Below are 72,089 nucleotides of genomic sequence, written 5' to 3' on the forward strand. Positions count from 1 at the left end.
GAAAGAGAGAGAGCGAGAGGGGGGGGGGGGGGGAAAGAGAGAGCGAGAGAGAGAGAGGGGGGGAGAAAAGAGGAGAAAGGTAGGGGAAAGAGGGAGAGAAAGAGAGAGAGAGAGAGGGGGGGAGGAAAGAGGAGAAAGGTAGGGGAAAGAGGGAGAGAAAGAGAGAGAAAGAGAGAGAGAGAGAGAGAGAGAGAGAGAGAAAGAAAAGAGGAGGGGGAGATGGGATAGAGAGAGAGAGAAAAGAGAGAGAGAGAGAGGGAAAGAGGCAGAGGAGGAAGAGGCAGAGGAGGAAGAGGCAGAGGAGGAGGCAGAGGCAGAGGAGGAAGAGGCAGAGGAGGAGGAGGAAGAGGCAGAGGAGGAGGAGGAAGGCAGAGAGCTCTCTCCAAGATCTATAGAAATCTCAGCCATTATTATTTTATGTATAATACTTTTCTCCATCATGAAATGTGAGCAGTCAGTCATCACTCTCATCTCCTGTCTGTGTAATGATGAAACAATATATTAGGTAATAATTCTCTGCCCTCCAGTACATGACACCAACACAAGAACATAATTGTATCCCTTGTGCACATGTGGGACGCCCCTCCCCTCCTCCCCCCCTTTATGTGTCCCATGGTGAGTGGGGGGGGGATGGAGCTCCTCTTGGACAGTAAAGAGATGATATTATGCAGATGTGACAAAATAAGAATGCAAAGCGCTGTAACTCATAGTAACCAAATGCTACATGCTGATTGGTTGCTATGGGTTACCACGCAGAGCATTTGCACTCTTATTTCCAAGAGGAGTAGATTCTCCATGGATGATGATGACCCCGGGATTCTCCATGGATGATGATGACCCCGGGATTCTCCATGGATGATGATGACCCCGGGATTCTCCATGGATGAGGATGACCCCGGGATTCTCCATGGATGATGATGACCCCGGGATTCTCCATGAATGATGATGACCCCGGGATTCCCCATGGATGATGATGACCCCGGGATCCTTCATGGATGATGATGACCCCGGGATCCTTCATGGATGATGATGACCCCGGGATCCTTCATGGATGATGATGACCCCGGGATCCTTCATGGATGATGATGACCCCGGGATTCTCCATGGATGAGGATGACCCCGGGATTCTCCATGGATGATGATGACCCCGGGATTCTCCATGGATGATGATGACCCCGGGATTCTCCATGGATGAGGATGACCCCAGGATTCTCCATGGATGATGATGACCCCGGGATTCTCCATGGATGATGATGACCCCGGGATTCTCCATGGATGATGATGACCCCGGGATCCTTCATGGATGATGATGACCCCGGGATCCTTCATGGATGATGATGACCCCGGGATTCTCCATGGATGAGGATGACCCCGGGATTCTCCATGGATGATGATGACCCCGGGATCCTCCATGGATGATGATGACCCCGGGATTCTCCATGGATGATGAGGACCCCGGGATTCTCCATGGATGATGATGACCCCGGGATTCTCCATGGATGATGATGCCCCCGGGATTCTCCATGGATGATGATGCCCCCGGGATTCTCCATGGATGATGATGACCCCCGGTGGTGTTGCCGGGAATGACGCACAATGCAGGCCGGCTATGTACAATGTCTTTAATCCCCTGCTTGTTTGCTTTGCTCATGCTGCTAATATCCACAAACTGAAATAAAAAGGGAGGGGGGGGGGTTAGTGAACGCCTCAGAGGGGGGGGGGGCAGGATTACAGGGAGGAGACCCTTCCTCCCTCCGCCTGAATGTTCTCGCTGACCCGCTGTGAACTTCCTTCCATGTGACCGGGTCTCGCTGTTCACTTCTCTTCCACACAGGGGCGCCGGCTCTGCCCCAGTCACCGGATTCGTGAAGAAAAACCTTGGCAACGTCTTTAGTGTCCGCATATTAAAAATGCTCGTTACACCGCGCAGTGCAAAATCTGCCGAAAAGTGCCGCAAAAACATGTGACTAATGATAAAACGCCCTGTGACAGCCCCCAGCCCCTGCTGTTTGGCCCTGAACCCCCCCCCCCCCTAGCCCCGCGATAGCAGCCTTTGTAAGCAGAGCAGTTTGGTCGGTGAAGCGCCTCCTTCCAACGTTCTGGTCGGCGGCAAATAAAAGAAAAAAATAATAATAATACATGATATAAAATGGAATTGTGCCTGGGGACAGGAGGGTCACCCCCCCAGTCGCGTTAACAGAGGTCTGCTGGGGTTAAAGCCCCATCAAGTCTGAAGTGGTCCCAGGTAGGTGGTCCTATCGTGCCACATGGCTTCCGGGCAGCGTGCTATTGGCCAGGCGGATGACAGGTAACGGATGAGCTTCTGTGTTGAAGACCCAGTTGTCCAATGGCAGAAGATCGTCGCTGGAGAAGAGAAGATACAGGTACCTGTAGAAGGGGAAAAAACAGAGAGGGGTGGAGTCATCATCAAAACAAATCCCAGATCAATATCCAATCAAAAGTCACGAAATAAAAATATAAATCACCAGATACGAGTATACCAAATAACCACTTAACCACTTCCCGACCGCCGCATGTACATATACGTCGGCAGAATGGCACGTACAGGCACATTGGCGTACCTGTACGTCCCTGCCTAGACGTGGCGGTCGGGTTCCCTCGGGGAGCGATCGGGGACGACGGCGCGGCTATTTGTTTATAGCCGCTCCGTCGCAATCGCTCCCCGGAGCTGAAGAACGAGGAGAGCCGTATGTAAACATGGCTTCCCCGTGCTTCACTGTGGCGGCGCATCGATCGAGTGATCCCTTTATAGGGGAGACTCGATCGATGACATCATTCCTACAGCCACACCCCCCTACAGTTGTAAACACACACTAGGTGTACACTAAATCCTACAGCGCCCCTTGTGGTTAACTCCCAAACTGCAACTGTCATTTTCACAATAAAGAATGCAATTTAAATGCATTTTTTGCTGTGAAAATGACAATGGTCCCAAAAATGTGTCAAAATTGTCCGAAGTGTCCGCCATAATGTCGCAGTCACGAAAAAAATTGCTGATCGCCGCCATTAGTAGTAAAAAAAAATTTTTTTTTATAAAAATGCAATAAAACTATCCCCTATTTTGTAAACACTATGAATTTTGCGCAAACCAACCGATAAACACTTATTGCGATTTTTTTTACCAAAAATAGGTAGAAGAATACGTATCGGCCTAAACTGAGGAAAAAATATGTTTTTTATATGTTTTTGGGGGATATTTATTATAGCAACAAGTAAAAAATATTGCATTTTTTTCAAAATTGTCGCTCTATTTTTGTTTATAACGCAGAAAATAAAAAACACAGAGGGGATCAAATACCACCAAAAGAAAGCTCTATTTGTGGGAAAAAAAGGACGCCAATTTTGTTTGGGAGCCACGTCGCTCGACCGCGCAATTGTCAGTTAAAGCGACGCAGTGCCGAATCGCAAAAAGGGGCCCGGTCCTTTACCTGCATTTTAATCCGGGGATTAAGTGGATAAAGGACTTGTATCTGGGGGTTCCTGCGATTGGCTGCGAGGCGGCACCACTGAAATCAATGGGAGGCCTCCGGCTCTCGCAGCTAGTGGTGCCCAATCACATGGAATCTCTCATGCTGCGATCGCACGCGAGTGATTGGCCTTGGACACAAGCAATCCGATCACAGTATGGAAGATTACATGCGAGTGGCTGCGATTACCTGAAGGTCGCATAGGTCCATCTGCATCTGGAGAACCATGTGCTGCTGGAGTCCAGGGACAAACATGCTGCCATTAAACGCCAGATAGTCTTAGAAACAAGCCTTGGCGTGTTCAGACAGCATCTGTCCCCTGGTATCGAGTCCGCTGCAGGACTTTGTTTCTCCGATTCCTTGAATGCCACCCCATGGTCACCTGTAGCACAAGGTTCTTCAGATACAGCGAGACATCTGTGACCTTCTGTGGGGAATTGAACAATATTCAAAAAGATCTAGAAGGCTTGTACCTCCAATTGGACAGCATCCCCTGAAGAAGCCAGACATATGGGCGAAACACGTTGGGAACTCCATTCTATAGTGCTGTAGCCATAAAAACCTGTTGGATTTGTACTCGCCAATTGTTACGTTTTAACAATTTATTTTACTCCTTAACCACTTGCCGACCGCCGCACTACGATTTACGTCGACAGAATGGCACGGGCAGGCAGATTGGCGTACAGGTACGTCCTTTTAAATCTGCTGCCCAGCGGGCGGGCGGGCGCTCCTCGCCAGTATAGCCGCAGGTCCCGGGAACTTGAGGCCCGCGATTGCAGTCGGCCAGAACAATCAAGGCTTGTGAACAAGGCATTCCCCTATTCTGCCTAGTGACACTGTCACTGATCACCGGTCCCCGTGATCAGGAATGGTCATCAGTGACGTGTCACGTGTAGCCACGCCCCCTAACAGTAGGAATCACTTCCTAGGGAACACCTAAAGCGTTTGTACAGGAAAAAAAATGTTTAAAAATAACAAACATGTCATACTTACCCCCACTGTGCAGTTCGTTTCGCACAGAGCGGCCCCGGTCCACGTCTTCTAGGGTCCCTCGGCGGCTGTCTCTGGTCCTCCCCGCAATTACTCACCACAGTCATGAGAGAGCTCGCATGGTGGTCACTAATTGCGGGCGCGCTCCCGTGATACAGTGAGCGGCCATAGCCGCTCGCTGTATCACTCGGCCCCGCCCCTCGGCGTGCCGCGTCACTGGATGTGATTGACAGCAGCGCCAGCCAATGGCTGCTCTTAATCCCATCCGCTCCAGCCAATCAGTGGCCAGGCTGAGCGGCGAAGAGGATCTCGGGACCGCGCGGGACTTTCGAGGGGCCAGGTAAGTATAACCGCGGCTCGGAGTGGGGGCCGGCGTTATGCGATGTCTTTTCACCTTAATGCATAGGTAGCATTAAGGTGAAACATTTTTTTCATTTACATCTCCTTTAACCACTGCAGCGCCACCTAGTGGTTAACCCCTTCACTGCCAGTGTCATTTTTACAGTAATCAGTGCATTTTTATAGCACTGATCGCCGTAAAAATTACAATGGTGTCAAAAGTGTCTAAAGTGCCCGCCATAATGTCGCAGTCACGATAAAAAAAAGTTGATTGCTGCCATTACTAGTAAAAAAAAAAAAATAATAATAAAAATGCCATAAAACAGTCCCCTATTTTGTAGACGCTATAGCTTTTGCGCAAACCAAACGCTTATTGCGATTTTTTTTAACAAAAATATGTAGAAGAATACGTATCGGCCTAAACTGGGGGAAAAAAATGTTTTTTTTTTTAGATATTTTTCGGGGAAATTTATTATAGCAAAAAAAATAGTTTTTTTTTCTCGAAAATTGTCGCTCTATTTTTGTTTATAGCGCAAAAAATAAAAACCGCAGAGGTGATCAAATACCACCAAAAGAAAGTTCTGTTTGTGGGAAGTAAAGGACATCAATTTTGTTTGGGAACCACGTCGCACGACCGCGCAATTGTCAGTTAAAGCGACGCAGTGCCGAATCGCAAAAAAGTGGCCTGGTCATTGACCAGCAAAATTGGTCCGGGGCTGAAGCGGTTAATATATATATATATATATATATATATATATATATATATATATATATTTTTTTTTTATACATTATAGCTGATACTATTCCAATTTATTTTGCACCTTAAATATCCCAATCCTTCTTTCTATACTTAAGTAATCGAGGGATGTGGTGCTAGTATTAAGTTGATTTGCTCGTGGTCATAATCCGCTTCCAGGTTTTCGCCAGATTTTAATTGAACAAGCTGAAGCTAGAAGCCGATTGGCTCCCATGCACAGCTGCACCAGATTCTGAGTGCTGCAGTTTTAGTAAATCACCCCCCGCCCCCCCAAGTGTTGTCGGTAATTCCCGGGACTCACTTGAGTGTCTCAGCGAGGAAGAAGCTCTGCTGGACGTCATCGTAGGCTGGTGATGAGGAGTAGACGTCCTTCACTCCCGAGAATCCACCGCTCACCCTGCAGTACTTCTCAATGGCCTGTAGATGGAGACAAACTCCTGTTAATCTGGGAATACAGTGACACACACACAAAGCTTACACAACATTTAAATAATAAAAAAAAGTTTTGGTTTATGCCGGTTGTGTACCTGCGCGGCCTCCCAGCCCCAGGCGCGATATTTGGGGTCGTGGGTGAAGCGCCACATGTACCAGTAGGTTTCTATGACCTCCGGGCGCAGGATATAATACTTCTCGTTCTGCCGCACGGCCACCGCTTCTGCGCCGCCTTCGAATTTGAAGGCCTCCGGACCCAACTTCAACACTGTCAGCAAAGAAACAGAGGAGAGTGAGAAGACAAGGGAGGGGGGTATTGTAGTCTTTCCATAAAATGCCATGATATTCTCCTCTCACTATAGAGGAGGGAGCACACACTATACATTATTTTATAGGCCGGACGGGTGTCACGGATCGCCATTGCCCCTGACCTGATCATCGAGGGAGGGGCACAGCTTTAATGTTGGAGAGAACGTTTATTAAAAGTAAATACAGAAGAATTACTTTTTTTTTTTTTTTACTTGTACATTCAGACCTTTTTTCTGCACCAGAACACATTAGCGCCACCCCCTGGCACCTGGAAAGCTGGCAAGTGTCCCGGATTCTGCTGGACAATCCTGTGATTTGTAACCCTATCCTGTAGCGTCAGTGGCCTGTACTCCCAGGAGACCTGACCATTTATCTACTGGCATGTACTGTGCAGGTCATGCGACACATATACACAGGGCTCAAAATTTCAAGTCCTGAGCTACTAGCCAGGCCCTCAAGGTTTACTCGCCACCAGTTGCCCCGCCCAACCCCTATCATGCCCCGCCCCGAATGCCACCCTCATAAATTATCTCATGAAATGACACTTAAATGTTTTATGCAGAATTAAGTTATAAAAATGCAGCTATGTTTCCCCAATTTAGCTATGTGTCTGCCAGTGCAGCCCTGTCTCCCCAATGCAGCCACGTCTCCCCAATGTGCAGCCACGTCTCCCCAATGTGCAGCCCCGTCTCCCCAATGTGCAGCCCCGTCTCCCCAATGCAGCCCCGTCTCCCCAATGCAGCCCCGTCTCCCCAATGCAGCCCCGTCTCCCCAATGCAGCCCCGTCTCCCCAATGTGCAGCCCCGTCTCCCCAATGTGCAGCCCCGTCTCCCCAATGTGCAGCCCCGTCTCCCCAATGCAGCCCCGTCTCCCCAATGCAGCCCCGTCTCCCCAATGCAGCCCCGTCTCCCCAATGCAGCTCTGTGTCCCCAATGCAGCCCCGTCTCCCCAATGCAGCCCCGTCTCCCCAATGCAGCCCCGTCTCCCCAATGCAGCCCCGTCTCCCCAATGCAGCTCTGTGTCCCCAATGCAGCTCCGTCTCCCCAATGCAGCCCCGTCTCCCCAATGCAGCCCCGTCTCCCCAATGCAGCCCCGTCTCCCCAATGCAGCTCCGTCTCCCCAATGCAGCTCCGTCTCCCCAATGCAGCTCCGTCTCCCCAATGCAGCTCCGTCTCCCCAATGCAGCCCCGTCTCCCCAATGCAGCCCCGTCTCCCCAATGCAGCTCTGTGTCCCCAATGCAGCTCCGTCTCCCCAATGCAGCCCCGTCTCCCCAATGCAGCTCTGTGTCCCCAATGCAGCTCCGTCTCCCCAATGCAGCTCCGTCTCCCCAATGCAGCCCCGTCTCCCCAATGCAGCCCCGTCTCCCCAATGCTGCTCTGTGTCCCCAATGCAGCCCCGTCTCCCCAATGCAGCTCCGTCTCCCCAATGCAGCTCCGTCTCCCCAATGCAGCCCCGTCTCCCCAATGCAGCTCCGTCTCCCCAATGCAGCCCCGTCTCCCCAATGCAGCCCCGTCTCCCCAATGCAGCCCCGTCTCCCCAATGCAGCCCCGTCTCCCCAATGCAGCCCCGTCTCCCCAATGCAGCCCCGTCTCCCCAATGCAGCCCCGTCTCCCCAATGCAGCCCCGTCTCCCCAATGCAGCCCCGTCTCCCCAATGCAGCTCTGTGTCCCCAATGCAGCCCTGTGTCCCCAATGCAGCTGTCTCCCCAATGCAGCTCTGTCTCCCCACCTGTCTCCCCAATGCAGCCTACCTGTGTACTGTGTAGGCCCATATGGTAAGAGAAAGGAGAGGAGAGACGCTGCCGCCTGGTTGATCAGCGCGCAAGGGAACAGCTTTAATTTCAATAGCTGTGTTCCCCGCCGGGCGCGGGGTTATACAGCCCCTCCCCCTTGTCCGGGCACTTTGATAGACAGATCACCCGTCCAATCCTGGGACGGGTGATCTGTCTATCAAAGTGCACGGACAGGGGAGGGGGCTGTATATGACGCGCGGCGGGGAACACAGCTATTGAAATGAAAGCTGTTCCCTACCCAGGCTGCCGGCGGTGCTCCCCCCCCTCCCGTCCACAGGCAGCCCATATGCCAGCCCTCAAAATCCACTTGCATTTTGTGAGCAGGCAAGTGGATTTTTTGAGGGCTGATTATATATATATATTTGTGAGAGGAGCCACCTGCATCAGCAGTGCAGGTCATGTGACACTGTATACAGATCTGTGTATGGGAGGGGCCTTCAGCAGTGCAGGTCACATGACACTGTATACAGATCTGTGTGTTCTGAAAGGACCCCTTCTGATGACAATTACCTGTCCTGTCATATGACTCGTGACACGTGTGAGCGATCTCCGCCCCCAGCTGAAGGTAGTGTCCGGCCTTGTCGTCCGGTGACCCATCTGCACCCAGAGCGAACATGCCGCCCGCGAAGCAGGTCAGGTGACCCATCTTCCTCTCCAGGTGACCGTTCTTCCATTCACCAATAAAGGTCAGACCGCCGTTCGACTTGCGGACGAGGTGCTTCTCGATGGCCTATGGCAGAGCAGAGCGAGGGACAGAAGATTATTCATTCTCATTGGACCACAACAGAAGAAGAGCAACAAAACGACTTCCTGAACTGTAAGATATTCAGCTAAGAGTACAAAGCATCATGATGAACCCCTGAACATGTATAATGTAATATTACTCACTTCGATGGCATTGTCATACATGTTCCGAGCGTCCGTGTCCGTCTTGTCAGACACCAGCCAGGCCTTCAGGAGATACTCGTAAAAACTGTCCCCCAATCCGCCGACAGAGGTGTGGTCTGCAGGAAGTGACAACATTCAAATCTTCAGTACTTCCTGGGACTTGTACAATCTTCACACCATATCACCCCCCCCCCCCCCTCCTCCCCTAATACACAACATTTATTTTTTGGACCACATTCTTTAACCGCTGCCTAACGTAGATGTGTGGCGGCAAAGTGGCCTCTCTGCGCTTGATCACGTACCTAGTACGTAAACCGCGTGGCCGGTAATGATTGCTGGTGCGCAATCATTGGCCCACACCTAATTGGCTTGTGTTATAACAAATCAAAGTCGGACCACGCGCGGTAAGGGGGCGCGCCTGGTAAGGGGGGAACGGGGCGCGCCTGGTAAGGGGGCTAGCCTGGTAAGGCGGTAGGGGGTGCGCCTGTTAAGGGGGAAGGGGGCGCGCCTGTTAAGGGGGAAAAGGGACGTGATTGGTATGGGGGGAAAGGGGCACGCCTGGTATGGAGGGAACAGGGCGCGCCTGGTAAGGGGGGAACGGGGCGCGCCTGGTAAGGGGGGAACGGGGCACGCCTGGTAAGGGGGAAAGGGGCGCGCCTGGTAAGGGGCAGCCTCTGGTAAGGGGGAAAGGAGCGCGCCTGGTAAGGGGGCGCGCCTGGTAAGGCGGTAGGGGGTGCGCCTGTTAAGGGGGAAGGGGGCGCGCCTGTTAAGGGGGCGCGCCTGTTAAGGGGGAAAAGGGACGTGATTGGTATGGGGGAAAGGGGCACTCCTGGTATGGGGGGAAAGGGGCACGCCTGGTATGGGGGGAAAGGGGCACGCCTGGTATGGGGGGAAAGGGGCACGCCTGGTATGGGGGGAAAGGGGCACGCCTGGTAAGGGGGAAAGGGGCACGCCTGGTAAGGGGGAAAGGGGCACGCCTGGTAAGGGGGCGTGCCTGTTAAGGGGGCGTTTTTTTATTACCTGCTAAACAAAAGCGGCACACATCTCACGCATTACACAGAGTTAGACACACATTTAACCCCTTTGATCACCCCTAGATGTTAACCCCTTCCCAGCCAGTGCCAGATTGTAAAGATTTAACTAAATGCAGCGGGTGATCTGATCATCAGGAGATGACATGGAGGGACGGACACTTACGCTGCCCCCATCGCCCGGTCCTGGGGTTTAGGTAGTTTGGGTAAAGCCCGTTGGGACGGTCCATCTTCTGCAGGAGTTTTCTGATGTGCATGACCTGTAGAAAGGCAGAGAGTCACGCTGGGACATTCATACACATTGAAGGGGGTTTATCAAGCAAATTGGATCAAAATCAGATCTGCATCTATTGTACCATCAAGCGGACCTTCCCTCTGAATCAGGGAGATGAAACTGGCCACCCTCCAGCTTTTGAAAAACTAAAAAAAAAACAAGTCCCATGAGGCATTGCAAGGCTGACAGTTACAAGTATGACTCCCACAGGCATGATGGGACTTGTAGTTTTGCATCAACTGGAGGGCCGCCAGTCTCTGTACTGGGAACACACATGGAGCTCGCTCTCAGCACAGAAACATTGGGGCCCCCAGTGCCATTTATGTGCGGCGTGTGGGCCTTAAAGTGGTTGTAAAGGTGCCATTCTATGCATAAAGGTAAAAAAACTTCTGTGTGCACATACACCCCCCCCCCAGCCCCCCAACTTGCACTTCTGATTAGCTTCCGGCAGCATTGAATCACAGCCAGTGAGCCAAATCAGGAGATGGAGGGGCTCTGCAGCATTCCTACTTGTGTGCCCCCCACAGCAAGCTGCTTGCTGTGGGGGGGGCACATGGCAGTAGAGAGGGCGGGTGGGGGGTCACATGGCAGTAGAGGGGGACCTGAGAAGAGGAGGATCCGGGCTGCTCTGTGCAATTTCATTACATAGAGCAGGTAAGTATATGTTATACATATATATATATATATATATATATATATATATATATATATATATATATATATATATATATATATATATATATATATATATATATATATATATATACACACACACACACACAAAATAAAAAAAAACAAAAAAATGTAATATACAAAAAAAAAACCACACTCAGTTGTACCCAACGAATCCCGAATGGATCCTGAGGAATCTCAACGACGAAACGTGTTGACGCACTAGGGCTCACATCATATACCATGTTTTTTTATGTTTATGTTTTTTTTTTAAATCTTTTTGCATGTTCCTTTTTTACCATGTATGTTTGTATATCCCAATAAATACTATTTCTCTTTTCGTCCATGGACGGACACAGCCTCTGTAAATCTTGACTTGTGGGTTATGTTCCTGTTCTATAGGGGAGGAGTCTTCTCCTATAGAACAGGGGCATAACCCACAAGTCATGATTTACAGAGGCTGTGTCCGTCCATGGACGACAGAGAAAAGGATTTTACGGCGAGTACAAAAAGTCCTATTTTTTCTAATATCCTCATTGTTTACTGTGCCGTCAAAGTCCGGCCTTGGGTCACCTTTTGGGACCCTCCTTTTTTGTATTTTTAGACCATAGCCTATCTTGATGGAACTTCTATTTGTGGATTACGATTTGCCAAAGTAGTGTGGGGGGGTTCTGCTTCTTTTCCAAAAACTTCAGTCCAATCGCCGGAGTCGTTTTCAAGGCTTTCGTTGCCCACTTTTATTCAGAAGTAAAAATTCCCTCCAGTAAGATTCCCACACAAAGGTTCACATTTATACAGCAAACAAAAAAACGGCCTCCGGTTTATAAAAGCAACCTACCTGGGGCTACACTGGCTCTCAGCCTGGAACATAAGACTCTCAATCCAGAACACAACGGTCTTCACACGCTGATCCTGCAGCAATTGTAAGTCCAGGAGTTGGCAGGTGAGTGCAGACAGACGCATGCTCCTTGTGTGTCCATGCACCCGTTGCTCCCTGGAAGCACAGTGGTGTCCTCGGGAGGGTGGAGCCCTGAACCATAGTCAGCCCTCATACTATAATGGCTGTACACACCTGTACAATCAGAATGCTGGTCACCCTCAAAATATGGACCCACAGACGGAGGCTTCATTCCCAGTCTCTAAAAAAACTCTGGGCTCTAGGACCTATTTCCAGAAGTTATCAATTCTGGATAAAACTGTAGAGTTGGAGGCTTCACCCAACCCCATACTATATATAGCCCCTAAGCTCCAGGACCCAACCCCACCCTGAAGTTATCAAGCCTAAAGAAAACTGCAGGGTTGGAGGCTTCAATCCTCCTTATCCTATATAAGGCCCCTGAGCCCCAGTACCCAATTGATGAGTTATCAATCCTGCAGAAGACTGCAGGGCTGGAGGCTTCATCTCTCTCCAACCTCTACAAAGCCCATGGGCTCCAGGATCCAATTTAGGAGTTATCAATGCTGGAAAAAAAACTGCAGGGTTGTAGGCTGTATGCCTCTCCAGTCTCTACAAAGCCCCTGAGCTCCAGGACTCAATCCTGGAGAAAACTAAAGGATTGGCTTCCCTCATCATCCTTTACAATGCCCTTGAGCTTCAGGAACCAAATCCAGCAGTTATCAATCCTGGGAAAAAATTGGATGCTTCATCTTTTTCCAACCACTACAAGCCTCTGGGCTGCAGGACCCAATCCAGGAGTTATTAATCCTGGAGAAAACTGCAGAATTTGAGAATGCACCCTTCCCCCTCCTCTACAACCCATGGACTCCAGGACCCAAAGCAGGAGTTATCAATCCTGGGATACAAGGAGTTATCAATCCTAGGGAAAATTGCAAAATTGGAGGCTTCATCCCACCCCAAACTCTACAAAGCCCCTGAGCTCCAGGACCCAATCCAGAAGTCATCAATCCTGGAGAAAACTGCAGTGTTGGAGGCTCTCTCTCTCCCCAACGACTACAAAGCCCATGGGCTCCAGGACCCAATCCTGGAGAAAAACTACAGGATTGGTGTCTTCATCCCTCCCCATCCTCTGCAAAGCCAATGGGCTCCATGACCCAATCCAGCAGTTATCAATCCAGGGTAAAATTGCAAAATTGGAGGTTTCATCCCATTCCATCCCAGACTCTACAAAGCCCCTGGGCTTCAGGACCCAATCCAGAAGTCATCAATCCTGGAGAAAACGGCAGTGTTGGAGGCTTCTTCTCTCCCCATCCACTACAAATTCTCTGGGCTCCAGGACCCAATCCAGGAGTTATCAATCCTGCAGGGTTTGAGGATGCATCCTTCTCCATCCTCTACAAAGCCCCTGGGCTCCAGGACCAAAACCAGGAGTTATCAATCCTGGGGAAAATTGCATAATTGGTGGCTTCATCCCACCCCATTCTCTATAAAGCCCCTGACCTCCAGGACCCAATTCAGAAGTCAATCCTGGAGAAAACTGCAAGGTTGGAGGCTTCATCCCTCCCCAATCTCTATAAAGCCCATGGGCTCCAGGACCCAAACCAGGAGTTATCAATCCTGAGGAAAATTGCAAAATTGGAGGCTCCATCTCTCCCCAACCACTACAAAGGCCCTGGGCTCCAAGATCCAATCCTAGAGAAAAACAGGATTGGCGTCTTTATCCCTCCCTATCCCCTGCAAAGCCCCTGGGCTCCATGACCCAATCCAGCAGTCATCAATCCTGGGAAAAATTGCAAAATTGGAGGCTTCATCCACCCCATCCTCTACAAAGCCCCTGGGCTCCAGGACCTAAACCAGAAGTCATCAATCCTGGAGAAAACAACAGCGTTGGAGGCTTCTTCTCTCCCCATCTACTACAAAGCCCCTGGGCTCGAGGACCCAATCCAGGAGTTGTCAATCCTGGAGAAAACTGCAGGGTTTGAGGATGCATCCTTCTCCAGCCTCTACAAAGCCCCCGGGCTCCAGGGCCCAATCCAGGGTTTATCCATCATATAGAAAACTGCAGGGTTTGAGGATGCATCCTTCTACAGCCTCTACAAAACCCCCGGGCTCCAGGGCCCAATCCAGGGTTTATCCATCCTATAGAAAACTGCAGGGTTTGAGGATGCATCCTTCGCCATCCTCTACAAAGCCCCTGGTCTCCAGGGCCCAATCCAGGGTTTATCCATCCTATAGAAAACTGCAGGGTTTGAGGATGCATTCTTCTACAGCCTCTACAAAGCCCCTGGGCTCCAGGGCCCAATCCAGGGTTTATCAATCCTATAGAAAACTGCAGGGTTTGAGGATGCGTCCTCCTACAGCCTCTACAAAGCCCCTGGGCTCCAGGGCCCAATCCAGGGTTTATCCATCCTATAGAAAACTGCAGGGTTTGAGGATGCATTCTTCGCCAACCTCTACAAAGCCCCTGGGCTCCAGGGCCCAATACAGGGTTTATCAATCCTATAGAAAACTGCAGGGTTTGAGGATGCATGCTTCTACAGCCTCTACAAAGCCCCTGGGCTCCAGGGCCCAATCCAGGGGTTATCAATCCTATAGAAAACTTCAGGGTTTGAGGATGCATTCTTCTACAGTCTCTACAAAGCCCCTGGGCTCCAGGGCCCAATCCAGGTTTATCAATACTGGAGAAAGTTGCAAATTCCTGAACTCCTGGACACAGTCCAAGAGTTATGCAAAACCAGTTTTCTCCACTCAGAACAGATATTCCAGAGCTGCTCAGCTGCATGGGTAATATTCCTGGATGGCACCAGATTCTACGCAGTCCATGACAAGGTGCAACACTGTCACATGAATGAACATAAAGGTCATTAGGACCATCAAGTATACTATGAAGGATGCCTATCCAATAGGCCTTACCATTGCGATATGAGGTAGACACCTGTAGAAATGGTTTTATATGTTGTAATAAAGCATACCCTTGTATTTCTGAGAACTCGGCTGACAGTGGGATATCTATATATTGCTGCAAGATTTATTCACTCTGGAGGTGCTGATGGCTACAATTGTTACATTAGACCTTGTTTTAATTTTAATATTAGTAGCCGTTCTGATGCAAACATGTTATTCCCTTGAAGCGTGGGAAGATGCATCGCGTTTGTTAAAAATGTATAAATCAAGCTGCAGTATTATAGTAAATCTGTCTCCATTTCTCTACCAGCTCCTGTTGGCACGGCCTTGCTGTGTGACACGATCTCCCCCACACACTCCCCGACATTTGATGAAATAAAAAAGGTAGATAAATATGTGAAGAATTAAAGAATTCCACTGAGCGCAACAAACCTGCAGAAATCCTTTGTTATGGGAAAATAATAACGATTACCTATTGTGAGTAAAGATTTAGCATGATCCTTGCGACAGTCACCTTTAGGTAGAGGTAACCTCTGATTGGATGACATTTGTACAGCAGCCCTCCAATATAGAACCTTTATTATACCTCGCAGTGAGCAGGAGTCATCGTTTGATACGTTGTATTATTACGTTTTTTTTGTTACAAAGATTTTTTTGTTTTTAATATCTGCAAGGGTTCTTTTAATGTCCACTTGTGTATTGATGGTTTACAGCCATTGGCGATTTATTTATTTTATATCGAGTTGGATTTGTTATGACTAAGCGGAGGCGTGAAACGCGTCAGTTCTACCCCCTGCTTACTGTGATTGCTGAGTGTTTAACCGCTTGCCGACCGCCGCACAAAACATTTACGTCGGCAGAATGGCACGGCTGCGCAAAGGGACGTACCTGTACGTCTCTTTGAATTTGCACGCCGCCGTACGCCCCTGCCGCGAGCTCCGTCACCGTGCCTGTGGGTCCCGCTGACTCGATGTCCACCGGTGGCCCACGATCATGTCACGGAGCTGCAGAACAGGGAAATGACTGTGTTTCATTTCCCTGTTCTGCCTTGTGACAGCTATGACTAACCACTAGTTTCAGTGCGAAACGCGTCAGAGTCAGGTTTTATTTTATTTTGCTGTGACTTGTAGTGCTGTCCTTCTTTTAATAAAAGGCTACAATTTGTTCAGAGTGTGGCTGTCCAGAGACAATCTTTTTTTACTGCTCTTCCTTGTGACAGGACAGAGATTTACTGCTCCCTGTCATCGGGAGCAGTGATCAATATCGTGTCACAGTAAGCCACGCCCCCTAACAATTAGAATCACTCCCTAGGACACACTTAACTCACACTTCCTCAACCCCTAGTGGTTAACCCCTTCCCTGCCAGTGTCATTTACACAGTAATCAGTGCATTTTTAAAGCACTGATCGCTGTATAAATGACAATAGTCCCAAAATAGGGTCAAAAGTGTCCGATGTGTCCGCCACAATGTCGCAGTCACGATAAAAATCGCAGATCGCCGCCATTACTAGTAAGAAAAAAAAATGCCATAAATCTACCCCCCATTTTGTAGATGCTATAACTTTTGCGCAAACCAATCAATATACGTTTCAATTTTTTTTTACCAAAAAAATGTAGAATACGTATCGGCCTAAATTGAGGGGGGGGGGGGGGGGATGGCTTTTTTTATAATTTTTTTGGGGGATATTTATAGCAAAAAGTAAAAAATATTGCTTTTTTTTTAAAATTGTCGCTCTATTTTTGTTTATAGCGCAAAAAATAAAAACCACAGAGATGATCAAATACCACCAAAATAAAGCTATTTGTGAGGGAAAAAAAGGACATCAATTTTGTTTTGGGAGCCATCTTGCACGACCGCGCAATTGTCAGTTAAAGCGACGCAGTGCCGAATCGCAAAAAATGGCCCCTGTCATTGGGCAGCCAAATCCTCCAGGGCTGAAGTGGTTAACAAAGTACAATAAAGGTTCTATAATGGAGTGCGGCTGTCAGGGGTTCTCTTTTTGCTTATGCTACATAGTTGTGCCAGCACTCAAGGAGTGCGATTGACAGAGTTGTGGACCGACCTGGAGATGACTGGATGACATTTAAAGGTTACTCTGGGCAATTTTTTTTTTTTTATAAATAATTTGTCATTTAAAAAACAAATAAAAAATAAATGTATGTATGTATGTATGTATGTATGTATGTATGTATGTATATATATATATATATATATATATATATATAGAAAGAAATTATAAAAAAAATATATATATACATTTTTTTATTATTTATAAAAAAGCAAATTATATATAAAAAAAAAAAAATGGCACAATCCTTGTTTTCACTTTTCTTTCCTCTTTTGTTGTATCAGAGTTTTGATAAATAAAATAAAAATGGTATCTAAAGCCAAAGAACTCTTTGGTTGCTAAATCACAGCAAAGACCCACCTTGTTGTAGTATACAGGGTTCCCCGTTAGGTAGGTGAGGTGTACAAACTCCATATGGAGCGTCCCAAATTCTGCCAGGATACTGCTGCCAGCCGATGCCCAGCCCCAGTTCCTGCCAACACCACTAGAGGGAGCAAAGAACAACAGTGAGACTTTACACAGCAATACAATGTCTGGTGGTACCAGAGTTAGGACAAGTGATCGCTGAACAACAGATACACAATAATGATAGAGAGGTGGACAGAACTGGAGGAAGAGTTCTGGCAAACTACACTGGAAAGAGAAGGCATCATGTAATATACCTGGTAAGAGATGGCAGTGTGGACATGGCACAGGAGACCTCTCTACAGGTCCCTACCAGTATAATTTGTATGCAGAGCCCCCACTCTGCCAGCACAGCCTTCCCAGCTCTCATCACCCTATCAGAGCCCCCACTCTGCCAGCACAGCCTTCCCAGCTCTCATCACCCTATCAGTGCCCCCCACTCTGCCAGCACAGCCTCCCCAGCTCTCATCACCCTATCACAGCCCCCCGCTCTGCCAGCACAGCCTCCCCATCTCTCATCACCCTATCAGAGCCCCTCCACTCTGCCAGCCCTACCCCCACTATGTCAGTACAGCCTTCCCAGCTCTCATTACCAGCGATGGCTTGTCCATTAGGGGCTCCGCCCCCCTTATTTGTCTGACCCCCTAAACTACATGCGGGGTGCAGGACGCATGGATTTCAATGTGTTTTTTTTTTTTAAGCACGTGATTAGACCAGAAGGATCTAATTGGCTTAAAAAAAAGGTGTGCTCTGGCGGTAGAGCTCTGTTCCCCCGAGCCCACCCACTTGTGTGACATTAGCAAATTAATATTCGCTAATGTCTTCCTGCTTCTCCTCCCGACCAATCAAGAAGCGGCTCTTGAGACCCGATTTCCTGGGAGTCTTAAGACGCCTCCTGTTTGGCCGGGAGGAGAAGTGTTGGCCCCCGGCAATCTTTCCTAGAGCCCTACTCTGGATTGATTCAGCAGTGCACCACCACCTCGTCCTCCTCCCCGCAACTTTCGCTGTATAAGGTAAGGAGGCCATGCACGGGGTAGGGTGGTGGAAGTGCGAGGATCGCCACATACCGAGCCCGGTGGGGGGGTTTGCTGATGCGAGTGAGGGGGCCAGGTCTGTTTGACGCCCCCTCCCCAATTTTGATCACCAGCCGCCACTGCTCATCACCTTAGCAAAGCCCCCCACCCACATTCTACCAGCACAGTCTTCCCAGCTTTGATCACCTGACATGAGCACCCCCCATCCCCGACTTCCCAGCTTGTCAACCTACCAGAGCACCCCCACTTTGCTCCCAATCACCCCTACCAGATTCCCCCCTAACCAGCCATCAGGCTTGTATGGAAGAAGCAGTGGGTGTGTCTGGGAACACTTCTCTTGCATTACTAGAAGAGGTTTTGTACCACATCACACTAGTTCAGTTTCCCTTTATCCCCAATACAAGTCATTTGACTGTTATTTTAGCTGCTCTAAAAATATCCTGGAAGCTGATTGGGTACCAAGACAGTAAACTTTCCCCTCTTTCAGTGCTGACGAGTCTCTGCCGGGGTCCCCCTAATGATACCTACCTCTTCAGGTTCACCATAGCCCAGGGGATTCCTGTTGGTGTGTTAAAAGCCGGTAGGAGCTTCTCGGCCAGCATGACGGCCTTGGTCTTAAACACCTGAAAGACAATGACGGAGAATGGAGTCATACACATGAACACCTGAAATTCAGGTCAGAATATAAAATCCCCCTTTATTTTAGACAGAATAAGCAACAGTGTTCTCTCAGAATCCAGAAGAGGAGAAGTGACATCAGCAGAGGAGGGCTGTAGGAAACCAGAAGTCTTGGGTGCAGCCCAGAGCTCCAAGCATTGTGTGTGTGGTATGCAGTAGCTTAAGGAAGAGAGAAGAGAAGAGGAGACCATTGTGTGGAACAATGGCTGGCCCTCCAGCGAGGAATCAAAAACTCCTCCGGTCACAGCCAAAAGGCCCCGGCCCAGGAGGCAAGTGCGAAAAAAGGTGTGGGAAGTGTAGTGACCGTGGTGCCGAAACACAGAATGACCCTCATTCACTGAGTTTATGGCACCCCTGGACTGCCACTCCAGGGGCACATACACCAGGGCTTCTTTCGAACCCGGCCCATCAGCCAGACCAGTGCAGCCCCATCCCCACCAGGAAGGCGGCAGAATTTAGAGAGCTTAGGGAGATCCTTGCCTACAACCAGGGATGGACTGGCCATTGGGACTACAGGGAGTTTCCCGGTGGGCCGATGGCTCAGTGGGCCGGCTTCAGTGACAGAGGCCTGGAAGTTTCTCACTTCTGCCTAATCTTGTCCCATAAGGGGGGGCACCAAACTGATTCTTTGCCCCGGGTGAAATAATGTCTAGCTTCCCCACTGGTACTGCCTATAAGAGTACCAGTACCAGCCGTTCTACTCGAATAGAGAGTGGCTAGTGAAGGGGGAGAGGGTGCTTGGGTGGCCGGGGGGGTGCGGGAGTTCTCCGGCCGCTGTGGGAGAGACCTGTCATAGTGGGCCAGTCTAGATGAAGTCCAGGGCCAAATTTTTGTCCCAGTCCAGCCCTGCCTACAACTGGGGACAAGCCAAAGCCAGATTCAACCCAGGAGGAAAAGGCTCCCCCATCGCCCCCCACCATTCCCGCCAAATTACATTCAGGAAGTACTAACCGACCCCCCTTCCAGGACGGAGGGGGCCAGTGCTCTTTCCCAAAAGACTGACGAAGACAGGAACCACACCTGATCTTAGCCAGAAGGCCGAGAACAGCCGGTCCTTTGGCCAGACCCAGTGTCTCTCTATCCCCATCAGAAGGTAACCCTTTCCGGCTTTCTCTAAAGGGGACCTACTAACGGACCTCAGTTCATTGAGCGATCTTGCCTGCATTGCATAGAGAAGCACAGAGCCCCTGTTTATCACATCACTGGGTCTAAAGTAAGGCAGGTCATAAAAATGGGAAGTTTTATTTGACCACTTGCCACCCGAGGCATTATCATATGACGGCGGCAGGAACCCTCCGTCATATGACGTCCTCGGTATTGTAGAGAGCGCGCGCGCTCACTGCATCCTTCAGGACCCAATGCGCATGCCCGGCCGCCGCCATGTCCGCCGGGCACCCTCGATTGCCCGTTAACACAGCAGGACTGTGGATCTGCGTGTTTAAACACACAGATCCACGTCCTGTGAGAGGTGAGGAGACCGATGGTGTGTTCCCAGTACAGAGGAACACCGATCGGCCTCCTCCCCTTGTGAGTCCCCTCCCCCTACAGTTAGAATCGATCCCTAGGACAATTAACCCCTTGATTGCCCCCCTAGTGTTAACTCCTTCCCTGTCAGCCACATTTACACAGTAATCAGTGCATTTTAATAGCACCGATCGCTGTATAAATGTGAATGGTCCAAAAATGGTGTCAAAAGATTCCGATGTGTCTGCCGCAATGTGGCACTCCCGATAAAAATCGCAGATCGCCGCCATTACTAGTAAAAAAATTCAATAAAAATGCCATAAATCTATAACCTATTTTGTAGACGCTATAAATTTTGCGCAAACCAAACGCTTATTGCGATTTTTTTTTTACCACAAATATGTAGAAGAATACGTATCGGCCTAAACTGAGGAAGAAATTCTTTTTTAAATTGGGATATTTATTATAGCAAAAAGTAATAGTGTTTTTTTTTCAAAATTGTCGCTCTATTTTTGTTTATAGCGCAAAAAATAAAAACCGCAGAGGCGATCAAATACCACCAAAAAAAATCTCTATTTGTGGGGAAAAAAGGACGCCAATTTTGTTTGGGAGTCATGTTGCGTGCCCGCGCAATTGTCAGTTTAAGCGACGCAGTGCCGAATCGCACAAAAAGTGGCTCGGTCATTTGGCAGTCAAGTCCTCCGGGGGCCGAAGTGGTTAAAGGAGACCTACAAACGGCCCTCAGTTCATCGAGCGATCTTCCTGCATTGCATAGAGAAGCACAGAGCCCCTTGTTTATCACATCACTGGGTCTAAAGTAAGGCGGGTCATAAAAATGGGAAGTTTTATTAACCACCTGGCCAATTTTGGCACTTCTCTCCTTCATGTAAAAAAATCTCAATTTTTTTGCTAGAAAATTAATCAGAACCCCCAAACATTATATATATTTTTTTTTAGCAGACACCCTAGGGAATAAAATGGCGGTCATCGCAACTTTTTTTCTCGCACGGTATTTGCGCAATAATTTTTTAAACCCCTTTTTTGGGAAAAAAACAGTTTCATGAATTAAAAAACAACAAAACAGTAAAGTTAGCCCAATGTTTTTGTATAATGTGAAAGATGATGTTACGCCGAGTAAATAGATACCCAACATGTCACGCTTTAAAATTGCGCACACTCATGGAATGGCGCCAAACTTCGGTACTTAAAAATTTCCATAGGTGACGCTTTAAATTTTTTTACAGGTTACCAGTTTAGAGTTTCAGAGGAGGTCTAGTGCTAGAATTGTTGCACACGCTCGAACGCACGCGACGATACCTCACATGTGGGGTTTGAACGCGTTTACATATGTGGGCGGGTCCTGCATGCGTGTTCCCTTCTTCATGCGAGATAACGGTGACAGGGGCGTTTTGAAAAAAAAATCTTTTTTATTTTACTTATTTATTTTTTATTTTTACACTTTTTTTTTATTTTTTTTATTTTTGATCGCATTTATTCCTAATACAAGGAATGCAAACATCCCTTGTAATAGGATCAGTGTGACAGGTCCTCTTTATGGAGAGATGTGGGGTCAATAAGACCTCACATCTCTCTTTCAGGCTTACAAGCATGAAAATAAAAATCGCCGATTACATGCCGACAGCCACGATTGTGGCTTTGTTTACTTCCGGGTACCGGACGTGACGTCATAACGTCGCGCCCGGGCCTCCGACGGTCATAGAGATGACTGGTGACCATCTAGTCACCAGTCATCTCTATGGTTTCCAGCCAGCGCCGGCCGATTCGCTCTCCGGGGCCCTGATGGCACGGGAGAGCCCGGATAAGCACCGGGTGGCGGCGGGAGAGGGGGGGACGACGTCCCCTCCCGCTGCCTCTAAGAACGATCAAGCGGCGGAACTGCCACTATGATCGTTCTTATCGTGCACAGAATCGGCGGCTGAAGACGGTGATATCTGAATGATGCCTGTAGCTGCGCCCATCATTCAGATATCACCGTACAGGGGCGTCCTTGGTCGTCAAGAGGTTAAAAAAAAAAAAAGTGATGAGAATGTAGATAAGAGGGTGGGGGGGGGGGGGGCAGGGAAAGCAAAATATAAGCAGATTAATCTTCATCTTTAAAAACGGATGATCCATCCTAATAGAAAATCCTATTAAATTCAAGCTAATTGACCCCTCCCCCCCTTTTTTTTTTTGCAATGACAGCTAAAGATAACTTGAAACAAACAAACGTCCATCAATAAATCTACAGACAGCATTACACCAAATCTACATGAAAGGTGTATAGAAATCTGACTTTATCCCCCCCAATAGCAATATAAAGAGAACTCGGCCCCCCCCCCCCCGCCCTGTGTATTAGAGACTTTGCCCTGACATGACTCGCAGACGTTCTCACGCGCCCCCCCCCTCCCCCCGCCTCGCGCTGATGCACTTAGTAAAAGCATCGCGGCCCGCCATCTCCGGGAAAAGGCTTACTTGCGTCGGACCAGAAGTGTATTTACGAGGATTATAAATCTGAACCTTGTGCCATTAAGATACAAGCTAACCGCAGAAAGTCGCCGGCGAACGGCACATGGGGGAGCGCGGCTAATTCAGCACAAGGGCTTGTAAATACGTCTTCCGCGCATTGTCTGGGTGATTTACAGTGAAGACGGCACTGCGGCGAAGCCGAGCGCCAGTGAAAACGCCGCTCCTTAAATCAACAGCCGAAAAAGGGAAGCCGCGGCCTCCTGACACCGGCGCTGTTACGCCGCACTAAATCCACAGGAACGCACGTCTCCGAGCAGCCGGTGAACGTCGGAGGAGGTGGATTTACAACGCGGCGTCTCGCACACAAATCTACTGCCGTGTTCTCAGCTCTTCCCGGCTTCGCAAATTGCTGACGCCGGCGACTCCAAAAACTTTTCAATTTCGGCAGCAATAATGCATCATCCGCAACTTCTCTGTGTGCCGATCCGTTAGAAGGGACGCTGCCGAGAGGCGATCACTTCAACGGGTTCAGCTTAACCATTACTAACAGTATGCCGTCATGGCAGAAGGCATAATTTATAGACTCTCTCTTGGGGTTTTGTATATATTTTCTTTATTATTATAGTAAAGACTAAGCATTTCTTTTTTTTACCATAAAATCTTGCATATGGATGTTCTGTTTTTCTTTATTTCCTTACATATTTATAGAGCTCAGTAGCTCAAGGGGAAATTTACACACACAAGTGAATTAGTAATAATAGAAGTGACTAACTTGATTAGATATTTACAGAGCTCAGTACCTCAAGGGGAAATTTACACACACACACACACACACACACACACACGTGAATTAGTAGTAATACAAGTTACCAACTTGATTAGATGTTTACAGAGCTCAGTAGCTCAAGGGAAACTTACACACATAAGTGAATTAGTAGTAAGAAGTGACTAACTTGATTAGATGTTTACAGAGCTCAGTAGCTCAAGGGAAACTTACACACACACACACACACACACACACACACACACAAGTGAATTAGTAATAATAGAGAGAGAGAGAGAGAGAGAGAGAGAGAGAGACTTGTAAAGCGCAACACATGCGAACTGAATCGCCTCTGGGCGCTGTATCCATTTCATGGGTAAGGAGCCCCTTGACCTCAGAAGAGATGGGTTTTAATCTTTCTCCTGAAGGCCAAGTGGTCCGACTCCAGTCGGATGGTGGTTGGTAGTGCATTCCACAGACGAGGTCCCTGGACTGCAAATCTTCGATCCCCTTTGGACTTGTATCTCGCTTTGGGTATCTGAAGGAGGTTTTGATTGGTGGATGGCAGAATGCGATTGGGGTTATGGGCTTTTATTTTTTCGCATAGATATTGGGGGGCGTTGCCTTGAAATAATAGAAGTTACTAACTTGAATAGATATTTACAGAGCTCAGTAGCTGAAGGGGAAATTTACACACACACACACACACATGAATTGGTAGTAATAAAAGTTACTAACTTGATTAATGTTTACAGAGCTCAGTAGCTCAAGGGAAACTTACACACACACACACACACACACACACACGTGAATTAGTAGTAATAAAAGTGACTAACTTGATTAGATGTTTACAGAGCTCAGTAGCTCAAGGGAAACTTACACACACAAGTGAATTAGCAGTAAGAAGTGACTAACTTGATTAGATGTTTACAGAGCTCAGTAGCTTAAAGGATATGTAAAGTTTTTTTTATTTTTTTTAAATAAATATGCCATACTAACCTCCTCTGTGCAGTTGGTTTTGCACAGAGTGGCCCCCGATCCTCCTATTCTGGGGTCCCTCAGTGGCACTCCTGGCTCCTCCTGTTCTCGAGTGGCCCGCTAGAGAGCCGCTCTCCCTCGGGCACGCGCGCTCCCGTGTCCTGCTGCTGTATCCATTGACACAGACAGCAGGCCCCGCCCGGTTTCATTGGATTTTATTGACAGCAGTGGGAGCCAATGGCTGCTCTGCGATCAATCTATCCAATTAGGACCCGAGACAGTGGGTGGAGCTGCTGTGCTCATCGCTGGGAAGATCGGGCTCAGGTAAGTAAAAGGGGGCCTGCTGCATCAAAGGAGGTTTTTCACCTCAAGGGTTTTCTCTCAGGGAAAATTTAAAACACACAAGAGAATGAATACTGGAAAAAGCAAACTTATTTTATTAGATGTTTATAGAGTCCAGTAGCTCAAGAGGAAACCTCCCACGCCCAGTATGAAAGGGGCCTTACTGTGGAGGAGCGCGGGGTGTAGCAAGATGGTGGCGACGGAATGTCACTTCTGTTACCAATTTTGACGGGTCGCCAATCTGACGGAACACCCCGATCCTGCAGCTGAATAAACTGTAGGAGATGGTCCTGGCGCTCGCTGGACTTTCTTGGGCCCCCTGAAGCCTTCTTCACAATTGCAGTGGAAATGTTTTTTTTTTTTTATGGGATTAAGTTCATTTTCAAGGCAAAGAGGCACTTGGCAATTAATTGCAAGTCATCTGATCGCTCTTTATAAAACATTCGGGATCATAGGTGTGCGCACAGGTAGTGCCGGGTGTGCCCGGGCACATCCTAATCACTCCATGTGCATTAGCATTATCCAGGGGTGGCACCAGGTGGGTGGTTGGGGTGCCAGTGTAAATGCCCCCATTATATTAAAGGCTAGGTTCAACTGTAGAAACACATTACAGTGGAACCTCGGATTGCGAGTAACGCGGTTAACGAGCGTTTCGCAATACGAGCACTGTATTTTGTACAATCCTAACTCGGTTTGCGAGTGTTGTCTCGCAAAACTAGCAGGATTCAGGCCAAAGTGGGGTGCAGTACCGCGTTTGGCCTGAGGTGGGGGGCGCTGGAGCCATTCGGAAAGACTCGGAAGTACTACATTCCCGCGCCCCTCCCTGCCTCTGGCCGCATGCGGTATTGCATGCCATTGAAGTCAATGCAGAACAAATTATTTTCGTTTCTATTGACTTCTATGGGGAAACTCGCTTTGATATGCAAGTACTTTGGATTACGAGCATTCTCCTGGAACAGATTATGCTCGTAATCCGAGGTTCCACTGTACATCTATACTTAGGATGTAAGGTAATATACTCCCAATCAACTGTCTCCCACCATCAGAGCCTCCTCCCTGTGACAGCAGGTGGCGTTCATGTGTGTTTGAGCTTTGGGTTGCACACCCTAAGGGGGTGGGGGGGTACAGGCATTACACCTATAAGGGACCCAATGGTCCCCAGGGGCCCAGCTTGACCCCCTTCTGTTTTTTTTACGTTTTTTTTTTTTTTGCATTACACCTGTAAGGGGCCCGATGGTCCCCAGGGACCCTTACAGGCTGGCCCCCTTCCATTTTATTTTTTTTGCATTACACCTGTAAGGGGCCCGGTGGTCCCCAGGCCCCCCCTCCCCCGCTTACTATCTCACGTCAGGAGAGAATAGATTACAACTTTTTTTTGTCAGCAAACCCCCCCCCCACTTTTCTCTGCTTCAGGGGGCCCTGCCTAAAGCTGTGTAAAATTTGTGATGGCTGCCCTGCCCTAATGCAATATGACCTACCCCCCTTTGTTCGGGATAAACGCAAATCGCCACCATAAAAAAACTGAGGCTGCAGTCTTTGTGAAAATTTATATTTGTGCATTCTCCAAACTTTTGGCCACGGCTGTGTATATATAGGAAGAAAAATCCAAAGCGAATGCATTCTGGTGAAACAATTGTTGACGCTGCGGTTGAAAAAAATAAAAATAAAAAATATATATAAAAAGGGCGGATTTTATAAAATTCTACCGTTTGTGAAAGTTCCCCTTTTCTTTCTTCCACATGACCGTCAATCTTTAGGATGAAGCAGAGTAAGGATTGCAGGAACATGTGGAATATATATGGCCTGGGTGTGCCACGTATTTCAGATGCCTTCACATTGACAGCCTTTGAATTAAAAACAGGAGTGTAAAGTGCAGCAGCCATGAAAACAAAGCGCCACTCGGAGGAAGAGGAAAGAAGAAAGAAGAAGAAGGAAGAAGAAGAAGGAAGAAGAAGAAGGAAGAAGAAGAAGAAGGAAGAAGAAGAAGGAAGAAGAAGAAGGAAGAAGAAGAAGGAAGAAGAAGAAGGAAGAAGAAGAAGGAAGAAGAAGAAAGAGGAAGAAGAAAGAGGAAGAAGGAAGAAGGAAGAAGAAGAAGGAAGAGGAAGAAGGAAGAGGAAGAAGGAAGAGGAAGAAGGAAGAGGAAGAAGGAAGAGGAAGAAGGAAGAGGAAGAAGGAAGAGGAAGAAGGAAGAGGAAGAAGGAAGAAGAAGGAAGAGGAAGAAGGAAGAGGAAGAAGGAAGAGGAAGAAGGAAGAAGAAGGAAAAAGGAAAAAGAAGAAGGAAGAAGGAAGAAGAAGGAAAAAGGAAAAAGAAGAAGGAAGAAGAAGGAAAAAGGAAGAAGGAAAAGAAGAAAGAAGAAAGAAGAACGAAGAAGAAATAAGAACGAAGAAGAAATAAGAACAAAGAAGAAATAAGAACGAAGAAGAAGAAAGAAAAAGAAAAAAAGAAAGAAAGAAAGAAAGAAAGAAAGAAAGAAAGAAAGAAAGAAGCGCATCCTTCCTTTGTCAGATTTCAATCATCCGCTGCGTCTTTGATGGTCTTTACAATCAAGTATCAGATGTAATTTATAAACACACAAACACACAGTGTGACTAAACCAAACTTATAACTGGCCGTCTTCTAATAAAATAATGAAAGAATCAGCGTTTAGAGTGCATTCCCCCTCCCCACTCCTTTATAGTTCCCGTCTGTGCTTCCCAGGCACGTCTTTGTAACCTCTGAGATGATCAGCTCTGCACTAGGATAGGACACAATTCTGCTCCATGCATTCAAGTACAAAGCCCAAACAGTCCCTACAGGCCACAGGGACTGAAATTGTGCCATACGTGTTCCCCGCTGGCAGCTAAATTGTTGCTATGGGAGATAAAGGGCACATGGCTCTGCTCCAGAGTCCTACTTAAGCCCCCCCCCCCCCCAGTGAGACTTCACTTTGATGATATATGGCCCCCAGCCTGTCAGGAAGCAACTGACACCATCCTGCCAATTAGGGGCAAATATAGGTATATCGATTGTTATGACAGTCCACCCCGACAAATTATTTTGGTCTATTAGCAAATATTTACAGAATACGGGATATACTCGAGTATAAGCCGAGTTTTTCAGCACCTTTTTTATGTGCTGAAAATGCCCCCCTCGGCTTATACTCGAGTCACCTTTTTGCGACTGATCTCCCGGACTTTGTGGACCCGGGAACCGGCCGGCCGTAGGTCCCCTGGTCACCAAAACTTGGCACACATGTAGCCCAAATCTCTAAAAGTGTGCAAAGTTTGCTGTCTGGGGGACCTACGGCCAGGGAGCACTGATTTTTCAAAGCCAGGCACCCCTTCCATAGACTCCCATGTTAAACAGTAATTTCTCTGGTGAGCCAAAAAAAACAGCCGGTCAAAGGTCCCCTGGACCCGAAACTTGGCACACATGTAGCCCCATTTCTCCTCTACAAGTGTGCAAAGGTTGTTGTCTGGGGGACCTACGGCTGGGGAGCACTGATTTTTCAAAGCTGGGCCCCCCTTCCATAGACTCCCATGTTAAACGTCAGTCTAGTCATGGGTACAGTGAGGCACGGGCACAGTGAGGCATGGAGATAGACACCCTAGGCTTATACTCGAGTCAATACGTTTTCCCAGTTTTTTGTGGTAAAGTTAGATGCCTCGGCTTATATTCGGGTCGGCTTATACTCGAGTATATACGGTAAGTGCCCATTTTTTACTTAATTAGCCCTTGTTACAAACACGTTTGACCCATGAATAAGTCACGTGTCTAGTGACGATACGCGTGGGGGAGGAGCTTGAGTGACGGGACGCACGGAGGTGCCGGATGAGGAGCCCGACAAGCTGAGCAGCACACACGCACATACGTTGCAGCCTTATTACTATTGAGGATTCGTGAGTGATATTCTGTGTACTGTGAGACGCCAGTATTCCATCATACGGTATCACACTATTGGTCTTTCTCTTTCTCCCTTTTTCCCTGCATATTTGAGCACTTGAATACCTGGTGGAAAGCACACTCTGACCTGACCAGTTTGATTGTTCTAAACCATCAAGTTGCTGAAACCCACACATTGTGTATGTGTGGTCCGGGAAGGTGTTGCTGAGCTGTCCTGGGATTGCAGCATCAAGGGACTATATACTAATGAATTGTGGAACTCATTTTTCTTTGTATATATTGTTTTTCTCCTCCAGTATTTTTTGATGTGTTGACACTTCACTTGATCAGTTGATTTAGCGCATTATTATATACATATATATCGTTACAAACATTAGGTTCTCGTCCTCGTTTATATACTTATTTTCATGTTTTTAGTTTTGGTATTAACTCTCCTGCCAGTCTCCAGCATGGTGTATCCGACTTTTGCCGATCCTCCAATGCGGAAGACCTGGTGTTCCCCACCTATGACTCAGATCGAGGCATGGTTCCACTTCCTTTGTTTTCTCCATATAACGCAATGAGCTAGTGCATCGCCCGTGCCCCAGGACGACGTCAGAGTGTGACGAAACGCACGTCGGGAGGAGTGACGTGCTGACGTCATCGCGTTGTATCTCTGCAGTGGACGGGTGTTCGCTAGCCGGCGGTCTCTTAACTACCTTTGATGTTTTTACTTCTGGTAATTGCAACCTTTTTATTCTATTAAAAGCTCTTAGTTACGCTTTACAACATGTCAAGTTCCTTTTCATTTTTGGGTGAATGATTGGCTTACGTTCGTGACAATTGAGCGATTGATCATCCTGCACAAGTCTGGTTGGTGTAGAAAAGGACCACTTACACCTACTTCTTTGTGGTCGATGGACGAATGTATATTATATGGTGGTGTACACACACTTATCCTCTATTCATTGACTAACTGGTCACTTTATATATATTCACATATATATTTTTCACATATTTCTTTATAGCGCGGCTTTATTAATTTTTCAGAAATGTATTCATACACCTCGAATGTTACAAGACTTTGGGGGGTCCCTTTTTCTAATAACGGACCACATAGACCCCTTTAGTCAGCGCTGGCTTAGAGCACCGTTGGCTGCAATTAGATTTGCGACTCTCTTTAGGTGAGCTGGCGCCGCCACCAACTTTGCCTATCCGAAACCGGGCAATAGTTCTTGGCAAAACTTCTCCAGCTCTTTCATGGCTGAGGATCGTTCATGAACAGCAGTCGTAAAGTTTTGTCACTTATTTTTAGTCGGACTGAGATCTGGCCAATCCAGTCTCCTGGTTTTAGATCACTCCAATACAGCACTGGCTGTTAAATAAGCAGAGGTCTCTCTGCAGTAGTGCGATTTGCAACACTGTCTCAAATCAAGGCCTTCAACAGCAAAGGGAAAGATTCAGCTGAGGTACTGAGCTGCATCTGGGCAATATAGGTAATACAAGGTCCCTCAAGGTGTCGGCCATAAGGCTGGGGAGGACAGGTTCATTCTACTGCCATACAGAGTGTTTCTAGAGCAATTTAAATTCCATAGTGAGTATAACCCGGGCATTCTGCATTCTCAAAATGCCATCAGAACTCAACAGGTAACAAGGATGGGGTCCAGGAAGCTCCTATAACCCCCCAGCACAGTGACCCACCACCACCAACCAGATTGAGGTCAGGAAGTGCCCTGTACCCACCGAGCAGTGACCCACCACCAACCAGATTGAGGGAAGGAAGTGCCCTGTTTCCACCGAGCAGTGACCCACCAACACCAACTAGATTAAGGTCAGGAAGTGCCCTGTACCCACCGAGCAGTGACCAACCACCACCAAGATTGAGGTCAGGAAGTGCCCTGTAGCCACCGAGCAGTGACCCACCACCAAGATTGAGGTCAGGAAATGCCCTGTACCCACCAAGCAGTGACCCACCATCAACAAGATTGAGGTCAGGAAGTGCCCTGCACCCATGAGTAGTGACCCACCACCACCAAGATTGAGGTCAGAAAGTGCCCTGTACCAACCAAGCAGTGGCCCACCACCACCAACCAGATTGAGGTCAGGAAGTGCCCTGTACCCACCGAGCAGTGACCCACCACCACCAACCAGATTGAGGTCAGGAAGTGCCCTGTACCCACCGAGCAGTGACCCACCACTAACAAGATTAAGGCCAGGAAGTGCCCTGTAGCCACGAGCAGTGACCCACCACTAACAAGATTAAGGTCAGGAAGTGCCCTGTACCCACCGAGCAGTGACCCACCACCACCAAGATTGAGGTCAGGAAGTGCCCTGTACCCACGAGCAGTGACCCACCACCAACAAGATTAAGGCCAGGAAGTGCCCTGTACCCACGAGCAGTGACCCACCACTAACAAGATTAAGGTCAGGAAGTGCCCTGTACCCACCGAGCAGTGACCCACCACCAAGATTGAGGTCAGGAAGTACCCTGCACCCACTGAGCAGTGACCCACCACCACCAAGATTGAGGTCAGGAAGTGCCCTGTACCAACCGAGCAGTGACCCACCATCAACAAGATTGAGGTCAGGAAGTGTCCTGTACCCACGAGCAGTGACCCACCACTAACAAGATTGAGGTCAGGAAGTGCCCTGTACCCACCGAGCAGTGACCCACCACCACCAAGACTGAGGTCAGGAAGTGCCCTGTACCCACCGAGCAGTGACCCACCACCACCAAGACTGAGGTCAGGAAGTGCCCTGTACCCACCGAGCAGTGACCCACCAACCAGATTGAGGTCAGGAAGTGCCCCGCACCCACGAGCAGTGACCCACCACTGACAACTGTTTAAAAAGAAAAAAAAAGGAAGAAAGAAAGAAAAAGAATCTTATCCAAACTCTTACCTCCTGTCCGGACAGGTAGAACGCAGCCAGCAAGCCACCGATGAATCGGATGTTCACCTCAAACACAGAAACTTCTGAATTCTGCAAGACAGAGAAAGAAAGCCCAAAGCTTACATGGAGAAATCATACAACAAAACTTTATGTGGCCAAAATGGACGACAATAGTTCCTTTTCCAGTTGGCATGGTGACCACCATCTGGAGACTTCACCTTGTAGTATTTTGTGTAGTCATCTTTTACTAAAGGACAACAAATGTTGATTCTAACTGCCCCCCTTCAACCTGCCCATGACAGTAATACCTTCCTAGCTGCCCCTCATCCCGCCCATGACAGTAATACCTTCCTAGCTGCCCCTCATCCCGCCCATGACAGTAATACCTCCCCAGCTGCCCCTCATCCCGCCCATGACAGTAATACCTTCCTAGCTGCCCCTCATCCCGCCCATGACAGTAATTTCCATCACCCCCCCCCCCCCTCAGCTGCCCCTTATCACATCCATGACAGTAATTTCCATCATCCCGCCAATGACAGTAATACCTCCCCAGCTGCCCCTCATCCCGCCAATGACAGTAATACCTCCCCAGCTGCCCCTCATCCCGCCAATGACAGTAATACCTCCCCAGCTGCCCCTCATCCCGCCAATGACAGTAATACCTCCCCAGCTGCCCCTCATCCTGCCGATGACAGTAATACCTTCCCAGCTGCCCCTCATCCCGCCAATGACAAAAATTCCTCCCCAGCTGCCCCTCATCCCGCCAATGACAGTAATACCTCCCCAGCTGCCCCTCATGCCGCCTATGACAGTAATGCCTCCCTAGCTGTCCCTTACCCCACCCATAAGAGTAATACCTCCCCAGTTGCCCCTTATCCTGCCCATGACCGTAATACTTCCCCAGATGCCCCTCATCTCACCCATGACAGTAATATCTCCCCAGCTGCCCCTCATCCTGCCCATGACAGTAATACCTCCCCAGCTGCCCCTCATCCCATCCATGACAGTAATACCTCCCTAGCTGCCCCTCATCCTGTCCATGACAGTAATACCCCCCCCCCCCACCCCTCATCCCGCCAATGACAGTAATACCTCCCCAGCTGCCCCTCATCCTGCCGATGACAGTAATACCTCCCCAGCTGCCCCTCATCCCGCCGATGACAGTAATACCTCCCCAGCTGCCCCTCATCCCGCCAATGACAAAAATTCCTCCCCAGCTGCCCCTCATCCCGCCAATGACAGTAATACCTCCCCAGCTGCCCCTCATGCCGCCTATGACAGTAATGCCTCCCTAGCTGTCCCTTACACCACCCATAAGAGTAATACCTCCCCAGTTGCCCCTTATCCTGCCCATGACCGTAATACTTCCCCAGATGCCCCTCATCTCACCCATGACAGTAATATCTCCCCAGCTGCCCCTTATCCCACCCATGACAGTAATACCCCCCCAGCTGCCCCTCATCCCATCCATGACAGTAATACCTCCCCAGCTGCCCCTCATCCCACCAATGACAGTAATTTTTTCCAGCTGCCCCTCATCCTGCCAATGACAGTAATACCCCCCCAACTGCCCCCATCCCATCCATGACAGTAATACCTCCCCAGCTGCCCCTCATCCCGCCAATGACCGTAATAAATCCCCAACTGCCCCTCATCCCGCCCATGAAGGTAATTTTTTCCAGCTGCCCCTCACCCCGCCAATGACAGTAATACCTCTCCAACTGCCCCTCATCCTGCCCATGACAGTAATACCTCCCCAGCTAGGCTATGTGACTTGGGGCTCCTAATCCCTTGGGTGCGGCACTGGAGAGCATGTCACATGTTCCTTCATGGCCAGATAACCCCCGCCCTGCTCTCGTACTCCAACTTCATGACCACGCCCCTATTAGGGAGAAAAGCATCGGAGGAATAGAAGAAGCTCTAGAAGTACGTTTTTCCGCCACAGTCTGGTGCTGTGACTTTGCACTGCTTGCAATAAAGCTTGTTGTATACCAAGAAAAAGAACAGGGCAGCCAGTTTGTGTCAAATATACTTGATATCTGGCAGCATTGATCTTCCTTTCATTACCCTACTGATACATTGATCCATTGGGAATGAAGGAAAGCCCCATGTAAGCTACGAGTGGGCGGAGTCATAGCTAACAAGGGGTTATGGGCTACTTGTGTGAACGTACTGATTGGCCCGGCACCAGAGGCGGCTCTAGGCTTTGTGAGGCCTTAGGCTCCACTCATGTCCATAATGGAAAAAATAAGTCAAACAAAAAATAAAATAACTGTATAAATTACATATATTAACCACTTAAGACCCGGACCTTTAGGCAGCTAAAGGACCCGGACAGTTTTTGCAATTCGGCACTGCGTCCCTTTAACAGACAATTGCGCTGTCGTGCGACGTGGCTCCCAAACAAAATTGGCGTCCTTTTTTTCTTACAAATAGAGCTTTCTTTTGGTGGTATTTGATCACCTCTGCGATTTTTATAAAAAAATAGAGCGACAATTTTGAAAAAAAAAATCAATATTTTTTAATTTTTGCTGTAATAAATATCCCCAAAAATATATAAAAAAAAGTTTAGGCCGATACGTATTCTTCTACCTATTATTGGTAAAAAAAATAAAAAAAATTGCAATCAGCGTTTATTGGTTGGTTTGCGCAAAATTTATAGCGTTTACAAAATAGGGGATAGTTTTATTGCATTTTTATTAATTATTTTTTTTACTACTAATGGCGGCGATCAGCGATTTTTTTCATGACTGCGACATTATGGCGGACACTTCGGACAATTTTGACACATTTTTGGGACCATTGTCATTTTCACAGCAAAAAATGCACTGATTACTGTGAAAATGACAATGGCAGTTTGGGAGTTAACCACAAGGGGGCGCTGATGGGGTTATGTGTGACCTCGGTTTCTAACTGTAGGGGGGTGTGACTGTAGGTGTGACGTCATCGATTGTGTTTCCCTATAAAAGGGAACACACGATCGATGACGCCGCCACAGTGAAGAACGGGGAAGCTGTGTTTACACTCACCTCTCCCCGTTCTTCAGCTCCGGGGACCAATTGCGGGACTCCAGTGGTGATCGGGTCCGCGAGTCCTGCAGTCCCGGAGCTTTGGACCGGGGTCGCGGGCGCTCGCCCGTGACCCACGGCTGGATACTAGCACAGGACGTACCTGTAAGTGCATGTGGCCAGCCGTGCCATTCTGCCGACGTAAATGTGCAGGAGGCGGTCCTTAAGTGGTTAAGAGGCGGCTCTTCAATTAGTTAATTTGCAAGGCCCCTATGACTGAGAGGCCTTAGGCGACCGAGAGCTGCCCCTGCCCGGCACGGTCACATGTTATGAGTCACACGGTGCCCCCTATGGGGGATTGCCAGGGATTTCTTCTCAGCTCTGGGTGCTGAACGTATCAGCAGGTAGGATAGTGAAGGTAAGAGACGTATATGGAAACTCACCACACTGAAATCCAGATTGTTCTGCACCCACTCCTGTCCGTCCCGGAATTCCTCCACGAGACCCATAATGTAGAGAGTGTCCAAGGCGTCCACTATGGTGGCCCCCATCTGGGAATTCCCTGGAGAGAGAGAGATAAGACATGGTGAGATGGACCTTACAGGGTTAACCCGCTGCCAGTACACAGGACAGATGCCTAGTGATGTCAGCCACATAAACCGATTGGACAAACCAGGCGGTGCAAACAAGCTTAGACCTCAACAACAATCCTCTTACTGCAACAGGATCCGAGTAGGAATGTGCTGGCTGCGGCGCCTCATGTGACCACACGGGGCAGTGCTGTCCCAGCTGCGGGGGGCAGAGCAGACAGAATGTGGCACATGGCGGGTAAAGCTCTTCTTATGAATAGGGCAGAAAAGGAATAAAACTCCTGGCGGATTATCTTCTCTGTGTCCGCTTCAGGAGATTTCCCTTCACTTCCTATTCTAGGAGATTTCCCTTCACTTCCTGTTCTACAGACACAACAAGGAAGTGAGAGACAGTTGTCACCAAAGCGCTGTCCCCATTGGGAGATTTACCATCATCTTCTCCTCAGGTGACAACTCAAAACTGTGGATTTTCTTTTCTTTTAGTCTCAGTGGCAACGGTCACCAGGACAAAGAGGGAGCCTGATGGGAAAGGTTACCCAGAATCCTCGGCTGCAGTGACAGTTCTATATAATGTGTGATCAAAGGTTACCCAGAATCCTCGGCTGCAGTGACAGTTCTATATAATGTGTAATCACCAAAGGTTACCCAGAATCCTCAGCTGCAGTGACAGTTCTATCTAATGTGTGATCACCAAAGGTTACCCAGAATCCTCAGCTGCAGTGACAGTTCTATATAATGTGTGATCACCAAAGGTTACCCAGAATCCTCGGCTGCAGTGACAGTTCTATATAGTGTGTGATCACCAAAGGTTACCCAGAATCCTCAGCTGCAGCGACAGTTCTATATAATGTGTGATCACCAAAGGTCACCCAGAATCCTCGGCTGCAGTGACAGTTCTATATAATGTGTGATCACCAAAGGTTACCCAGAATCCTCGGCTGCAGTGACAGTTCTATATAGTGTGTGATCACCAAAGGTTACCCAGAATCCTCGGCTGCAGTGACAGTTCTATATAATGTGTGATCACCAAAGGTTACCCAGAATCCTCGGCTGCAGCGACAGTTCTATATAATATGTGACCAAAGGTTACCCAGAATCCTCGGCTGCAGCGACAGTTCTATATAATATGTGACCAAAGGTTACCCAGAATCCTCGGCTGCAGTGACAGTTCTATATAGTGTGTGATCACCAAAGGTTACCCAGAATCCTCAGCTGCAGCGACAGTTCTATATAATGTGTGATCACCAAAGGTTACCCAGAATCCTCGGCTGCAGTGACAGTTCTATATAATGTGTGATCACCAAAGGTTACCCAGAATCCTCGGCTGCAGCGACAGTTCTATATAATGTGTGATCACCAAAGGTTACCCAGAATCCTCGGCTGCAGTGACAGTTCTATATAATGTGTGATCACCAAAGGTTACCCAGAATCCTCTGCTGCAGTGACAGTTCTATAGAATATGTGATCAAAGGTTACCCAGAATCCTCGGCTGCAGTGACAGTTCTATATAATATGTGACCAAAGGTTACCCAGAATCCTCGGCTGCAGTGACAGTTCTATATAATGTGTGATCACCAAAGGTTACCCAGAATCCTCGGCTGCAGCGACAGTTCTATATAGTGTGTGATCACCAAAGGTTACCCAGAATCCTCAGCTGCAGTGACAGTTCTATATAATGTGTGATCACCAAAGGTTACCCAGAATCCTCGGCTGCAGCGACAGTTCTATATAATGTGTGATCACCAAAGGTTACCCAGAATCCTCTGCTGCAGTGACAGTTCTATAGAATATGTGATCAAAGGTTACCCAGAATCCTCGGCTGCAGTGACAGTTCTATATAATATGTGACCAAAGGTTACCCAGAATCCTCGGCTGCAGTGACAGTTCTATATAATGTGTGATCAAAGGTTACCCAGAATCCTCGGCTGCAGTGACAGTTCTATATAGTGTGTGATCACCAAAGGTTACCCAGAATCCTCGGCTGCAGTGACAGTTCTATATAATGTGTGATCACCAAAGGTTACCCAGAATCCTCGGCTGAAGTGACAGTTCTATATAATATGTGATCAAAGGTTACCCAGAATCCTCGGCTGCAGCGACAGTTCTATATAATATGTGACCAAAGGTTACCCAGAATCCTCGGCTGCAGTGACAGTTCTATATAATGTGTGATCACCAAAGGTTACCCAGAATCCTCGGCTGCAGTGACAGTTCTATATAATATGTGATCACCAAAGGTTACCCAGAATCCTCGGCTGCAGTGACAGTTCTATATAATATGTGATCACCAAAGGTTACCCAGAATCCTCGGCTGCAGTGACAGTTCTATATAATATGTGATCAAAGGTTACCCAGAATCCTCGGCTGCAGTGACAGTTCTATATAATGTGTGATCACCAAAGGTTACCCAGAATCCTCGGCTGCAGTGACAGTTCTATATAATGTGTGATCACCAAAGGTTACCCAGAATCCTCGGCTGCAGTGACAGTTCTATATAATGTGTGATCACCAAAGGTTACCCAGAATCCTCGGCTGCAGTGACAGTTCTATATAATGTGTGATCACCAAAGGTTACCCAGAATCCTCGGCTGCAGTGACAGTTCTATATACAGTAGTGTGTGATAAGGGGATGTTACCCAGAATCCTCGGCTGCAGTGACAGTTCTATATAATGTGTGATCACCAAAGGTTACCCAGAATCCTCGGCTGCAGTGACAGTTCTATATAATGTGTGATCACCAAAGGTTACCCAGAATCCTCGGCTGCAGTGACAGTTCTATATAATGTGTGATCACCAAAGGTTACCCAGAATCCTCGGCTGCAGTGACAGTTCTATATACAGTAGTGTGTGATAAGGGGATGTTACCCAGAATCCTCGGCTGCAGTGACAGTTCTATATACAGTAGTGTGTGATAAGGGGACATTACCCAGAGTCCTCGGCTGCAGTGACAGTTCTATATACAGTAGTGTGTGATAAGGGGACATTACCCAGAGTCCTCGGCTGCAGCGACAGTTCTATATAGTATGTGATCACCAAAGGTTACCCAGAATCCTCGGCTGCAGTGACAGTTCTATATACAGTAGTGTGTGATAAGGGGATGTTACCCAGAATCCTCGGCTGCAGTGACAGTTCTATATAATGTGTGATAAGGGGACATTACCCAGAATCCTCGGCTGCAGTGACAGTTCTATATACAGTAGTGTGTGATAAGGGGACATTACCCAGAGACACGTGTATATCTGTGATGACCACAGGTGACCAGCAGCAAGACTTACCGAAGATGTTGGTGGAATGGCCCTTCCTTGCGATGGGTTTGAGCTCATTGTGGCCCCAGCCGTACTGCCGATAATTATCCCAGGCATGCTTCATCATCTGCAGAGATAAAATAGCCATGTTACACTCCCTGGGGGGACATAATTACCGGGTGACACGCATAACGACAGGGTGGGGACAGCTGTGTGGGAGGGCGACACGTGTCATCACCCCGATCACTACCCTAAGGGCTGAACAAGACCAATGATTCCCCAGGGCGCCCGGGAGGAACACCTACATGGGAACACACCACCAATTTTCTACGTCACACTCGAGTCTTTAACGTTTCCAACGGTAAAAGAAAAACAAAATGACACAAAAACCCTCGTTTATTCCCAGACATCAGAAATACCATTACATGCAATAAAGAGAGAGGCTGGTAGAGATGGTTTTCAAGGATCGACATACAATCCTGACTGATCAATAAAAATTATACTGCGCCAGCACTCAAAAGAAAAAAGAATATTAAGCTGCTGATCCTACAATAGAAGTGATTGCATAAGTAATGTGATATAAAGTGCAGCGCTGAGACATGTACACAAATAAAAGTGCAATTATAAGAGAAATATGAAAATAACCGACGCCAATAATAAGCGCAATCATACAAACATAATACCCAAAGAAAGTCAATAAATCAGAGCGTTCCTATAAAGATATACGTGATGAATCAGAAAAAAATTCCAAGAAAGGAAATAAGTGACTGAAATGAAAAAAAACAGTTCAATATGGAGTCACACTGCTACTTCTGGGGAGAAGATCGATGTGCTTGTGAAGAAAGAGGACCACCGAGAGGACCATCAAATGTGCATCCACCACCAAGCACAACGATCGGGACTCTTACCAGATCCAGTGGGCTACTAACAAGCGGCCAAGTGCGCAGAAAACCAAAGAAGATGGGACTACACGGGGGAACAGCAGACAACGGGGGGACCAGCACACATGGGAAGTATGTGGGGTGATCAGGGCATGTTTTAGAGGGGAGGGGAAGGTGCCAGTAGAGAGGGAGAGATTGAAGATGTGAGTGAGGGAGCATAGAAGAAGAGGGTGACTGCAGTACACTTAGCAATAAGTGTATGTTGATTTGTTTGCGCAAAAATTAAAAAGTGTTTACAAAATAGGGGATAGATTTATGGCAATTTTTTTTTATACTAGCAATGGCGATGATCAGTGATTTTTGGCGGGACTTCGACATTGCGCCGGACAGATCGGACACTTTTTTGGGACCAGTGACAATTTTATACAGCGATCAGAGCTAAAAATAGAAACTGATTACTGTATAAATGTCACTGGCATGGAAGGGGATAGACTAGTCCAGTGATGGGGAACTTTGGCACCCCCCAGATGTTTTAGAACTACATTTCCCATGATGCTCAACTACACTGCAGAGTGCTAGAGCATTATGGGAAATGTAGTTCCAAAAACATTTGGGGTGCCAAGGTTCACCGTCACTGTCCTAGGGGATGATCAAAGGGTTAAACGTGTCCTAGGGAGGGATTGAAAGGAAGTAGGCAGAGATCGCTGTTCCTGATCACTAGGAACAGACGATCTCTCTCTACTTCCCTGTCAGAACGGGGATCTGTCTGTTTACATTGAGAGATCCCCGTTCTGGCTCTCAAGTGTCGCTGGTGGACATCGCAGGGTCGCCGGTGGACATCGCGGCCGCCAGTCATGAGCATTGGCTCCGGCGTCGCTCTGCGGGCACGACCAATATAGCCCTTAAAGCTGCCGCCGTACAGCTTGGCGATTCGTGCAGGGGAGCCAACCTGCCGCCGTATAACGAAGGCGGCTGGTCGCAAGTAGTTAAAGGTTTTTAAAAAACTGTTTCAGTTTTCGGCCAAATGCATCCTGAATTTTCGGTACAGAATTTTCATTTTGGCGCACCACTATATAAATATTCTACTGTAAGTGCTGAAGATGGCCGCTTCACTATCCGCCCCAACAGCCGATATAAAGCCCCGCGTCTCGAGGGAGGAAAGCACTTCAGAAATAGAAGGTATTGGAATTGCACTCTCATTGATCATTACGGGGGAAGGGCTTTTTTTCTCAAACAATAGGTGCTGGAACTAAACCACGGCCCCACAAAACCCCTCCCCCCCACACACACCCTCCAAATCACATCAAATAGTGGGCGTGTTCAGTCAAATTTCACGAAAACAGAAAGGAGGGTCTTAAAGTGGTTGTAAACCCTCTGGGACAAGTTACACCTACAGGTAAGCCTAGATTAAGGCTTACCGGTAAGTGCTTGCAATATCTCCGAGACCTACACAGTCTCTAAAATATTTGCAATTTCCCCCGAGCGACGACTTCAACAGCGCATGCGCCGTCTTTAAAAAAGGCAAACGTAGTGCCGTTTCATGCTGGGGGTCATGCCGTGAAAGGTGGCTCCCGCACGCATGCGTGGGAGTGACATCACGCAACTCCGGCCAGTAAGAGAGCCGGAGTTTGCGGCCCCCGGAAGAAGAGGGGTGAAGATGGATGCTCGCTGCCAGCGTGGAAGAAGGTGACATCGCGGGGTGACATTGTGGGCTTTTACTGCAGGTAAGTGTCACATTATGGGCTACTATACGATGCATAGTAGCCCATTATGCTTTACCTTTGCAGGGAAAGATAGAGGAAGTAACACCCATCAGGGTTCACTTCCTCTTTAACCACATTTTTTATTCCTGGCCGGAAGGCCTGGTCATTGTTTCACCACAATGGCCACTTCTTTCACTCTCCTCTCCACTATCCCTTTCCCCACTTTATTTTATTTAAGCCTATGTTTGTCACTTTTTTGTCTTTTTTTGTTGTGCACGTTTTGTGACACTGTGTGATTAGTAGGGTGCGGGTCCTCGGGCCAGCCCTGAACGTCTTGGGAGTGGGTGGACATGGCCTTCTGGCTTAGTTCGCCTGCTCTCATGGGGTCTCCCTTCGGGGGAGCCCCACCTAGTACTGGGAGGGTTCTGTTTCGGCAGTCCCTCCGAGGAAGTTGGGTCCGTGTCGGCTTCGGTTGCTCGGACCACAGTACCTCAGTCCCCGTCTGGAGCCTAACGCCCCGGGGGATCAGGGTTTGGGTCCCTCTTCACAGGAGGACCACTTGACGTTGCACCCGTCTGCACGTTTTTGTGAACACTCTTTATGTGTGTGCACATTTTTTCTGCACCGGGTGGAGTTTTTTGGGTGTGTTCACACGTCATAGGCTTTTCAAAAAAAAAAAAAAACACTTAAAGGGGTGGTTCACCCTAAAAACTACTTTTTCTTATTCCACTGCCCCCCCCACATTACAATCCGATTAAGGCTCTTATTATTTTTTTCATACTGTACATACCTTAGTACAGCATATTCACCCGTGGCATCCGGGTTGCGAGTCCCGCGGGAGTGGGCGTTCCTCACATGCTGGTGATTGACGTTTTGCCCAAAAACGAGCTCCCCCCTGTCGCGTAAGCCGCGTCACGATTGGCGAAAGGAGCCGAACGGCGATGCGCATGCGCAGTATAGCGCCGACTCGCCGTTCGGCTCCTTTCGCCAACCGTGACGCGGCTTACGCGACGGGGGGGAGCTCGTTTTTGGGCAAAACGTCAATCACCAGCATGTGAGGAACGCCCACTCCCGCGGGACTCGCAACCCGGATGCACGGGTGAATATGCTGTACTAAGGTATGTACAGCAGGAAAAAAATAATAAGAGCCTTAATCGGATTGTAATGTGGGGGGCAGTGGAATAAGAAAATGTAGTTTTTAGGGTGAGCCACCCCTTTAACCACTTAAGGACAGAAGGTGTTTTTCAGATTCGGTGTTTACAAGACTAAAACATTTTTTTTTGCTAGAAAATTACTTAAAACCCCCAAACATTATATATATTTTTTTCTAACACCCTAGAGAATAAAATGGCGGTCATCGCAATACATTTTGTAACACCGTATTTGCGCAGCGGTCTTACAAGCACACTTTTTTTGGAAAAAATTCACTTTTTTTAATTAAATAATAAGACAACAATAAATTTGGCCCAATTTTTTTATATATTGTGAAAGATAATGTTACGCCGAGTAAAATGATACCCAACATGTCACGCTTTAAAATTACGTCCGCTCGTGGCATGGCGTCAAACTTTTACCCTTAAAAATCTCGATAGGCGATGTTTAAAAAATTCTAGAGATTGCATTTTTTGAGCTACAGAGTAGCTCCAGGGCTAGAATTATTGCTCTCGCTCTAACGATCGCGGCGATACCTCACTTGTGTGGTTTGAACACCATTTTCATATGCGGGCGCTACTCGCGTATGCGTTCGCTTCTGCGCGCAAGCTCGACGGGGCGCTTTAAAAAAAAAATTTTGTTTTCTTATTTATTTTTATTGATTTTATTATTTTTTACACTGAAATAAAAAAAATAAAAAAAATTATCACTTTTATTCCTATTATAAGGAATGTAAACATCCCTTGTAATAGAAAAAAGCATGACAGGTCCTCTTAAATATGAGATCTGAGGGTCAAAAAGACGTCACATCTCATATTTAGACTTAAATGCAAGAAAAAAAAAAAGGAAAATTTGTAATTTAAAAAAATGACAACAAAAAAATTGTCTCTTTAAGAGGCTGGGCGGGACTGACGTTTTGACGTCACTTCCGCCCAGCAGAGCTGTGAGGACGGGTGGGGGCCATCTTGCCCTCACTCAAGTCCTCGCTCTCCAGGCGGCAGCATCCGATCTCCTCCGCCGCTACCGACGGCTCCGATAACGGCGATCTCGCGGCGGATCCGACGCGGAGACTGCCGTTATCGTTTACAGGCCCGCCCACTGAAAAGATGGATACCTCGGTTGTGGCAGCAGCTACTGCCGTTACCAAGATATCCACCTTTAAAAAGAGGACGTATATATACAGTGGGCGGGCGTTAAGTGGTTAAGGACCGCCTCCTGCACATTTACGTCGGCAGAATGGCACGGCTGGGCACATGTACGTACAGGTACGTGCTGTGCTATTGTCCAGCGCGTGCCCACGACCCGGTCCGACGTTTTCGTGACCGGGACCCGATCGCCGCTGGAGTCCCGCGATTGGTCCCTGGAGCTGAAGAACGGGGAGAGCCGTATGTAAACACACCTTCCCCGTTCTTCACTGTGGCGGCGCCATCGATCGTGTGATCCCTTTTATAGGGAAACACAATCGATGACGTCACACCTACAGCCACACCCCCCTACAGTTAGAAACACATATTAGTTCACACATAACCCCTTCACCGCCCCCTAGTGGTTAACTCCCAAACTGCAACTGTCATTTTCACAGTAATCAGTGCATTTTTAATGCATTTTTTGCTGTGAAAATGACAATGGTCCCAAAAATGTGTCAAAATTGTCCGAAGTGTCCGCCATAATGTCGCAGTACCGAAAAAAAAAAAATCGCTGATCGCCGCCATTAGTAGTAAAAAAAAAAAAAAAAAAAATTATAAAATGCAATAAAACTATCCCCTTTTTTGTAAACGCTATAAATTTTCCGCAAACCAATCGATAAACGCTTATTGCGTTTTTTTGTTACCAAAAATAGGTAGAAGAATACGTATCGGCCTAAACTTATATATTTTTGGGGGATATTTATTATAGCAAAAAGGTAAAAAATATTGCATTTTTTTCAAAATTGTCGCTCTATTTTTGTTTATAGCGCAAAAAATAAAAACCGCAGAGGTGATCAAATACCACCAAAAGAACCACGTCGCACGACCGCGCAATTGTCAGTTAAAGCGACGCAGTGCCGAATCGCAAAAACTGGCTGGGTCCTTTAGCTGCCTAAAGGTCCGGGTCTTAAGTGGTTTAAGGGGCACTAAATACCAGGATTGCATTACATACAGAGTGCAGAGCTGTCACTTGTAAACACAGAAACCGGACTTCTGTGTTTACAAGTGATTGTGGTGAGCGGGCACCAAAGGGTCGGAGCCAGAGGTGGTGGAACCGAGTTCCCCCTGAAGAAAAGCCCTGATTACGGGAGACTCAGCCAATTGATGAAGGTCTTATAGGTCGCTCTCATGACGCCCTTGCTGAACATAGCAAATCCGTGACGAGCAATAGACACGAGTCCGGGGGAACCCAGACAAACCTCTCCCATCATCATCCCATCAAGTCCCATCATGCCTCTGGGAGTAATTGTAACTGTCAGCCTTGCAATGCCTCATGGGAAATGTAGTTCCACAACATCTGGAGGGCCCCCCATCTCTGCTGTACAGCACCCCCCCCACCCCCGCATTCAATATTAAATTACAGGTTTAATTACACGAGACATTTAGATCTGGCAAAGTCAGCGGGCTGCAGCTTTGTACAATCCCTGAAATGAGAAGCCGCGCCGCTCGGAGCAGTGGGTGCCATTATTGCCCCCATATGCCTCTCCGGAGTGCCCCGATCCTGAACGCTTCGTTCCACGCAGGCTGCGTACCCCCCCTCTGACATCTCCCCCCACCCTCTTCTTCACAGGCAGCGAATGACAGGCAGCTGGCAGCAGAACCGGCGGCCCTCCTGCTGCGCTTGAAGCCTCGTTAGGAAGAAAAGCTTTTAATTGCCATTAGACGGAGCTGTGAGTGGCTGGCACAGATACCATGGCAGAAAGAGCGCAGTGGGTCAGGAGGTCTGCGGGAGGAAAAGGATGAGGGATGTGAGGTAATAGAAGGGAAGACGGAGGGGACAAAACCCAACACAAAGCGCTGCCAGACCATTCAAAGAGCTTCCAATCTAAAGCCTCATCTATGGCCGGGTCACACGTCTGAGGAGGATTTGGGCTTCTATTACCCCCCCCCCCCCCACACACTGTAATATAAAGTTTGCAGAATCACAAAAAAAGGAAAATTGTCTTTTATCATCAGGGAGTTTCTTGTACAGGTGAGGGGGGGGGGGGGGATTAATTATTTGATCCCCTGCAGATTGTGCAAATTTGCCGACTGACGGGTCTAGAATTTTTATCACAGGTGTATTTTATATGATACAGACAGAAAATCAACAAAAAATCCAGAAAAAACAAAATACAAATGTTATAAATGGAGTAAAACAGGGTTTGACAAATTTGCTTGGAATCTAGGAGCCAGCTAAAAAAGTTAGGAGCCAGAAAACGCGCCCCGTCCCGCCGAGCTTTCGCGCAGAAGCGAACACATACGTGAGCAGCGCCCGCATATGTAAATGGTATTCAAACCACACATGTGAGGTATCGCCGCGATTGGTAGAGTGAGAGCAATAATTCTAGCTCTAGACCTTCTCTGTAACTCAAAACATGCAACCTGTAGATTTTTTTAAACGTCGCCTATGAAGATTTTAAAGGGTAAAGGTTTGTCGGCATACGAGCGGACGTAATTTTGAAGCGTGACATGTTGGGTATCAATTTACTCAGCGTAACATTATCTTTCATAATATTAAAAAAAATGGGGATAACTTTACGGTTGTCTTATTTTTTTATTTAAAAAAGTTTAATTTTTTCACAAAAGTGCGCTTGTAAGACCGCTGCGCAAATACGGCGTGACAGAAAGTATTGCAACGACCGCCATTTTATTCTCTAGGGTGTTAGGATAAAAAAATATATATAATGTTTGGGGGTTCTAATTAGAGGGAAGAAGATGGCAGTGAAAATAGTGAAAAATGACATTAGAATTGCCGTTTAACTTGTAATGCTTAACTTGTAATACCAACGGCCACCACCAGATGGCGCCAGCTCACATCTGGTGGTAATAACGTGTAATACCAACGGCCACCACCAGATGGCCCCAGCTCACAAAAAAAATAAAATAAAAAAAAAATTTGCCCACCTTCCAAGCCAAGTCGCCAGGACACTATTTCTAGTCGCCATGGCGACCTGGCGACCAGGATTTGTCGAGCCCTTGAGTAAAATAAGTATTTGATCCCCTACCAACAAACAATAATTCTCCACCCCACAGACTGGCTACAGGGGGCGCTCATGTGGCACACAGATCAGTCCTGTCAATGTAAGAATGTTCTCCTAACGACAACTCGTGTATAAAAGACCTGTCTACAGAATCTTTCTTCCAATCAGACCTTTTTTCTATTGAAAAGCCTGTGGCGCTCAAAACACAACCTCAAAAACTCCACCCGGTGCAGATAAATAGCTAGACTTAGGCTAAGTCAGAATTTGCGTCGGCGCTAATTTAAGCGTATTCTGGAAACCAGATACGCTTAAATTAGGCTCAGATACGAGCGGCGTAAGTGTCTTACACCCTCGTATCCTAAAGTGTAATTTTTAGGCTGACCACTAGGTGGCGCTTCCATTGCGGTCGGCGTAGAATATGTAAATCACTAGATACGCCTATTCACGAACGTACGCCCGGCCGACGCAGTGCAGATACGCCGTTTACGTAACGCATTATCAGGCCTAAAGTTATTCCATCAAATAGCTGGAATAGTAATGTTAAAGTATGGCCGCCGTTCCCGCGTCGAAATTCAAAAATTTTACGTCGTTTGCGTACGTCGTCCGTGAATAGGGATTTACGTCCACGTCAAAACCAATAGGCCCGTGCGGCGTACGTTGCCGCAATGCACACTGGGATATGTAGGCGGACAGCGCATGCGCCGTTCCAAAAAAACGTCAATCACGTCAGGTCAACCCTAATTATCATAAAACACGCCCCCTCAGCATATTTTGAATTAGGCGCCCTTGCGCCCGCTCGCTTTACGCTACGCCGCCGTAACTTAGCAGGCAAGTACATTGTGAATCATGTACTTGCCTCGCTAACTTACGACGGCGTAGCCTAAATGCCATAAGCTACGCCGCCGCAAGTATGCGCTCACCATCCTGAATCTAGCTAAAAATTTGCACACACACACAAAGAGTGTCATCACAAAAACGTGCAACGGGTGCTGCGTGAAGCGGTCCTCCTCACGAAGGACCTGGCCCTGATCCCCGGGGCATTAGGCTCCAGACGGGGACTAGCGCAAACAGTGGTCCATGCAGCCGAAACCGACACGGACCCAACTTCCTCGGAGGGACTGCCGAAACACAACCGTCCTCGGTGGGGCTCCCCCGAAGGGAGACCCCATGAGAGCCGGCGAACTAAGCCAGAAGGCCATGTCCACCCACTCCCAAGACTTTCAGGGCTGGCCCGAGGACCGGTGATCTGCCGTGCTGGTTCCAGGTATCACGGAAGTTCCAGCGCATGCGCGAACTGATGCGCTGAGATGGTTCCAGCTATCGGGAAAGTTCCTTCAAGCACTGCGCAGGTGCAAACTTGCTGACGGAAATCCCCGAACGGCGGCCGGCATCCAGGGCGACGTGGACTTAGAGGAAAGTGGCCAGTCGGCCTCACATCCTCGTTACGCTCGGACGGCTCGCTCCGCTCGCTTGGCCTCCTGGCTCTTTTTTTAACATCCTCCAATCCACGGGGATGTTAAAGAATGAGCCTGGATGCCGGGCGAGGTTCGGGAATTTCCGTCGGGAAGTTTGCGCCTGCGCAGTCAGTGAAGGAACTTTCCCCACAGTGGAACATTGAGGACAAGTCACCGGCACCCTACTCCTCACACACAAGGTGTACAAATGTGCACCAACAAAAAAAGACATAAAGTGACAACACACAGGGGAAAATAAAAAAGACAGTGGGGGAGAAGGAAGGTGGGAGATGCACGATTATCACTTTCTACTCGCAATACGATGGCCGGCCCTCCGGCCAGGAAACAAAAATTCCCCTGGTCCCAGCCAAAAGGCTCGGCCCTAGAGGCAGGTGGTAAAAAAGTGTATGTGGAGATGTGACCAAGGTGCCACACTTGTAAGTGTCCCTCTCAAAACTCCTCCAATCACACCTCACCATCATGACCAGGACCAAAGATCTGTCAGAGGACGTCAGGGACAAGGATTGTAGACCTGCACAAGGCTGGAATGGGCTACAAGACCATCAGCAAGAAGCTTGGTGAGAAGGTGGACTGTTGGAGCCAGAGGCGGCTCTCTATCTAGGCGGTTGCCTTAGGCCCCACACTTGCAGGGGCCTTGCGGACGCCTAATTTGCATACTGTGTGTGGAAGTGGGAAATTATGTCCCCTGGGTCGGACTGGCTGTATGGCATGCCAGGGCTGCATATCCGAACAAGTGCTGCCTTCCCCGGGCCCCCCTTTCACGCACTGTGTAGTGTACGAATAATTCCAACACTTTGCCCCGCCCACCACACATTCTGCCAATCAGAAGTTACTTTAAAACAGGACTCTGCCAGCCCTGTATCCAATGAGGGCGCTGCTGAAATCTTCCTCCTCACCCACCACGTGTGCCTGGCTCTCTGTAGGGTGTATACAGTGAGCGCTCAGAGGAGCATGAAGATGCCGGGAGACGGGGGAAACCGGAGATGACAGGGGGGGGGCATACTTAGGACTGGACACAGGTGAGCAGAGCCACCATCGGGGGGGTACCGGCAGTACCACCTGTAAGGGGCCCGGATGGCAACTTTTTTTTGTAAGGGGCCTGGAGGTCCCCAGGGCCCCAAATAGCAACCCCCCTTTTTTTATTTATTTTTTTAAAAATTAATTTTTTACATTTTGTTGTTGTTTTTATTAAAAGGGCCCGGAGGTCCCCAGGGGCCCCGGATGGCTACCCCCACCCTTTTTTTTTTTAAAGGCCCTAACCCCGCCCCCCCCGGTTCTCTGATCAAGTTACTGTTCTCTCATCTATTAGCTATGTGGGCATAAAGAGTGATGTACGGCTTGTGCTGTGGTCAGATGAGATCAAAATTCAGCTCTCGACTCGCCGTGTTTGAAGGAAGAAAAATGCTGACTATGACCCTAAGAACACCATCCCTACAGTCACACGGAGGGGGGAACATGATGCTTTGGGGCAGTTTCTCTGCTAAAAGGTACAGGGTGACTTTGCCGCATTGAGGGGCCAATGGACAGGACCATGTATTGTAAAATATTGGAGGAGGACCTTCTTCCGTCAGACAGAACACTGAAGATGGGTCATGGACGGGTCTTTCAGCATGACAATGACCCAAAACATACCGGCAAGGCAACAAAGAAGTGGCTCAAGAAGGACATGGAGTGGCCCCTAGCCAGTCTCCAGACCTTAATCCTACAGAAAATATATGAAGGGAGATGAAACTTTGAGTTGCCAAGAAACCTTAAGGATTTAGAGAAGATCTGTAAAGAAGAGAGGAGCAAAATCCCTCCTGAGATGTGTGGAGACCTGATCACCAACTACAAGAAACGTCTGACCTCTGTGCTTCCCAACAAGGAACCTCCCCCAACTACTAAGGAACCTCCCCCAACTACTAAGGAACCTCCCCCAACTACTAAGGGGATCAAATACTTATTTTACTCACTGAACTGCAACTCCATTTATAACATTTGTATCATGTGATTTTTCTGGATTTTTTTATATTCTGTCTCTATCACAGGGCTGAACAAAATCCGGGCGCCTGGTCGCAATTGCGACTAGAATTAGCAACCTGGCGCCCGGGGAAGCTTAGGCCTTCTGCAGGCCTAAGCTTCCTTCTGTGATCTGGCACCATCTTGTGGTGGCCGCTGGCATGACAAGTAGACCAGCAATCCAGCAATTCTAATGGAGCTTCCCCAGTGTTTTCACTGCCATCTCCTTCCCTCCAATTAGAGCCCCCAAACATTATGTATATTATTTATTCTAACACCCTAGAGAATAAAATGGCGGTCGTTAAAAATTATAGACCCTTCATTTCTATGTAAGTGGACAAAGTTACACCATCTGCAGGGGAGCAAATACTTATTTTCCCCAATGTATGTATAGAATACATTCCCACAGTTTTTATTTTATTGTATTTTCTTATTTTTCTGACAATAAACTTAAACTTGAATGAAAAAAAAAAAGAATACATTAAGGTAAGAAAAACCTTCAGTCTTTAGAACCACTTTAAAGGGGATGTTAGGGCTCTTTCACACGGGCGGCCCGTTCCGGTCTGCCGGCTCAGCGGGGATCAACGGAGCGATCCCCGCTGAGCAAGCAGAGGTTCACGGGGAGGATCATCACTGATCCGCCCCGTGTGAAAGGGACCTAAAAGGTTCCTTTTTTTTTTTTTTTTAATAACAAACATGTCATACTTCCCTCCACTGTGCAGCTAACCCCCGTTCTGGGAAGTGCTCTCCCAAGGGGGGTTAGCATGCGGGCGCGCTCCTGTGATACAGTCAGCGGCCATTGCCGTCGACTGTATCACTCGGCCCCACCCCTGGCGCGTCATCAATTTGATTGACAGCAGCGGGAGCCAATGGCTGCGCTGCCATCAATGAATGAGCCGAAAAAGAGCCGAGAAGCCAGCGCGTTCACAACGCGGGACTTTCGAGGGCTCAGGTAAGTAAATGGGGGGGGGGGGGGGGGCTAGGTGGCCGCTGATCGTCGGATGTTTTTTCACCCTAATGCATTAAGGTGAAAAAACATGTACCTTTACAACCCCTTTAGGGCTCCATTTACACCTGGGCGTTTTGAATCGCAGGGGGAATTGTTAAAATTATGCCCGTGATTCTGAATCGTGGCAAAATGTGCGACGTGCTTGCGTTTATGTCGCGATTGTCGCATAATTTACCATCGAGAAATAATGGCATCGCAAATGCGTTCCATGTTTTGCCACGATTTAGAACGCCGAGGTGTGAATGGAGTCTAAGAATACACCCATGCAAGGGACATGTTTGCCCACACGGGGATGCACAGAACACCTGTGATGCAATGGTTTTTGCCCAGAGTAGCCCCAATCCTCCTTTTCTGGGGTCCCCTTGCAAGTGATATTTTATGTGCTGGACTGTAACCGTAAAGAACTGCCCATTTGCCCCTCTCACCTCCTTGATTTTATCCCGTTTCTCTCGGATTTCTGGGTCCCCAGGGTCGCCGTTCTTCAGCTCGGGCAGGTTGGGCACGGGTGCCAGCGGTAAGGGCGGATTATCTTTCTTCTTCATTTCTTCTATCAGCTTGTTCTTCTCAGTCTGGATCTCGGCCCTGATCTCATCCCGAGACTTCTTTAACTTCTCCTTGGCCTCCTGGAGGGCGCGCTCATGGTCCGCTCGGATCTTATTCCGCAGCTGCTCCTCCTCCTCTCTGCAAGAAAAAAAATAACAATCGATAGGACTCATCCAATCAACTCACTGCATATCATTACCTTGATGGGGACAAAAGAGGAGGTTAAAGCATCAGTACATCCAAAAATATTTTTTAGATTAATGGCTCCCTATGAAAATGGTCTATGAGTTCTGATTGGAAAAAAGGTAAAATGCCAAAATCCATAACAAATCCCCTGTGTGTGGAAAGTGAAAACGGCCTCAGCCCGGGCTCCGCCCAGGACACAGCTCCCAACGTGGTTCGTCCTGAACACTGGGCGAAACGCATTGGGGGTGTGTGGCCAGGATGAAGTCCAGGCTTTCTTCACATCGATATACACAGAGCTGGGATGAGCTCTGACAGCAGATAACAGTAAAGAGAAAATACCTCCGATCCTGCTAGTTGGTTCCACCTCCTTACTCCGGGTGGCAACACACTACAGCCTGACCATGCCTCCAGTGTGCATGTGCCGCTGCCTGCTCTGTCCATTGCCTCTACCAGCTGTCCACATTTCAGGTAGGAACACTAGACCAGGCGGGTCTAACAAGGTAATCTCATGGTGCCCTGAGGGTGTGGCTACGACCTGTCAATCTAGATAGGCCCCGCCTCCAGCAGTGGGAAGATCAGAAATAAACTTCTGCATTTTTTACCCAATGGCCTCACAAGTTACAAAGGAAACAATCCAAGGAGAAGAATGATAATTACTATGTAAAAAAAAAACAAAAAAAAAAACGAGCTAAAGTATTTTAGTACTCTGCAAAAGTCACATGATCACACTTGGTTCACTCTGCTTTGCTGCTTAGCCCCGCCCACCAACCAGGGCAATGCAAAAAGAAAAGCGATCACATGATTGGGAATAATGGGATTGTAACGAAAAGTCCCACACTCCGCTTGAGTGCTTTTGTCATAAACCACTTCCTCCCAATATAGAGATCAGATATTCCAACCTCTCCCAAGCACAAAGCAAGACGATACTTGTTTGATTGCTGAACATGGACTGTTTATTAGAACCAAAATACAAGTCTTATATACAGTTGAGGAGGAGATTCCCCCCTCCTGCTCATATTACTCTAACAATACACCTGTAACCAGAAACATAAATTAACATGAGCTAATTAACTAATCCCTTAAAGCAGCCCATGTGACCATTTGCCCTCCTGGTCATTGTTATGATAAAATAGGATTTCAGTACAGGTCACCGAGCTTCACACAGTAGATGATACATTATCATAAGTATAAACACAGGACACCTTCTCACAATAGCAGGAGCTCCAGCAGGAGTCGGCCCGTCTCCTACATTGTACAGAGGCCAATGTGATCGGCTCTCTCAACTAACATGTTGAGTTCGGAATCAAACAAACCAAGAATAGTCTTTACATCTATCCTGGGAGATATTGTGGATAAATATGTCCCATTTTACGTAATCCAAGATACACTGTCTCAGTCACCCTATGCCAGGACACAAGGGGTGCATGGGGAGCTGAAGGGTTTCCCAACCTTTCCAAGGGATTCTGGGTTCAACGGGCCCTCCCGTCACAGGGATAAACAAAGATTTTTCTGCACCTTAGAAAACCGGTGTTTTAATAGATGGATCCGATTACCACTTCTGTGCCCTGGGCACTGTGGTATCATGTGAGGTGAAGGGGAGCCACAAGGACATTGGGGGAGGGGTATTTGTGTTGGGGAATTTAGGGGTCTGCAGGGTATAAGTATTGTTCTAGGATGGGAAATTTGGGGGGGGGCTGCCAAGAGTGGCAAATTTAGGGGCATTTGTGTTGGGAGGTGGAAGATTTGTGATAGGTGGGAGGATTTGGGGGGCAATTTGTGCTAGGAGCAGAGATTTTAAATGGGGGGGAGAGAAGGTGTGTACTAGGATAGGACATTTTTAGGGGTAGAGGATTTGTGCTAAAAGAGGCACATTTTTTTTTGGGGGGGGGGGGGTGGGGGTTCAGCAGGGGGGGGGGCAGATTTGTACTGGGGGGGGGGCATTTATGCTTAGGGGGTTAGCATGCAGATTAGTGCTCAGTGTTTTTGTGGGGAGATTTTTGTTGACACATAACGCTCATGGAGGGGGGGGGGGGGTTGTGGCATGTTTGCCCTGCGCTCTAGACCAGTGGTTCTCAACCTTGTCCTCAAGTACCCCCAGCAGGCCATGTTTGCAGGTTTTCCTTCATCTTGCACATGTGCTTTAAATCAGAGTCAATGGCTTGGTATTTAGGACAGCTATTTTATCCAAGTTTCACAAAACATTGCCTGTTGGGGTACCTTCAGGTCAGGGTTGAGAATCACTGCTCTAGATCAATGGTCATCAACCCTGTCCTCAGGGGCCACTAACAGGCCAGGTTTGCAAGATAACTGAAATACAATCACAGGTGGTATTTGCCGCTCAGTGACTGCAGCATTCTAGTCTGCATCTCCCCCAAGGTAATACATAAAACATGGCCTGTTGGGGTTCCTTTAAGGGTTGATGACCACTACACTGGATGACCTTGTCCCAGCACTGTGCCCAACCTATATGCCTACAGAAAGTAAACAGTTTACAGACAATTTAACTGCTACCTGCAACTCCATAAAGTAACTTTTAGAGTGCCGCTCCAAGTGGTAGTGCTACGGTGAGCAACTGAATCCGGGTGCCGGCGTCCGTAGTGCTAATCCAAGCCCATTGTGAAATGTGCCCCCTGCCCTGGCGCCTTCCAAGCCCTGCCCTCTTGTGCATTTTGTCCTGCATTTCGTCAAGCCCCTGTGGGGGCTTGGTCATGACTAAATCCCATGGGCAGGATGAAGCAGACGAAACGCGTTGGCCGGGAAGTCAAGGCCGAGGTCGTTCTCAATCCTTACTAAGCATACGGGGCCGATAGAAGTGTGGCATCTCCTCACTTAACATTATCTGCTACGGCTACAAATCACCAGTCATTAATCCTCCACAGAGAAGAAAAAATAAATCCAAGAAAAGTAACAAGTCATTTAGCTACAAAGTGTTGTTGACGCAGCAAAAAAACGACACTTCCATCAATATTCATAGTGTTAGATTATAATTATGTACAGCCAGCGGCAGAATCAGCCGGGTGAGACCGCCAACTTCACCCAAGGAGGGCCGCTTTCACACAACGCGTCCCCGCAGTTTGTGTGGGTTACCCCGCTGGTTTTTTTTTTTTAACCTTAAAAGTAGAACTATGAGCAAATTATTAATTTTTGCCCATTGTAGATAGAACAAGGCAGTGTTATAACTCCTGTGAGATTTTCTTTTTTCACCTTCTGTGTCTAATTACAGAGATCTCACTTTCCCTATTTGCGCAGCGGTCTTACAAGCGCACTTTTTTTGGGAAAAAATCACTTTTTTGAATTAAAAAAATAAGACAACAATAATTTTTGCCCAATTTTTTTATATATTGTGAAAGATAATGTTACGCCAAGTAAAATGATACCCAACATGACACGCTTAAAAATTGCGCCCGCTCGTGGCATGGCGTCAAACTTTTACCCTTAAAAATCTCGATAGTCGACGTTTAAAAAATTCTACAGGTTGCATTTTTTGAGCTACAGAGTAGGTCTAGGGCTAGAATTATTGCTCTCGCTCTAACGATCGCGGCGATACCTCACATGTGTGGTTTGAACACCGTTTTCATATGCGGGCGCTACTCGCATATGCGTTTGCTTCTGCGCGCGAGCTCGTCGGGACGGGGCGTTTTTAAAAAATGTTTTTGTTTTCTTATTTATTTTTATTTATTTTTATAATTTTTTACACTGAAATAAAAAATAAAAATAAAAAAAATATCACTTTTATTCCTATTACAAGGAATGTAAACATTCCTTGTAATAGAAAAAAGCATGACAGGTCCTCTTAAATATGAGATCTGGGGGTCAAAAAGACGTCACATCTCATATTTAGGCTTAAATGCAAAAAAAGAAAAAAAAAATTAAACTGTCATTTTTTTAAATGACAGAACATTTTTTTTTCCTTCAGCCTCGTCCCCAGTCACTTGCCGAACGGTCCCGATCGCCTCCGCCGCTACCGACGGCTACGGTAAGCGGCGGAAGGCGCGGGAGAGCGGCGGGAGGGGGGGGCCCCTCTCCCGCCACCGATAACGGCGATCTCGTGGCGAATCCGCCGCGGAGACCGCCGTTATCGTTTACAGGACCGTCGGCACTAAAGATGCATACCTCGGTTGTGGCAGCAGCTGCTGCCGTTACCGAGATATACATCTTTAAAAACAGGACGTCTTTTTGACATGGGGCGGTGGGCAAGTAAGTGGTTAATCTACATATGGGAGAGTGTTATCTAGCGGGTTCCTGAGAGCGGTCTTTTCCCCTGGTATCCCCTGGTATCCTGTGGATAAAAGGCCGTGGCTGGGTTATAGCCAAACGCTCAAATTGGCTTACCCTCTGGTAAGCAGCCCCTTTTACTGGTGGAGGGATCACCTTGGTCATAATTAATCTGTCACTACAGCGGTGTGGTCTGTGAAGGAACATCTGCATGAGTGTGCTTATTAGAAGATTCACCTTAATTATTTCCATGCTTTTTAAAGATCACTATGGACTGATTTCATGCTAGATACTCACCATGGACTGTTTATTTGAATTCAATGTTGTATTATAGGGGTTACTCCTTATAACTGTGATTGTTTTTTTGGCGCAGCTTTATTTATTGTTTCCTTGTTATATTGTGTATCACACGTCTGTTGCAGCCTTTTTCTATTTAGTTTGATCAGCGCAGTTTTTTTGTTTCCACAAGGATAATGGTACACAGGACAAATAGAGAGGAGGAATCTCCCCAAAGGGGGCAACAACAACTGTCAGGGGTTCTAATCCTTCTCCACTATATCCAAAAACCACTTCAGGTCTGTCTTATAGCAGTTGTACTGCTACAGGGCGGCACCTCTGCGCCGGATCATACATAAAATACGTTATCTGGCTCTTCCGGGGGTAGGGGGGCACGCATGTGCTCCGCTGGCAGCTCGCTCCTTCTGTGATCTCACAGCGGCGTGTACCACAAACTCGATGTCCGCCGTCACCCGCCGATCATCGAGCAGAGAGGCAGAACGGCGGTCTGCCTAGGTAAACAAAGCAGATCGCCGTTCTGACAGAAGGGAAGAGATGAAAAAGCCCCTCCCACGGTATAGTAAAACACTGGCTAGGCAAACGTAACCCTTTCATCACTCCTGATGTTTAAACCCTTCCCAGCCAGTGTCAGTACAGTGACAGTGCATTTTTTAACACTGATTACTGTATTAGTGTCACTGGTTCCCACAAAATGTTAAAAGTATCAGTTAGTGTTCGACTGTCCGCCGCAATATTACTAGTAAAAAAATAAATCTATCCCATAGTTTGTGGACATATAACTTTTGCACAAACTAATCAATATACACTTATTGGGATTTTTTTTTTATACCAAAAATATGTAAAATGCCTCGTACACACGAGCGGGATTCCCGACAGGAAAAGATCCGTCGGAAATCCCGAGAGCCCGCTCGCTACATTTCCCCCGTACAGACGATCGGTTTGTTTGTTATGATTTTTGTATTATTTCATATTTTTGCTATTTTTGAATAAACCTCGCCTAATCAGAGTGCGGCAGTCCAGGATGTTTCCTTCTTTCCATGGATGAGTGCAGAGCCAGCACCTGTCGGTGTAACAGGGCGGGAGCGATCTACCGGTGTTTTGGGGGTTTGGAGCGGTACTCCTATCGATCGGTTTTTCCCGTCGGGGGAAAAACGCAGATGAGAGCTTTTCCTCGGGAATCCCGACCGTGTGTATGCTCCAGTTTATCCGATGGGAAAACTGCCAAAAAACACCGGTTTTCTCGTACACACAGCCGGGTTTTCCGACGGGAAAAAGTCGGTCGGGAATCCCGGCGGGAAAAAAAAAAAAGCAGGTTCTCTTTTTTTTTTTTTTGTCTGGTGGTTTTCCCTTCAGAAAAACTGCGAGGAGCATACACATGGCTGGGATTCCCGGGCCAAAAGCTCTCCTCACAGTTTTCCTGTCGGAAAACCCGCTCGTGTGTACGAGGCAAAAGAATACATATTGGCCTAAATTTCAGAAGATTTTTTTTCCATTGACCAATAGGAGAAGCCCAGCCAAACAAACTCAGGCTTCTCCTTTAATTTCTGAACGTATTTGTTTTGGTGTCTTTGTATGTATGGATTGCACGGCTTGTTACCGACATGTGGTGAGAATTTCATGTCAATTTCACCTTTACCAATAGATTTACCGAGAAATATGGTGACATGTTCAATACTTACCGCATATACCCGAATATAAGCCGAGGCACCTAATTTTACCACAAAAAACTGGGAAAACGTATTGACTCGAGTATAAGCCTAGGGTGTCCATCTGCATGCCCCACCGTGCCCATGTGTAAGCCTCACTGTGACCATGCCTTACTGTGCCCATGTGCAAGCCTCACTGTGTCCATGCCTCACTGTGCCCATGTGCATGCCTCACTGTGCCCATGTACATGCCTCACTGTGCCCATGTGCATGCCTCACTGTGCCCATGCCTCACTGTGCCCATGTGCATGCCTCACTGTGTCCATGCCTCACTGTGCCCATGTGCAAGCCTCACTGTGTCCATGCCTCACTGTGCCCATGTGCAAGCCTCACTGTGTCCATGCCTCACTATGCCCATGTGCATGCCTCACTGTGCCCATGTGCAAGCCTCACTGTGCCCATGTGCAAGCCTCACTGTGCCCATGTGCAAGCCTCACTGTGCCCATGTGCAAGCCTCACTGTGCCCATGCCTTACTGTGCCCATGTGCATGCCTCACTGTGCCCATACCTCACTGTGCCCATGTGCAAGCCTCACTGTGCCCATGTGCAAACCTCACTGTGTCCATGCCTCACTGTGCCCATCTGCATGCCTCACTGTGCCCATCTGCATGCCTCACTGTGCCCATGTGCAAGCCTCACTGTGCCCATGCCTCACTGTGCCCATGTGCAAGCCTCACTGTGCCCATGTGCAAGCCTCACTGTGCCCATGCCTCACTGTGCCCTCGTGCAAGCCTCACTGTGCCCATGTGCATACCTCACTGTGCCCATGTGCATGCCTCACTGTGCCCATGCCTCACTGTGCCCATGACTAGACTGACGTTTTAACATGGGAGTCTATGGAAGGGGTGCTCGGCTTTGAAAAATCGGTGCTCCCTGGCCGTAGGTCCCCCAAACAACAAACTTTGCACACTTGTAGAGGAAGAGTTTGGGGTCCAGGGGACCTACAGACGGCCAGTACCGGGTCCACAAAGTCCGGGAGATCAGTCGCAAAAAGGTGACTCGAGTATAAGCCGAGGGGGTTATTTTCAGCACAAAAAAATGTGCTGAAAAACTCGGCTTATACTCGAGTATATACGGTATTTCACCCGCTGTATGTACAGCAGTCCTAGGTGGGGTTGGAAATGCACAGAGGAGGTGACACTCCACTCGGCTATGTGACGCCGCAGACATCTAACCCAGCAGTCAGAGATCACGCTGTGATCTTTAATAACCCCCCGCCATGAGACGCAGCGGGGGGGGGGGCAATCCAGCAGCTCGCTAACTGGCGTGAGCATAAAAGCAAACTGCCGGTAATGAAGCAATCCGGCGCGTATGTCAGAGCCGCAATCCGAGGGCAGAGTAATGGCGCTGAAGAGGTTTTTCACTTTCATACAGCTGCCGATCAGTCGGCGGTCTCACCGCTAGGAACTCCCAGCGATCGCTCTGCCCAGAGGCTCCGACACTCACTTCAGGGAGGACAGATTGTTATCCCATGACACCGGGGAGCCGCGCGCTCCTTAATGGCTTTTACAATATACTCCTTAATAGGCATCCACTTACAACACATACTGAGCTCATATGTGCACACACGTCTCCGTGTCTCGTCTCCTTAACCACTTCACCCCTGGAAGTTTTACCCCCTTCATGACCAGGCCATTTTTGCCGATATGGCACTGCGTTACTTTAACTGACAATTGCGCAGTCATGCGACGTTGTACCCAAATAAAATTGATGTCACTTTTCCCCACAAAAAAAAAAAAAACACATCAGGAGGTTACTTCCTCTTTAACCTCTTCAATGCCCGCCCATAGTCATATGACGTCCACAGAGGGGACCTCCCATCCTGGGTGGACGTCATATGACGTCCTGGGCTTTGTGGGGGGAATATCTGAATGATGAGGCAGCTAGGAGGCATCAAATATCATTATTTGCCGGCAGCGATTCTGTGCACAATAAGAACGATCATAGCGGCAGTTCTGCCGCTTGATCGTTCTTATAGGCGATGGGAGGGGATATCCCCCCCCCTCCATCCGATGCTTCTCCGGGCTCTCCAGTGCCATCGGAGACCCAGAGAAAGAATCGTCCGGCACCGGATGGGAATAAGCGTTTATCGATTGTTTTGCGCAAAATTTATAGCGTTTACAAAATAGGGGATAGTTTTATTGCATTTTTATTAATTTTTTTTTTTTTACTACTAATGGCGGCGATCAGCGATTTTTTTCATTATGGCGGACACTTCGGACAATTTTGACACATTTTTGGGACCATTGTCATTTTCACAGCAAAAAATGATGGGGTTATGTGTGACCTGAAGTGCGTTTACAACTGTAGGGGGGTGTGGCTGTAGGTGTGACGTCATCGATTGTGTCTCCCCTATAAAAGGTATGACACGATCGACGCAGCCGCCACAGTGAAGAACGGGGAAGCCGTGTTTACACACACCTCTCCCCGTTCTTCAGCTCCGGGGAGCGATCGCGGGACTCCAGCGCCGATCGGGTACGCGAGTCCCGTAGCTTCGGACCAGGTCGCGGGCGCACGCGACCCACGGCTGGGTACTAGTACAGGACGTACGTGGATGTGCCCAGCTGTGCCATTCTGCCGACGTATATGTGCAGGAGGCGGTCCTTAAGTGGTTAAAAACGCCCCTGTCCCCGGTAGCTCGCGCTCAGAAGCAAAAACGCACACACAAGTCCCGCCCACATATGTAAACACCGTTCAAACCACACATGTGAGGTGTCGCCGCGTGCGTTAGAGCGCATGCAACAATTCTAGCACCAGTTAGCCTGGTACTGGGCTGTAAATCTCTAGGTTATGGGCAAGTACGGGGAGGCAGCAGCGTTCAAACACCTAGTCCTAGCGCGGAAACATCGAATTATTGAATTCTAGCACCAGATCTCCTCTGTAACTCGAAACTGGTAACCTGTAAAAATGTTCAAAGCGTCGCCTATGGAGATTTTTAAGTACTGAAGTTTGGCGCCATTACATGAGTGTGCGCAATTTTAAAGCGTGACATGTTAGGTATCCATTTACTCGGCGTAACATCATCTTTCACAATATACAAAAAAATTGGGCTAACTTTACTGTTTTGTTATTTTTTAATTTGTGAAACCATTTAAAAAAAAAAAAAAGGCATTTGAAAAATGATTGCACAAATACCGTGCAAGATAAAAAGTTGCAATGACCGCCATTTTATTCCCTAGGGTGTCTGCTAAAAAAAAACATATATAACGTTTGGGGGTTCTGAGTAATTTTCTAGCAAAAGAATGATGATTTGTACATGTAGGAGAGAAGTGCCAGAATAGGCGCGGTATGGAGGTGGGTATTAAAGCCCCGTATTGAAGTGGTTAAATCCCCTTTCTTCTCAATTCTGATGCTCGGTTTGAAATTCAAGTCATCTTCACTACGTCTAGAGGACTAAATGCATCAAGTTGCTGCCGTGTGATTGGCTGATTAGCAATCTGTGTTACCAGGCAAATAATAAAAGTGGGCGGTGAATGTATTTTAAGCGAGGAGTTTAGTTCTCTCTCGCTATTGTTTTTTTATATAACCCAATGACTGTACTGCCATTGATCGGATGCTCCTTGGCTTCCATGTACAGGGGAACCTCGGATTACGAGTATAACCCGTTCCAGGAGAATGCTTGTAATCCAAAGCACTCGCATATCAAAGCGAGTTTCCCCATAGAAGTCAATGGAAACAAAGATAATTAGTTCCGCATTGATTTCTATGGCATGCAATCAGGGCCGATCCGCCCTATAGGCTTACTATGCAAGCCGCTTAGGGCCCCACAAAGCTGCGGAGGGCCCCCCAAATTACTATCGGCCCCTCACCCCGCTTCTCAACTCGCTGGCTGCATGGGAGAAGAGGTAAGAAGTCAGCCTCCCCGCTTCTCACTTTAATGGGAAGATGTCACGTCCGAGAGCAGAACACCTCCCCCCCCCCCACCTTCTCAACTTTAATGTGACATGTCATTTTGCTTAGGGCACCAGGGAGGTCAGGATCGGCACTGCATGCAATACCGCATGTGGCCAGGGGTGGGGGGGCGACGGAGAGCCTTGGAAATACTCGGCAAGGCTCGGGGACAGCTCTGCTGAACTCGGAAAGGCTCGGGAGTATTTGAGTTTTTTTGAACGGCACTGCTCGGCTCCGGCGCCCCGCACCTCTGGCCAAATGCGGTACTGCTCGTTATTCAAAATGCTCGTTAACCACGTTACTCGTAAACCGAGGTTCCACTGTATAACCCAATGGCTGTACTCCCATTGATCGGATGCTCCTTGGCTTCCATATACAGGGGAATCTCGGATTACGGGGATAATCCGTTCCAGGAGAATGCTTGTAATCCAAAGCACTCTCATATCAAAGCGAGTTTCCCCATAGAAGTCAATGGAAACTAACATAATTCGTTCTGCATTGATTTCTATGGCATGCAATACCGCATGTGGCCAGAGGTGGGGGGCGACGGAGAGCCTTGGAAATACTCGGAAAGGCTCTGGGACAGCTCGGCTGAACTCGTAAAGGCTCGGGAGCATTTGAGTTTTTTCATGAACGGCACTGCTCGGCTCCGGTGCCCCGCACCTCTGGCCAAATGCGGTACTGCTCGTTAACCACTTTACTCGTAAACCGAGGTTCCACTGTATAACCCAATGACTGTACTCCCATTGATCGGATGCTCCTTGTCTTCCATATACAGTGGAACCTCGGATTACGAGAATAATCCGTTCCAGGAGAATGCTTGTAATCCAAAGCACTCGCATATCAAAGCGAGTTTCCCCATAGAAGTCAATGGAAACGAAGATAATTTGTTCCGCATTGATTTCTATGGCATGCAATACTGCATGTGGCCAGAGGTGGGGGGGCGACGGAGAGCCTTGGAAATACTTGGAAAGGATCGGGGACAGCTCGGTTGAACTCGTAAAGGCTCGGGAGCATTTGAGTTTTTATGAACGGCACTGCTCGGCTCCGGTGCCCCGCACCTCTGGCCAAATGCGGTACTGCTCGTTAACCGCGTTACTCGTAAACCAAGGTTCCACTGTATAACCCAATGGCTGTACTCCCATTGATCGGATGCTCCTTGTCTTCCATATATAAATAATGATGTATTACGGGGAGACCAGTTTATACATTGTAGAGCAGTTTCCCGCACCCTGTTCGGGAAATGCACGTCGCTCGCAGGTTATTCTCGGTAAGACGAAGGTGATGCCCATTGGCTCGGAGAACTCTACGCCGGCTGCCGATTCCAATTAGCAGATAAAGAACAATGACAACGTGACTCTAAAAATTATTTTCTAATTACACAGAATAATATGAGTGGAAATGGCTCCCGGCCCGGCTCCTGCTCTCTGTGATAACGGATCCGGAGCGGCGCGCAGTAATGGCCGCTCCCTCGGGGACGGGACCCCCCCCCCTCCCTCTTTTTGTTGAGTGACAGGCAAGACCGGCTTTGGATTGTTTTCCGATATTCCCAGAGAGGCCGTGAAAATGGATTAAATCACTAAATGGAGCTTCACAAGGCTGTGAGAATGTGAGACACGGAGACAATCGGGCCGTTCTGCTCTAGAATTGGGGGAAGAAAGCCGCGAAGGCTGAGAGGATGAAGAGATACCGACTCTGGGGAGACGAGCGCCGGGGGCGCCAGAAAAAGTCCATTAACAAAAAAAAACAGTATGCCGACAAAGATGGCGGGAAAGTCCGACAAAACAAAACACAAGAGTCCTCATTTCAACCTCTCATCCTTTATTTCTTAGGATGACCCATAATACTTGGGTCATCCAGCCATAAGGAGGCGCTCTCTAGTCTGCAAATTCATCCTGATGTCATCCTGTTCTATCCAAAACAAACAGATAAATTATCAAAAGAGGGACTGCCCCCAACTTCCTGTCTAAATGTCAATTAGAGAGAGACAGCCAACAAGCGAGCAGCTGCAGTGCCAACATTTTTTTTAACCCAAACATCTTTAAAGTTGTACTGTGTTTCTCCGAAAGCAAGATCTACTCCGAAAATAAGACCTACCCTGATTTTCCAGGAGGGCTGCAATATAAACCCTACCCTGAAAATAAGACCTACCCTAATTTTCCAGGAGGGCTGCAATATAAACCCTACCCTGAAAATAGGACATACCCTGATTTTCCAGGAGGGCTGCAATATAAACCCTACCCTGAAAATAAGACCTACCCCGATTTTCCAGGAGGGCTGCAATATAAGCCCTACCCCGAAAATAAGGCCTACCATGATTTTCAAGGAGGGCTGCAATATAATCCCTACCCTGAAAATAGGACCTACCCTGAGTTTCCAGGAGGGCTGCAATATAAACCCTACCCCGAAAATAAGACCTACCCTGATTTTCAAGGCGGGCTGCAATATAAGCCCTACCCTGAAAATAAGCCCTAGTTTAGGGTGGCCCTTCTCTTCTACCAGCTGTCAGCGGGGGATTTCTGGCCCCACCTCTGCAAGGCTCAGAGCCAGTAGAAGAGTTCAGGTGGGTCAGAGAGGAGCCAAGCTCAGCTGATCCCTGCTGCTCTCAACTTCTGCCAGCTGTCATCCGAGGATCTCGCACCCTCCTCCCTCTTCAAAGCTTGGAGCGGGCAAGAGAGCTCAGGCGGGTCAGAGAAGAGCCACGCTCAGCCGAATCCCGCTGCTCCTCTTCTTCTGCCAGCTGTCATCGGGGGATCTCGGGCCCTCCTCCCTCTTCAAAGCTCGGAGCGAGCAAGAGTGCTCAGAAGGGTCATAAAAGAGCAAAAAGGCGCTGTGGGAAGGTATGTGACACGGTTGGATTGCAGTGTGCGCCTGACACCCCCACTACACCCCCTGACCCCCCACTACACCCTATAAGTCAAAAAAGATATTGTTTCACTTTAAGTACATGCTCTGGTCCCAATGTGTACTTAAAAGTGGGGTATGCCTGTATATGGGAGTGAAGGGGTCCTTAAGTGGTTAATAAGGACACTTACCTGTCCAGGGAGCCCGCGATGACGGCTGCCGAAGCCGAGCAATCGCTCGGGTCTCGGCTGCCCTGGCGCCATCCTCGGTGAGGGAATCAGGAAGTGAAGCCTTGCGGCTTCACCGCCCGATTCCCTACTGCGCATGCGCGAGCCGCCCGGTGCGACGTGAATGGTCGATGTCTCCTGGGACACACACAAGATCCCAGAAGACCCCGCTCCCCAGGAGGCAGCGCGAGGAGGAGAAGAAAGAAGACGGATCGCGGATCAGGAAGTGGCAGATTATGACGATTTGCTTAGCAACAGGCACTTCAGGTATGTATATAAAAAAAAAAACTTTCTTTTGGCAGCATTTTTGTTTTTCTTGGTGGAGCTCCGCTTTAAGCCGATTGGTGCTGACGCAACACAGACAGTTCAGTGTTCAGATACCCGGCCCCGCGGATGAGGGCTTGCGGTGTAAATATTCTCCCTTGGCGGGGTTCTGCGTCAGCAGGATGCCACGGTGATAAATCCGCTGAATATTTCATCCAGAGACCTTGCGCTGCAGCAGAGAGCCATTAATATTTCACGGCCTCTTTTTCTTCGGCGAGCCGAGATAAAAACACATTCATCAATAATGAGCGGCGACGGCGGTGGAAGGCCGGAGACGCGCAGGAGGAGGCCGGGTGAGAAGCGGGAAAACACAGCGGCATGAAATTAAATCCGGATTGTTAATGTAACAAGCAGCTGCATGGGTCGGTATGAATGGGAATCCGATCCGCGGCCCCATATATAACGGTGATTATCGAGAGCCGCCACTCGCACGTGACGCGGATAATTGGTCTCTGGCTGCCAATCGTTACACAAGATTGTTTTCAATCACGCAGACCCCTGACTGCCAGCATGATGAAAGGCGCACAAAAGGCATGACCGAGGAGTCAAAGCCTGAGTGGGTCATGAATAAATATGGCTGCCCAGAGGATAAAAAGGAATTATAAACAGACACGGGGCGGCTTGTATTAATGCAAGATTCGAAACGCAGCAAGTAGGAGCAATTTATTATTAAAAAGGAAATAAACGACTCGCATGTAGTAGTAAAAAGCGCATGGCGGTAACGCCTCTCTTTCTCGAGACGCTTGAGGCGGCAGCTTGAGAAAGAGGCAGTACCAGCTTGAAACGCGTAGTCACTGGGGTATTCTAAATGCAGTATGATATATTTATTATTAACCACTTCCAGACCGCCGCATGTACATATACGTTGGCAGAATGGCACGGACAGGCACATTGGCGTACCTGTACGTCCCTGCCTAGACGTGGGTCGGGGGTCCGATCGGGACCTCCCCCCCCCCCGCTAAATGCGGCGGTCGGATTCCCGCGGGGAGCGATCCGGGACGACGCCGCGTCTATTCGTTTCTAGCCGCTCCCTCGCGATCGCCCCCCGGAGCTGAAGAACGGGGAGAGGCGTATGTAAACACTGCTTCCCCGTGCTTCACTGTGGCGGCGCATCGATCGTGTGATCCCTTTTATAGGGAGACTCGATCGATGACGTCACACCTACAGCCACACCCCCAAACAGTTGTAAACACACACTAGGTGAACCCCAACTCCTACAGCGCCACCTGTGGTTAACTCCCAAACTGCAACTGTCATTTCCACAGTAATCAGTGCATTTTTATAGCATTTTTTGCTGTGAAAATGACAATGGTCCCAAGAATGTGTCAAAATTGTCCGAAGTGTCCGCCATAATGTCGCAGTCACGAAAAAAGAATCGCTGATCGCCACCATTAGTAGTAAAAAAAAAAAAATAATAATAAAACTATTCCCTATTTTGTAAACGCTATAAATTAGCGCAAACCAATCCATAAACGCTTATTGCGATTTTTTTTACCAAAAATAGGTAGAAGAATACGCATCGGCCTAAACTGAGGAAAAAAAAAATTATGTGTTTTTGGGGGATATTTATTATAGCAAAAAGTAAAAAATATTGCATTTTTTTCAAAATTGTCGCTCTAATTTTGTTTATAGAGCAAAAAATAAAAACTGTAGGAGGTGATCAAATACCACCAAAAGAAAGCTCTATTTGTGGGGAAAAAAGGACGCCAATTTTGTTTGGGAGCCACGTCGCACGACCGCGCAATTGTCTGTTAAAGTGACGCAGTGCCGAATTGTAAAAACCCCTTGGGTCATTTAGCAGCATATTGGTCCGGTCCTAAAGTGGTTAAAAAGGAAACAACTTACATGTAGTAGGAAAAAAAAAAAGCACATGGTGGGAGGTGTGATGGGGGGCGTGGCTACAAGTTTCAACGCGCTGATGCCTCTTTCTCAAGCCACGAGAGGGAGAGGCTTGAGAAAGAGGCAGAACCACCTTGAAACGCGTAGTCACAGGGTATTCTAAATGCATTATGATCAATTATTATAAAGGAAATAAAACTACTCACATGTAGTAGGAAAAAAAAAGGGCATGGTGGGAGGTGTGATGGGGGCGGTTTCAAGGCGGTAAAGTCTCTTTCTCAAGCCGCTTGAGAAAGAGGTAGAACCACCTTTAAATGCAGTATGATCAATTATTAAAAAGGAAACAATTCACATGTAGTAGAAAAAAAAAATAAGGAAAGGCGGAGGTGTGATGGGGCGTGGCTACAAGTTTCAAGGCGGTAATGCTTCTTTCTCAAGCCGCTTCAGGAAAGGGGTGGGGACGAGCGCGCCCGTTCCCCCCCCCAACCCAAAGCACCTTGCCCCCATGTTAATGGGGACAAGGGCCTCTTCTCGACAACCCTGGCTGTTGGTTGTGCCCCCCCTTCCTCAAAGCACCCACCCCCCCCATGTTGAGGGCATGCCGCCTGGTACGGCTCAGGAGAGGGGGGGCGCTCGCTCGTCCCCACCCCTTTCCTCACCGGCCGGCGTGCTCAGATAAGGGTCTGGTATGGATTTGGGGGGGACCCCCACGCCGTTTTTTTTCGGCGTAGGGGGTTCCCCTTGAAATCCATACCGGACCTAAGGGCCTGGTATGCCCCTGGAGGGGGAACCCATGCCGTTTTTTTTATTTTAAATTTGGCATCGAGTTCCCCTTCCTGGAGGCGACTTCAAGTCGCGTTGCGATTCATACTCAAGTCGTGTTCAAGTTGCCTCCCAAAGTCGCGCTGAAATTCGCGCTGCCCCTGTGTGAACCGGCTCTCAGGCTGCATTCACAGCTGAACGTTTTCAGCTCATAAAACGTTTGTAAAACACCTGAAAAAAATAAAAAACACCCAACAAAATCCCATTCATTCCAATGGTACTTATTCACATCTGAGTGTTTTGTCACCTGAAGCAAAACGCCCGAAAAACGCTCTAAGCTCAAAAAAAGAACATGAGCTTCTCTGGGGCAGATTTCGTGAGCTTCTCTGGGGCACATTTCACAAGCTTCTCTGGGGCACATTTCACAAGCTTCTCTGGGGCACATTTCACAAGCTTCTCTGGGGCACATTTCACAAGCTTCTCTGGGGCACATTTCACAAGCTTCTCTGGGGCCCACATGGGCTCTATGAAGGACTTATTTATCTTCTGCGGTTCAAGGACAGTGCAGGGCTGCAATTCCCCATCATATATACATGTATTCCACCCCAGAGAGGGGGAGATGAGATCATAGGAGGGGGCACATTAATCACCGCACACCGAGCAACTGCCTACATTCCCAGCCTGTCCGAGGAACCCGAGCAACATCTGTGCAGCCAGGCGCCTTCATATCAATCCCACCTACTCTTCTACATACAGATCCCTCCAATACATCCATATTTCAGGTTCTGGACCAATAGGGTGTCAGCAGATTACTTTATAACCTGAACCCTTCACATTTGTACCAGAGGAGCTTACACTCTAATATCCCCTTCCCCACAGTCACACACTATTATTCTACATGTATATAGCTCTGACATATACCGCAGTGCTGTACAGAGAACACTGAGCCAATCACATCTGTTTCGGTACCAGAGGAGCTTACACTCTAATGCCCCCCCCCACAGTCACACACTATTATTATTATTATTATTATTATAATACATTTATCACCCAAACCGTCCCCTCCGCTCCTCCCAAGACCTCGTACTCTCAATCTCCCTCGTCTCCTCCTCCCCATGCTCGTCCCCAGGATTTCTCCAGAGCCTCTCCCATCCTCTGGAACTCGCTACCTCAACCTGTCCGGCTATCCCCTACTCTTGCTACCTTCAGGCGATCCCAACTCATCACTTCAGGGAAACCGATCACGTCTCCATTAGCTCATCCCCCCACAGTTACAACCTTTTGTACCAGCCGCCCCACCCTAATAGATTGTAAGCTCTTCTAAAAAGGGTCCTCCTAACCCTCTTGTACTTTATTGTATTGCAACTGTATTGTCTCCCTTTTCATATTGTAAAGTGCTGCGTAAACTGTTAAATAAATCCTATATAATAAAAATAATTTCTATAGCTCTGACATATACCGCAGTGCTGTACAGAGAACACTGAGCCAGTCACATCAGTCTCTGTACAGAGGAGCTTACACTCTAATGCCCCCCCCCATTCATTATTATGATACATGTATATAGCGCTAACATATACCGCAGTGCTGTACAGAGAACACTGTCCCAATCACATCCGTCTCTTTACCAGAGGAGCTTACACTCTAATGTCCCCTCCCCCACAGTCAGTCACTATTATACATTTCTATAGCTCTGACATATAACGTATCGTTGTACAGAGATCCCAGAGCCAGTCACGTCAGTCTCTTTACCAGAGGAGCTTACACTCTAATGTCTCCCCCGCACAGTCATACATTATATATTTCTATAGCTGTACGGAGATCACTGAGCCAATCACAAAAGTCTCTGTACCAGAGGAGCTTACACTCTAATGCCCCCTCCCCATTCATTATTATTATACATGTATATAGTGCTAACATATACCGCAGTGCTGTACAGAGAACACTGAGCCAATCACATCCGTCTCTGTGCCACAGGAGCTTACACTCTACATGTTACACAGGAATTGGAAATGTAAGAGGGAAGGGGAGGGGCCAGTCGGCCTATATAAAAGGAAGAGAAGACGCTTCTTGTCCTGCTGGGCACTGGACCCGAGACCTTCCTCGTGTCTGGTGATAAGGACTCCATCATGCGGCGCGGTCAGCGACGTCTCCATTGGGTATCTGACCGCATACACAGAGCGTCTCACAAGCCGTCACGTTGTGGTCACAATATTGTGCAGAAATGTTATTATGTTCTGTGAAGGGAAGGTCCGGCGGTAATCTGAACACATTAGAGGACAGCGGCTGCATTCCGAGGCCGATAATAACCCGATTACAGCATTACTTCTGACAACTGAGCCAATCCCGTGTTCCTGGGGGGAGTCTGGCGGTTCTGGGCCATGTACAGGAGAACGTCCCAACCTCTCGTCATCTCTCCACAAAGTCGGGACCATGAAATTGTCCAAAATGTCTTGTTATGCCGACGCCCTAAGAGTTCCCTTCACTGGAACTAAAGGGGGCCAAGCCCAACCCCTGAGGGGGGCCAAGCCCAACCCCTGAGGGGGGCCAAGCCCAACCCCCTGAAGGGGGCCAAGCCCAACCCCCTGAAGGGGGCCAAGCCCAACCCCCTGAGGGGGGCCAAGCCCAACCCCCCTGAAGGGGGCCAAGCCCAACCCCCCTGAAGGGGGCCAAACGCAAGCCCCTGAAAAAACAACAAGACAATGGATTCCAAAACTAGCGTGCATGGCCTGCGATCCGTGTCAGACCGACGCTGCAGCAGTTACGGAGGTTGAGCCAAGTCTTTGAAGGATGGTTAGATACACTATATTATCAAAAGTATTGGGACACCTGCCTTTACACGCACATGAACATGAATGGCATCCGAATCTTAGTCCAGAGTGTTCAATATTGAGTTGGCCCCACCCTTTGCAGCTGTGACATATCTGGATCTATTTAATTGGGATCACCTGGAGCGGCGTTACCTTCTTGGATTTTTTCCTAGCCTAAGCCATAGACCAGAGGTCCCATAAAACGCACAAATTGTGTTTCAACGCATTTCTACGCTTAAAAAATGCACCAATCTACCCGAATCGAGCTACAAAAGTAGGTCCAAAACTTTCTTGAACTTGAGGCGTTTGGCTTCAGGCGACTTGGAATGGAGATGTGAACCGAGTCCATGTATGGAGAGGAATTGAAATTCTTTCCTCCGGCGTTTTGGCGCCTGGAGCTACAAAGCCGCCCGGTGTACACGAGGCAGAAACTCGTCTCATAGGAGACTTTTCTATAAAGATAAAAAATGATGAAGCGACATGCAGTTTGTAGACCATCAATTATTAGCCGAATGAAAAAGAAGATGTAATATTGATGCCTATAAAGAAGCCCGCACTGCCTCCCATACCAGGCGCTGAGCCCCCCTCCTCCCGAGCCCCCCCCCCCCATGTACACGGACCAATCACAGACAAGCCTTCTGAGAAATAACCATATGCGCTTAACGCCCATAAAAGAAAAGCTGCTTGCAGAATTAATTTATGGAATGATCCGGGGAGTAATGTGATCACCTGGGTGCCTAATCTCTTTATCGCTCCGATAATGGCGCGGCGTTCCGTCATCACATAAGCCGGAGACGAGGCAGAAGACCGATGTCACACAAGCAGCTCCGGGGCGCTCCGCGGGACGGATACAGACGTGATAATAGGACTTCTATAAAAAGAAGAAGTGACACAGAAAACATTCGCCTCCTTCCCGGGGATAAGACCGATTCTACAGAAAGTACCAAAACATTTCACCGACGACAAAAAGGCCTTCCATCCAATCACACGTCATTCCCAGCATGGAGGAGGATCGCCGAGGCCGTCACCACAAGGAGCCGTCTATTAAAGCTCAACTCCGGAAAGGAATTTTAAAGCAGACTCAGAAATGTTATTTCTTATCTTCGATAAAAAGAAGAAAAAAAAAGTTATTCTTTGTGAATCCAACTGCTGCAGACAATGCAAAACCCAGGAATGGGGCAATAAAAGGGGTTCAGGGTTACTTATTTCATGGTTGCAAGACTGGGTGGGGGCTGCTGTGCCGGCTTCTTTCCTGGGACACCGGTCCTTGCAGTTTATTCCGTGACAGTGGTGCCGGCACAGCCCAATTTAATTGACAAATCAGGAGACATCTGGTCTGCCCCGCCAACCGTAACACAACACCATCAAGGACAGGCCAGGAAACTTCCACTGACCCCACCCCCCGGAAGTCAGTGGGAGCGACGGCGCCCCACCCCTGGGAGTCAGTGGGAGCGATGGCGCCCCACCCCCGGAAGTCAGTGGGAGCGACGGCGCCCCACCCCCGGGGAG

General features: G+C 48.2%; 1 protein-coding gene across 1 annotated transcript; it reads right to left on the reverse strand.

The window, feature by feature from the left end:
- Positions 1–1,608: 1,608 nt before the first annotated feature.
- Positions 1,609–51,670, reverse strand: MAN1A2 (mannosidase alpha class 1A member 2). Its single transcript, XM_040339226.1, has 12 exons — positions 51,365–51,670; positions 38,602–38,698; positions 35,180–35,298; positions 31,738–31,818; positions 18,812–18,906; positions 17,205–17,328; positions 10,194–10,287; positions 8,997–9,112; positions 8,619–8,838; positions 6,102–6,274; positions 5,876–5,991; positions 1,609–2,388 (listed from the first exon to the last, which is right to left on the reverse strand). Exons 1-12 carry the CDS (start codon positions 51,653–51,655, stop codon positions 2,256–2,258), a joined length of 1,659 nt encoding a protein of 552 aa, XP_040195160.1. The 5' UTR covers positions 51,656–51,670; the 3' UTR covers positions 1,609–2,255.
- Positions 51,671–72,089: the final 20,419 nt, after the last annotated feature.

The sequence above is a fragment of the Rana temporaria genome, chromosome 2 (assembly GCF_905171775.1).
Source record: "Rana temporaria chromosome 2, aRanTem1.1, whole genome shotgun sequence".
Lineage (NCBI taxonomy): Eukaryota > Metazoa > Chordata > Amphibia > Anura > Ranidae > Rana > Rana temporaria.

Bases quoted from the DNA above. Each gene is read 5' to 3' on its own strand.
- MAN1A2 (XM_040339226.1), bottom strand. From the start codon at position 51,655: ATGAGTCCTATCGATTGTTATTTTTTTTCTTGCAGAGAGGAGGAGGAG. The intron at 18,907-31,737 runs GTAAGAGTTTGG...ATTGTCTTTCAG, and splicing joins TCTACCTGTCCGGACAGGAG to GTGTTTAAGACCAAGGCCGT. The intron at 9,113-10,193 runs GTAAGTGTCCGT...CACTTCCTGCAG, and splicing joins GACCGGGCGATGGGGGCAGC to ACCACACCTCTGTCGGCGGA.